At 32.8% G+C, this 72,089-nt stretch overlaps 3 protein-coding genes and 1 pseudogene across 3 annotated transcripts; 3 read left to right on the forward strand and 1 right to left on the reverse strand.

The window, feature by feature from the left end:
- Nucleotides 1-1,919: 1,919 nt before the first annotated feature.
- On the forward strand, nucleotides 1,920-7,851 carry LOC11444804 (protein MAIN-LIKE 2-like; annotated as a pseudogene).
- A 17,940-nt stretch (nucleotides 7,852-25,791) lies between these two features.
- LOC112420150 (uncharacterized) lies at nucleotides 25,792-27,723 on the forward strand. Its single transcript, XM_024778810.2, has one exon. The coding sequence runs from the start codon at nucleotides 25,792-25,794 to the stop codon at nucleotides 27,556-27,558; it is 1,767 nt and encodes a 588-aa protein (XP_024634578.1). The 3' UTR covers nucleotides 27,559-27,723.
- Nucleotides 27,724-47,690: 19,967 nt separating this feature from the next.
- Nucleotides 47,691-49,454, forward strand: LOC112420151 (protein MAIN-LIKE 2-like). The gene has a single exon (XM_024778811.1). The coding sequence runs from the start codon at nucleotides 47,691-47,693 to the stop codon at nucleotides 49,452-49,454; it is 1,764 nt and encodes a 587-aa protein (XP_024634579.1).
- A 1,849-nt stretch (nucleotides 49,455-51,303) lies between these two features.
- Nucleotides 51,304-54,228, reverse strand: LOC11430865 (probable serine/threonine-protein kinase PBL23). The gene is made up of 5 exons (XM_003599979.2): nucleotides 54,105-54,228; nucleotides 53,643-53,824; nucleotides 53,369-53,558; nucleotides 51,817-52,208; nucleotides 51,304-51,723 (listed from the first exon to the last, which is right to left on the reverse strand). The coding sequence occupies exons 1-5, from the start codon at nucleotides 54,226-54,228 to the stop codon at nucleotides 51,304-51,306; spliced, it is 1,308 nt and encodes a 435-aa protein (XP_003600027.2).
- Nucleotides 54,229-72,089: the final 17,861 nt, after the last annotated feature.

The raw sequence follows: 72,089 nt of genomic DNA on the forward strand, positions 1-72,089 counted from the left end.
TTTTAGAGTAAAGCTCTCCAATCAAAATAATATTTTTTCCTATGATATACCCTCATTTTAGTACACCGTCTACTTTATTTTCTCAATTACTTAGCATACACACTCTACCTCTCTACAACAAAATCCTATTTCTTTGTACACATTCTACCATATTCTACATCCAACAATATATACATGTATTAATACCTTTAATAATAATACATTAACATGATCTTAGTCAAACATACGTAAGTAAACTGGTCTTCTTTAATAATCCTTGTATTGTTTTGTTTCAAGATTGTAGTGATGTTGTTTTTGGAAATGAATTAGTCTTCTTTCAATAAAAAAAAACATTTTTTTTTGGTGGTGAAAAAAAAAACATTTTACTCATACATTAGATGCCATCATATTTACAAATAGAGTTTTTCTAATTACACACTGTTTAATTCTGGTTGCACTCTAAAATGATAAAATTATTCTTCCATAAAATTTAATTTTCAAAAAGCATCTTCCTTTTTTCTTTGTTACACCCTAAAATCTCTCTTCAATTTAAGTAGGTCATATAAATCTAGTTTCAGTAGGTCATGTAAACTGAGTTTAAGTGTACATTTAAAAGTTCAACCTTGTTCAATGATTCTAGGTAATCTCAGTTTAAGTATGTACATGTAAACTTATTTTAAGTAGCTAGGTCATGTAAACTGAGTTTAAGTAGGTCATGTAAACTCAATTTAAGTAGGTCATGTAAACTGAGTTTAAGTGTACATCTAAAAGGCCAACCTTGTTCAATGATTATACGTAATATCAGTTTAAGTATGTGCATGTAAACTTAGTTTAAGTAGGTCATGTAAACTGAGTTTAAGTGTATATACTTAAACTCAGTTTAAGTAGGTTATGTAAACTAAGTTTAAGTAGATTATGTAAACTAAGTTTACATGAACCTACTTAAATTGAATTTAAGTTAAACTCAACAATGTAAAACTGAAACTGTCGTACAGTGCAGTTGAATAAGAAGAAAAAAATTGAAACCAGCGTTATTGAAAAAAAAGAAAAAATTCACTTATTTATATGCAATCGAGTATGAATGAAAGATGTTTTGATTCACTCTTTAATCTTCCATAGAGATTAATTGAACATCAGGATTGTTTGATCGTTGGTGGGTGAAAGAGAGTGGAATTTTAGAGTGACAATGAATGAAATCAAGATTTTACAAAAATTTATATAAAAGGACAATTTTAGTATTATCAAAAACTTTTAAAAAAAATTGGGTGTAACCAAAAATATATAGGGTGTGACTAGAAAAACTGTTACAAATATAAGAATCATTTAATTATTTTATTATATGAACTATGACAATTAAGTAATATAACATATTTATCAATGTATATTGATTTTTTAAAACTGTCTTTCAATAAAAATTTCTGTCGGAGATAATGTTATTCGAGATGCTAATATTCGTGAGTACCTATCTCAACCAAAATTTGACTTTTGGTTTTGGGAGTGAGATGGTTCATTTAATTTTCAGTTAAACAATAAATTAAAATTCCTTAAAAAACAAAATTAAAATAAAATTATTATATTAGTAAGAAAAAATTTTGTCTTTGAAATTGGACCAAACAATAAATCAACAATGTATATTGATTTTGGCCCTTAACATAAAAATGGCGTGTGTCCTCTTGTTTGAGAAAATCCTCTTGTTTGTATGAAGTTACATAAAGCATGCATGATACTGTGCCAAATTTGTTACACTGCCAAGGATGTACCTTACCTGCTAAATTTGTTACAAAACCGCTCTGAGGCTCACAGTACCATGCTAAACAACCATTTTTGGAAACAAAAAACTTGTTAGTTAAGTTTCAAGCATTGTCTCAAGCCCATGATGAATGAACAACCATTGAAAGATAGCATCATGGAGATGAGGGAAGATTTCATGATTTCACCAGATGGTCACAGTAAACAAACCTTTAGAACTGCCCATTTTTCTTAAACCTATTGCAAATTCCATTCATGAACTTAACCTCAATCAGTTTAACCTTAACCTCAATTCCATTCATGAAGCAAAGGAGTGTCCCTTCAAAATCAACTTCAATGGGTGGCACTCCCCTCAAGAGAAATGGGTTAAGTGGGTTGACGAACTTAAGCCCAAATATGAATCAGTATGGAAAAAAGCTAGAATCTTTGAACCTATAATGAGTATTAAGAGCTGCATAATTAAAAATCAAGACTTGGTTTGTGGGATTGTTGAGAAATGGTGTTGTGAAACAAACACCTTTGTGTTTCTATTTGGTGAAGCAACAATCACTTTGGAAGATGTCATTGTTTTGGGGGGATACTCTCTCTTTGGTCATCCTGTTTTTCACCCAACTTGAAGATCAGGAGATTAGAAAGGTGGAACAGAAGCTCATCAGCATTGAAAGCCAAGAGATGATTTCAAAAGGTATGGCCCCTTCCACATCAGTGTGGATGGATATTTTCATCGATAAAGGTAGTGAAATTGAACATGAAGCATTTCTTGCTACTTGGTTGTCAATTTGTTTTTCCTCATAGATACAATGTGGTGAAAAGTTCTGTTTCCTATTGCTGTTCATCTTGCTAGAGGGATTCCTATGGCTTTGGCACCTGCTGTTTTGGCTAGCTTATATAAGGATTTGAGTTTGTTTAAGAAACAAATTGTTGATTTGAAAAAATGTCCTGATAAATTTTCCCTTTATGTTGGACGTTAATGTACAATCACCCTTTTACCTGGTTCAAGTTTGGGTTTGGGAAAGGTTCAAAAATTTGCAGCCACAACCAAAGTTGATCAATAATGGAGACCATGTATTGTTGAGGTGGCATAATGTTAAGGCCTTGAAAATTGACAATGTGGGGTTGGCATTAGATTCAGCTATCAATGATTTTATTTGCCGTCCTTATGTTCAATATGCTGATAAGTGTGGAGTATATTATCCAAATGATGAAACTTTGGTACCATTTAAAAAAGATTTGGTAGTAGAACAAATGCTCTCATTTGTTATATTCTTGAGAGTTTCCGAGCTAGTTGGATTTGAGTCTATAGAACAATATCTACCATATAGAGTTGCTATGCAATTCGGATTTGATCAAGATGTTCCTTGTAACACTCCTATTTCTATTAAAGCCATTAAACATGCGAATAATACATTTATTTAAGAAATAGAGGCTACGCCACATTCAAATTCAAAAACCAATAAACATGTATATAAACCTCAACAGTTGCAGCGGAATATAAATCAGAGTAATCAACATATACATGTTATGAAGCAACAAATTACATCAACATAGATGCATCTCAAAAATCCCAACATATAGGTAATCTCCAATCATAACAGAATTCAAAGTAAAAGATAATCTAGACCGACACCACGAAGCCTAGATCAGATCCGACTAAACATCTAAACACCGATATCGGAGAAAGCTCCCGATATCCACCAAGCACAAAACTCACCAAGCATCTAATCTTGCACAACGTCTACCCATCCATACAGATAGGCAGGCGGTCCATCACATATCCACTAGGGGTAAGTATTACATCATCATAATCCAAATAACAGTTAGCATGGATATTTCAATTTAAACATCATGCACTTGATCAATAATAATATTCTCATATCAATACTTACATCAAACCCCAATATCTCACATTAATAATCATCAATCACATGTGTCATGAACAAATATCAATTCACAATTATTCATACACAATCACCAATCATATACATCATGAACAATCACCGATCATATACATCATGAACAATCACCAATCATAAGCCATGAACAATCACCAATCATATACATCATGAACAATCACCGATCATATACATCATAAACAATCACCAATCACATTTCCAAATAAGACTCATGTCATGATATGCACTTATTGACACATAAATGCATGTGGTACCAAATCTCCAAAAGGTCGTCACCTCCGATGATAAAACACATCGTATGTAAGGGTTCAAAACCACCTTACATAATCTCCGAAGTAAAAGAGCTCAACCCTTTTACAACTACACGACTATGATGCATGGACATGTAACAAGACTCGATAATGCGACAACAATCACAATTTTCTCCACAATATATAGGACGACACCCAATTATATTGTTCATCTCCACATCATTTGCATTATCAAGAAAACATGCTCATACACAATTAAATCATATCATTCATCATCACCACATCAACATGATCATCAATAATCAACAATGTTATTCAACATCAACTATCACATATAGTTTCACCATTTCAAGCATTCTCATATTCCAAGTAATAGGGAAAACGATATCTCATGATAAACATCATATCAAACATATAACCATTCATTCACACATCTTCACTTAGTCATATAAGGATAGTCACGATAGATCATAAGAAAATTGGTTCAAAGGAAACATTTCCGACAAAAACCGTATCAAGTGGCAAACGACCAACATTGATAATTCCCAAGACAAAACAACTTAGACATGTTAAAAGCTCTCAAACAATCTTAATCAATCATGTAGTCATGAGCTTAAGCCACTTACAAACTATTAGACATTATTAGTTCAAAGAATAGCTTAAATTCGTATGAGAAAACTCAATTTCACAATCTTTCACATTCCCAACCGAAATATCACTTTTGACATGATTAAGATGTTAAACCAATCATACAAGTTCTACCTAAGTCTATCAGAGCTGTAGGTTTAACTTGTAATCCTATTTAGTTCACAAAAGTTCATTTTGACAAAATCCGACATTTCCCAAAATTCCAAGTTCCATATCATTTCTTCCATATTGCAAAACCAATTCATTTTCAAAACAAAAACCAAGTTAGGATCAAGCTATGATACTCTTAGAAGCTTAATCATAAATTGATTGAATAAGGTTACGTGTTTGGAATCCATTGACATGCTTAAAAGTACACAAAAACACGAAAAAACGAGGTTTCGGAATTCTGCAGAAGTGACATGGTCGTGTCATCAGGTCGCACGGTCGTGCTCCCTTTATAGGAGAAACTGACACGGTCGTGCCATTTAGACACGTACGGTCGTGTCACCTCGCCAGTACAGCAAAATGCATTTTTACGTTTTTGCGCATAAAATCTTGTTTTCGAATCCGATTTCAGTTCCGTTTTCGCCAATGCATTCCTAACACTTAGACCATACATACCACACTTGAAAACTTGACATTTAAACATTAAAACAACTTAATCAAACTCATCCCAAAATGACTTATTTTGCAAAAGCACTTAAAAACCACTTTTACTCAAAAACCCGTTTTCTTCCCAAAACGATTTCTCTCCAAAACCAAGTGATTAAAACAGAAAATCATATCATCCTAATTCATTCTAACAACTTCCTTATCTCATTCAACATCATCAAAATCAAACTTCTATATTATCAACCCATTTTACAAAACCACCAACAACAACTCATTTCTCAACAACAATCATGAATCATGCAAACCCAAGCCATGGATTATCATCAACAACATGACATATCAACAACAACATCAATTGAAACTTGATTCACACCTCAATTCAACAACAACATGTCATAAATCATCAATTAAGCATAATTTCACAACTACTCATTTTCATACATTATGAACATGTTATTTCATCACCAACAATTCATTTATCATTCAATTAACATACTCAAATTTATCACCAAAACAAGAGCACGAAATTCAAAGATTGGGTTCATATAAATTCTTACTCAATTAAGCATTTTTTCAAACAAACCAAGAAAATTGCAAAACAAACAATTATGATTATGATGAAGACTAACCCCCTTACCTTAGGTTATGATTAATCCAAACTTAGGCTTCACTTTAACTCCTAAATCCTTCAATCTTCAAGTTTCTCCCTTTCTCTAACCCTTGTTCTTCCTTTCTCACACTTTCTCTCTCTACCTCTTTCTAACTTTGTGAAATGAAATGAATGAATGAATTTCTCTCCAAGTTTAGGTTTAGGTATGCTCCAACTCAATTGGGCTCAACCTAGGTTCTAGTGGGCTTAACCCATTTCTATTCAAACCAAAAATATTTCTACACTTCAAACGATATTTTAAATAATAGCGGTAAAATGTCGCTAACGGTCACTAAACGGTAAAATCTCAATTTACTCTAGTAACTTAATGAAATAACTATTCTCACTAATCACTAAAAGTAATTTCCACCAAAAATTATAATTTTTACCCGTTCTCACAAAATGACCAAAATACCCCTAAGTCTAAATTGACTAAAATACTCTTCTAACACGGAAACCCATGAAAATGCATCCAATGATAAATAATCACACACAAACATATAAAACACATAATAAATGTATTTAAAATAAATCTAACTAAAAATCGGGCTGTTACATTCCTGGTCATGTGTCTAGATTCAATGAGACTAAGGCTCTGTTTGGTAAAAATAGCGGATAACTGATAAGCTAGCTGATAGCTTTTAGCTGATAAGCTAGCTGATAGCTTATAGCTGATAAGCTAACTGAAGTGTTTGGTAAAAATAGCGGTTCAACTAGCTGATAAATGTAAAATGACATAAAGGGTATTCTTAATTCATAATAAAAATTATATCATTAATTTAAGTATTTGTAATTTTGTAAACTAATTTTTCTTTAAAAAAATACTTTAAATTTATTAATTTAATATATCCTATGTATTATAAATTAAATTAAATTTTATTCACTAAAATTTTATCTTATATTTATTATCATTTAAGTGTTTCCACTTTATAAAAAAAATAACATTTACCTCAAAAACAAAAAAAAAAAAGTAGCACTAATAGAGTAATAATAATAACAGAGAATAAAGAAAATAACACTTACCTCAAAAAAAAAAAAAGTAACACTAATAGAATAATAATATTTTGTTTCGTAAAAAAAAAACGAAGGTATATATTTTTTCAAAAAAAAAAAAAAAGGTCAGCTGATATATATACAAAAATTGGAATAAAGGGATAGTAGTCTTTATTACGTAGCTTATTATAAAAATTATAATGGATAAAAATACAATTTAAATGAAATAATAAGGGTAAAATTGGAAGAAAAAGTGAGAAGCTATAAGCTATAAGCTCAAACGCTACTTGGAATAGCTTCTGAAAAATAGCTTATAAGCTCGTGAAATAAGCTATAAGCTCATGGTAAAAAAGTGTTACCAAACAGAGCTTTTTTTGTCAAACGAGCTTATAAACTATAAGCTAGAAGCTAAAAGCTCTTTTTTGGGGTTAACCAAACAGACCCTAAAGCCATTGCTTGGAAAAATTACTCCAGACCCTTATCTGATAGAAGTTTATATTTTCCATCTAAATTTTTTGAGGCTGGTATTACCGCGCGTTATGCAAAGTGGTGGATGAAATCAGTATTACGTTCTCAGGGTTTCGTTACGAATTTTGAGCCGCGGAAGAGAAGTGCAAGTTCATCAAAATGTGAACCTAGTGCTAAGATTCCACCCGAATTTCCTTCTCATAAACTGGTTGGCTGCACTGTTACTATTGGAAAATCTAGTGATGATGGTTCAAATACAAGCCAGGGTGATAAAATTGTCGATGATGATGCTCCTTCTGGTTCTATTCCTAAACTTTTGAAAACTATGTCCTTTGAAAAATCTGTTGAAGATGGTTTGTTAGCTGAGAAATATGTCGATGGGGGTGCTCCTTTACCTGCAAAAGATAACACTCCGACTCCTTTGATATTTGTTGACGATTGTAAGCATGTCTTGGAAGATGGAAATGAAAGCGAAGAAGCAAGACTGTCAACTGACACAATCTGCCAATCTGAGAATCAAACTGAAAGCTATAGCTATTTATCTGAACTAATTGTGGAGGAACTGAACAGAGAATTAGCCGACTCGAGAAAGTGGTTACAGAGTTGAAGGTGGCAAGGCTAGACCTTTGTTGAAAGCATTATAAGCTCATCGAACTGAAACCTTATTGCATGTTTGCTTATGTTACTTATTTCTTATACTAGCTAAGCTACATGACAATCAAACTTTACTAAACAACGGACAATCAAAAAATAAATGATACCTTTTGAAGCATGTTATCTTGTAATCTAACATGAAACAATCTTTATGTAAATAATGAAACCTTCAAAGGTATCAATTTAATAATTAATCTTTTATTCCAATGATAGCAAAGATGTCAACAACAAAAAAATTGCAAAAGGCCAATCTTTTTTTTTTTTTGAGCAAAAGGCCAATCTTACTAATTAGTTTTTTTAGTAATCTTATTAATTAGTTGTCGCTCATTCACGCGGACTTAAAAAAGAGAGACCATGGTATTTGTCACCGAATTTCCTAAAACTATATTGTTTTCTTATAGATTACCTATTCAAATTCAAATTTATATCATAAATGTCATGTTTTCTGATGTAGACAATATGGCGGCACGTATCGAGATGAAGTGGCGTGCAGAAAGGCTCGTTCGGACTAGTGCAGATTTTACATCCAGTGTCGGAATGACTCGAAATATACCTTTTCGAAAAACCCCGAACCTCACGAGTAAATTTGAAGTCGTCTGAAGGCCCAAAACCACATTTTAATATTTCAACATATTCTAGATTTTTCTATTTTATTTCGGCTTGTTATTTTTCGACCCATACGAGGTTGTTATTTCTTTTAGTATTTAAACAGAACTTATGCAGCCTAAGAGTCACTTTATCATTGAATAAAAATATTAGAGACTTTTCTCTCAATTCTGATGGATTCCAAAAACCCTTATTTGATAAGTTTGTCGCTTGCAACTTATCTGTTTATCTTTTAGGTTTAGCGCTTGCTAACCCTTGTTTCCGTACTACGTCATTTTCGAATCCATATTTGAGAATGAAACAGTGTTAAATATTAAATCTCATGAACAAAAAAATTTCTATTCATTGCGGTCTTACCCAATTCGAATGATTAGTTCAAATATGCCCAGATGATACCCATGTCACAAAAAGAAACATTTAAAATAAAAAATTTAATTTATAGAATATTAGAAATTATTAATCAACATCCATAATTTGGCATTTGCAGTTTTCAAATAAAATTAAATAAAAAGATATATATATATATATATATATATATATATATATATATATATATATATATTGTAAAATATTAAGAAAAATGAACTAATAATATACCTAATTTAGGGGGATATACTTTTTTTGTTTTTGTTTCTATCTTGTTATTGAAGAGAAGTAGTACGAAGCAATGAAAGGGGGTTTTTAAACATACCCCATTTTTTGATGAATGAACGAAAGAACAAACCATGATGAAAAAAAAGGTTTCAGCTGATGATGAAAAAGCTTCAACCATGATGAAAGATACCATAGTTGAGGTGAGGGAAGATCACATGATTTCACTTTCTAGTGATAGTAAACCCATTTTCAGAACTGCTCATTTTCTTAAACCCATTTCAGACTCCATTGATGAACCATCTTTTAAGCTTAACCCATTTTCATTTGTTTTTGAACCAGATGAGTACCCTTTGAAAATCCATTTCAATGGGTGGCGCATCAAACTATTTGAGAAATGGGAATGTTGGTTTGAGCAGCTTAAACCAAAGTATGAATCTGTGTGGAAGAAAGCTGGAATCTTTGATGCTATTATGAGTACTAAAAGCATAATACATAAAAATCATAACTTGCTTTTTGGGGTTGTTGAGAAATGGTGTACTGAGACCAATACATTTGTGTTTCCATTTGGTGAGGCAACTATCACTTTGGAGGATGTTATGGTTTTGGGGGGTTACCCTGTTCTTGGTGATCCTGTTTTCATTACACTTCAAGATCAAGAAATGAAAGAGGTTGAAGAAAAGCTCATCATTGCAAGACAGACACTTTCTAAGACTAAAACAGGTATGGCTAGAGCAACATTATGGATGGATATTTTCACTGATAAAGGTAGTGAAATTGAACATGAAGCCTTCCTTGTTACTTGGTTGTCACTTTTTGTTTTTCCTAATAATAAATTGGTGAGGAGTTATTCGCTACCTATTGCTATTCATCTTGCTAGAGGAAATCCTATTGCTTTGGCTCCAGCTGTTTTAGCTAGCATATATAAGGATTTAACTTTGTTTAAAAAAGCAATTGTTGATTTGTCAAAATATCATGTGGGTGGTGATAGATATCCTTTAGAACTTACTCTTCAATCACCCTTTTACTTGGTTCAAATTTGGATTTGGGAGAGGTTTAAAAATTTACAACCACAACCCATGCCGATAAACCATGGAGACCCTTTTTTGTTTAGGTGGCATAAGGTTAAGCCCTTGAGAATCCACGATGTTAGGTTAGCATTAGACGCAGCTATGGGTGATTTTATTTGGCGTCCATATGTTAGATATGCTGATAAGTGTGGAATGTTTTATCCGAATGAAGAAATTTTGGTGCCATTTAAGAAAGATTTGGTGGATCAACAAATGTTGTCATTTGTTATATGCTTGAGAGTTTCTGAGCTAGTTGGTATCGACTCTATAGAGCAATATCTTCCACATAGAGTTGCTATGCAATTTGCAATGGATCAAGATGTTCCGAGTTATGTGCCTAGGTTCAATAAAACTAAAGTGATTGCTTGGAAAAACTACTGCAGGCCCATATCTGATAAAAATTTGTATTTTCCATCAAAAATTTTTGAGGCTGATGCTAGCATGCGTTATGCAAAGTGGTGGGAGCAATCAGTATTGGATTGCAGAAATTTTGTTAAGAATATTGTGCAGCAGAAAAGAACTCCAAGTCCAAGAAAAGATAGACCTCATGTAGGAAAAGCTAACATAAGTGGTAATGTTGTTGGTGTTCCACCTGGATTTCCTACCAATTGTGTTGAAACTCTTGTCTTTGGAAATTTTTGTGATGATGGTTCCAGAACTAAAATTAGGAAGGTTGATAATCATGATGCTGATGTTCCTAATGAAAATATTGTTGTTGATGCTCCTTCAGCTTCAAATTTACCTCCAAAACATAACACTCAGGTTCCTTTCATATCTGTGGAGGATCGTAGGCCTGTTTTGAAAGAGTACAGATGCTCAGGCTCTTCAGCAGATTATGAAAAGATATTACCACTGAAAAGGCCAGTTTCGAAAGATAGCATTGAACTTTCTAACGGAGGTTTAAAGGAAGATTTTAAAGATGCAAATGGGAGACAAGAAGCAAAGATTTCTGGTGATAGAGTCTGTCTATTTGATAATGAAGGTGAAATTCATAACTCTTCTGTCAGAAACAAAGTAATGGTTGAAGAAATAGAAGAAAGGGATCATGAAGTCGTGGTTTTGTCAAAAGACCAATACTTGAAGATTCAAGAAGAACTAGCGCGCTTGGGAAGACAGCAGGAGGAGATCTTACGGTTAATGGCTTTGAGGGAAAAGAAAGATGAAGAGTTGAGGCAACAAGATGATATGTTACGGTTAATGGCAAAACAACAGGAGGAGATCTTTCGGTTAATGGCAAGACAGCAAGAAGAGACTACTGTTCTAAGGAATCAACATACTCCAGCACCACCACAGTCATCTTCTTAAAACTCTTCGTTTTTAAACTATTTGTATTAAACTCGTGACAGTGATATGGATGCTCGTTTCATACCCTCTAATTTGTTGATAACAAATGAAGGAGAAATTAATGCTAGTTTTTATGAGAGATGATTTATGTTTTTATTTTCTGCTATGCTTGTGTTATTTATCTATAGTAGTATTGGCATGACTGTCACATATTTTGATATGTTTTTACCAGACACACACCATTTAGGGAGAGTAAGTTTCGTGAGAAACTTGGTTAATATGATAAAGAATTTATACGCTGAAATTCGGACAAAAAATCATGATGTGAATCTAATGTTAGTAATTTTGGAATGAAATCAATCTGGTGTATATCAACACTAGAGCCTTCTAGGTGATGTGAAGCATAACGTTTTCCAGATTTCATCTCTCAACTAATTTAATGTAGCTTTCATTTCACAACTCTTAAACGGTTGGACAAAATCAGAATACAACTCCAATATATAATCACTATGTATATGGTAGCTTTCATTGGTATTTGGTAGTTAAGTAATTTGTAGTAGTATGTGAATAAATGTGAAGGGGCTTCTGAATTTGAGGCTGTTATGTAGATCATGGTGATTATGATGGTACTGATTTTGAAATACGAAGAGTATAATATAGAGTAATCATGTACTTGATGCTGAGAAAAATATTGATGCTGCTGCTCTTTCAAATTTCCTCCAAAACAGAACACTTTGATATCTTATGAGGATTGTAAGCATGCACTTGTTCTCTGTGGCAATGTTATTTTTGGTAAATCATGTGATGATGGTTCTAAGAATGAAAAACTAGGAAGGGTGATAATGATTTTATTCCGAAAGTTTGGAAAATTACTCTATCTGGAAATTCTGGTATGAATGCTGACAAAAATATTGATAGTGATGCTCCTCCAAGTTTACCTCCAAACCATAACATTCTAACTCCTTTGGTAATTGTTGATAAGCATGTATTGTTTCTTTAGTTGATCGTTCTGCTTAAAGTTCCTGATTCAGTTCAACTTTCAGTTTTCTTTGAGCATCTATAATTCATAGTAATTGTGAACTCATTCAATTTGAGAAATGGATTTTTGAAAGGACAAAACGTAGGTGTATTTGTTTAAGTGCTTTTCATATGGTTCATAATTAAAAATGCACATTTTTTTGTTATAACAAACTTTAAACAAATTATGAATTTGAGGAAATCATAGATATTTTAGTTAAGAACCGTTCAAAAGCACCTAAAGGAATGTACCTAAATTTTTATCTTAATCAAATTTTTGTATTAGTTTTTATATCCAAATAACACAATTGTTCAATTAAACAACCATAATATTATTTCTCAACTATATGTTTGTTTCAATTCTACTCAATTGTATGGGCTGATAACCAATAAGAAGCATATAAGTGTTAATTACCTAGTTTTAGTTATAACCAATTAAGTAATAACAGAGTCAAGGTAGCACCTTTAACTTCACTCACGTCATGATAAGAGGATACCCTGTTTGTACCATAATAGTGTAAGAATCGCCCCTACTTATAAACATATTGTCAGACCATCTCCTATAAGATGTGGGACTCTTAACACCCCCCTCACGACCAGTACTATTGGGCTTGGTTCGTGGACATAAATGGTGGGTGGTCAGATAGCGAAAACCTGATAGCAGATGGCCCAATGGATCTTGAAGAGGCTCTGATACCATGTTATGAAACATGACATCCATGGAAGGAAGGAGAGAAATCTAACAATCTCTTTGTATTGATGGAAATGGAATAATACAAATGAGTGAAAGTTACCCACTAATGAGGTTGTTACAAACTATTTATACTACAATCTACAAAGACTATTATGAAACTAAACTATATCTCCAATAACTTCCATAACTTTTCAAATTATTTTCCAAGTGTTCTTGTGAAAACCGTTTTCTAAAAATTTGTTTGTGCATGCAGATATGGAACCGTTCTTTTGAAAACCGTTTTCTAAAAAATATGGAACCAGATACACCAAAAACACATTCTTCAACAGGGATGCAAATCATGACAATGCTATTTTGCTTGTAGTTTGAGACTTTGAGTTCACCGTGATCTCTCGTCCATTTTGTTGAGGCTCTTTATGAACGACTTGTGATCTCTCGTAAGCTTCATAAAATAGTGATAAAAAAAAGTTAATTGTATGGTCGAGTTGAAGTAAAACTTTAATAAATATAAAGGTGACTTTATTGGTTGTAACAAGACTTGATTTTAGTGAAACACAATGTAATTGTTATTGTTGTATATCTAAGTCCTAAATTTTATTCCCCTCAAATAAAAAATCCTAAATTTTATTATTGACTTGACAAAAAAAATGTTATTGAAGATTTTGCCATCACACATCCTAGAAATACTATCATCACACCTCGTACCGGAAGTCACAAAAGGAAAGGGAAATAAAAGACAGGATTACTATGTATCAAAAACACAAAATGACCCCTCTGTTTAGTTTTAAAATTTTCAAATTAGTACAAGCTGCAAAGGGTGATTTAGGGATTCCACATATTCACCATTACATTCCCCCCTCTTGTCCAAAACATGCTACATTGTTGTTTGTACTACATTTTTTGTCCCAAACCAGCAACGTTGTAGCCTCCACCACAAACCAACCTTTTTTTTTTAACAAAACTGCTCATACTTGTTGATTTTAATTCAAACCCATCTCAGTTTCTTGGTAAAGATTCAACCTTTTTGAAGAACCCATGATGAAGATGAATCAAGAAGCATTGAATGATACAATGATGGAGGTGAGGGAAGAGTTCATGCTTTCACCAGCTGGTGATAGTGATCCAACACTCAGAACAGCCCATTTTCTTAAACCCATTTCAAACTCCATTGAAGGACCAGCTTTTAAGCTTAACCCATTTTCATCATCTTCTTCTTCTGTTTTTGAACCAAAGGAGCTTCCTTTGAAAATCAACTTCACTGGCTGGCGCCTCACACAAAAGAAATGGGTTTCTTGGGTTCATAAACTTAAACAAAAGTATGAATCTGTTTGGAGGAAAGTTGGAATCTTTGATGCTATAATGAGTACTAAATGCTACATTCATAAAAATAAAAACTTGCTATTTGGAGTTGTTGAGAAATGGTGTTGTGAGACAAATACATTTGTGTTTCCATTTGGTGAGGCAACAATCACTTTGGAAGATGTCATGGTTTTGGGGGGTTACCCTGTCATTGGTGATTCTGTTTTCACCGAAGTCAAAGACCAAGAAATGAGAGAGGTGGAAAACAAATTGATACTTACATTAAAGCAACTTACTACTGATGTGAAACAAGGAGGTAATTCGTCTAGAACATCACTATGGATGGATATTTTCATTGATAAAGGTAGTGAAATTGAACATGAAGCTTTTCTTGCTACTTGGTTGTCAATTTTTGTTTTCCCTCATAAATATTCTTCCGTGAAAAGTTATTTGTTTCCTATTGTTGTTCATCTTGCTAGAGGAAATCCTATTGCTTTGGCACCAGCTGTTTTAGCTAGCATATATAAGGATTTAACTTTGTTAAAGAAAAAAACAGTTGATTTGTCAAAATATCCTGTGGGTGGTGATAGATATCCTTCAGAACTTACTCTTCAATCACCCTTTTACTTGGTTCAAATTTGGGTGTGGGAAAGGTTCAAAAATTTACAGCCACAACCCATGTTGTTGAACCATAGGAACCCTTTTTTGTTTAGGTGGCATAAGGTTAAGCCCTTGATAGTTGACAATGTTAGGATGGCATTAGACTCGGCTATGGATGACTTTCTTTGGCGTCCATATGTTCGATATTCTCATAAATGTGGGCTATTTTATCCAAATGATGAAATTTTGGTACCATTTAAGAAGGATTTGGATACAAAAATTATCTCATTTGTTATATGCTTGAGAGTTTCCGAGCTGGTTGGATTTGAGTCTATAGAGCAATATCTTCCACATAGAGTTGCTATGCAATTTGGAATTGATCAAGATGTTCCGGGTTATGTAGCTAGGTTCAATGAGACTAAATACATTGCTTGGAAAAACTACTGCAGACCCATATATGATAAAAACTTGTATTTTCCACCAAGATTATTTGAGGCAGATGTTACCACACGTTATGCAAGGTGGTGGGTGCAATCAGTATTTCCTCACGACAATTTTGGGAAGAAAATTGTGCGTCGGAAGAGAAGTTCAAGTTCAAGGAAGCGTAGACCTCACGTAGGAAAGTTTAACAGAAGTGGTATGGAGGTTTGTGTTCAACCTGGATTTTCTCCCAATCTTGTTGATACTCTTACTTTTGAAAATGTTTGTGATGATGGCTCAAAAGCTAAAACTAGGAAGGTCGATAAATTTTATGTTGATGTTCCTTATGAAAATTCTGTTCATGATTTGAGAGCTGATCAAGATATTTATGCTGATGGTTCTTCAAGTCTTCCTCCAAAACATAACACTCTTGTTCCCTCCATATCTGTTGAGGATTGTCGGCATGTGATGGAAGAGTACAATTGTGGTAGCATAATCCATAAATATAAGCATTTAGAGAAAGACGGGAAAAACAAAGTCTGTTTAGCTGAGACTCAAGGTGAAAGCTGTAGCGATGCTATCAGAAATGAAGTCTCTTTGTCTAGTTCTGAATTTGGTGAATTCATATCATCAAATATGGATGGTGAAATAGCTGGATTTTGTGATGAAGATGAAATCAAGAGTCCATTTTATGATAGAAATGATGTCAACGACATCAATGGGGAAAGTGTTGATCCTTTTACACTAGACATGGTATTTGATCTTGAAAACAGGATTGAGAAGCTTGAAAGAGTGGTTTCTAAGCTTAAAGAAGCAAGATTTGGCCAAAAGGTTGAAAATATTTGATCCAATTTTGCTGGTATAGAACCAACTTCTTATTCTTAATTATGTGTAATGGTTTACAATAATTTGATTGCTAATAGTACCCTTTTTCTTGTGCAGCCTATGCTAGTTGCTTTCAATTATAGTAATTAGTAGTAGTTAATCAATATGAATGTATTGAACTTAGGGTTATATTATAGACAATGGAAATAATAAAGTGAATGAAGCAAATTATGGATTTGTAGTGATGAAGAACATGTGCATCATAAAGTATTTCACTTTCCTGTTAGTGGACTAGCATAATTTAAGCACTGTTTAATGAAATCAAAGACTAGTTCTTTGAAGGTGATGAAAATTGATGGTGAGTGAAGCTTGCTTCGGTAGTTTTTAATGAAATTTTTTGAACATGAACATGTGCAGATTCAAAAAGTTTTTCATTTTTTATTTATACTTTTCTGTTGCAGAAATCCTTGATATGATACTTAGTAGCAGTCTATCAATCCTCCAATATTTAAAGAATATATAATGAGGTAAAGGAAAAATAATGATGAAGTGAATATAATCTTAGCAATTTTGAAATTAAAGCCAATCTCTGTGTATCAACACTTGAAGTGAAGCAGTACCTTTCCTGATTTCATCATGATAAGTAATTAATGGAGATTTCATATCATAAGATTGTGGTTATTTATCTTTAGTAGTATTGAAATTTAGTGCTAACTCACTATGGATATGGAAGTCTGTAGTTCAGTAATTGTGCATTTGTTTCTTGTACAACATGTGCTATAAACAGCTTTCAACATGTGCTATAAATGTGAAGGGATTGAATTTGAGGCTATGATGCAAATCATGGCAATATTGAAGTCAATGAAGATACTGATTTTGAGATTGAAGTTAGAAAGATGTTACGTGAACTTCTTCTATTATTAATAATCAGGTAGTTCTCTCAGAACAAAATTATTCACAAATTGAAAGGTCATTCACCAACTTTCAAACTCCATGACAGAAAGCACCCTTGTGACTTTCATAAATTCTGCATAATCTAATCAATTGTCCTAATACAATTCAGTATCTTTAATAATACCTTAACATAATCTTAGTTAGCAAAGGAATTGAATTTAGATGAAGAACAGAAAAAGAGAAGGAAACTAAGAGAAAAGTAGATGATTCTCTTATTCAATTCAACTCATAATGAGACAACTTCTAATTGATTTGAAACTTCAAGTAGCTAGTTAGTTTGAATCTGCCTCGATAACTTGCGACAGAAGCAACAACTACTAATTATTCAGGACAAATTGGTATTAGAAATCACAGATGAAAGGAATGAAGATTCATCTCATAAGAAAAATAAGCTTCAGAGCTCAATTGAGAGAAAAATTCATTAGAGTTCATGTTTGATTAATTGATAAAAGATAGAGACCATAGCACCAACTAATTGATACTAGCAGTATTAAGTATTAACATATTCTCTGATAGATGCTAACCAGTCTCAAAAGCAGCACTCTACCAACCACTCATCAAAACACCGTCCAACCCCAAAAAAACAACACACGCAGAAGAAGAAACTCTATGCAATATATAGATCAAATACATTATGCATTCAATGAATTTAAAAAGTACTTTCTTGCTTATATAAATATATATGACCGGAGGAAGTATATTGTATGAGAATTTCATCAAAAAGGTAACACCATAAACAGTTAGGAATAAAAATATCTGTTTTGGAATTAAAAAATTATAAATGAAAAATGTGGTACAAATGTTAAACTTAAAGACTTCAAAATGTATTTGACCAACAAAAAAAATACTATACTTTTGTAGATTTAAATAAATACATTCTAAATAATTCTATCATATTTAAGGTTTCTGTTTTTAAAATACTCTCTAGTTAATGTTTTTATGGCACAAAGTTTCAAAAAATTAAATAAATACAAATAATATTTTAAGAAATATAATAGTGTTTTTGTTTTTTTGGGTAACCTAAGCCTTGGGAAAAAAGAATTACAAAGTAATTAGTCGTGGAGTATAAACTCTATCAACATTAACTAGAGAATTGCATAGTAATGATGAGTCACCCTCATTCTTTGGTGACTCAAGTTCTCAAAGCCAAATATTTTTTACATAGTAATTTCTTTGAAGCGAGAATTGCAATAATCCAAGTTTTACTTAAAGAAGCATATGAACTTCACGAGTTCTATTGAAAGAGTGGTTGAAGTGGAATATTGGAGATGGTGTACTTATAAGGGTATGGTATGACCGATGGTGCACTCATTCAAATGTTAGTAATATTACTTCTCTCGTTTTTCCATGAATCCACATCTTATGGTACATGATATAATATGTGAAAGACACCAAAAGTTGGGATGAGGCTGCAATGCGTAACAATTTATGTCATGTGGATGCTGAAAAAGTTTTACAAATTCCTTTGTTGGATTCAATCAAAGAAGAAAGTTTGGTTTGGTTGAAATCAAATTTCTAATTTCTTTTTTCAAATTTTTGTTCAAACTCGTTGGTTGAAATCTCTATGGAGTAAGCCAATATACATGGTAGCTCATAAATTAGCTAGTGTGACTAATAGTCTGCATGTATTTGATTTGTTGCCAAATTGTAATGCTCCTGATTAATAAAACGAGTTAAATTTGTTATTGTAAAAAAAATGTTTTTTAATGTAATCAAAATTTTGGTGTTTTTATATAGAAAAAGAAATTGCTACATGTGAAATTTTGAAAATAATTTAATATCAAAGATAAAATGAGAAATGATATATATAGGGAGACACATCGGAAAACACTTGAATGAAATGATACAATATCTCTTAAAATTTAATTAGATATTTCTTACTCTTTTCAAAATGAAATATAAATAAAATATATTTAGACTAAGTTTTCAATGAGATACTAGTAGAAAGATTAACTTTTCAACTACATTATAAATTTATGAGTTGTGTTATTTGATTAATCATTTGATTGACAACTTTTGAGACAAACATAATTTTACGAAGAAAAGAAGATATTGACACAAACCAAAACAATAGAGAGAAAAAGTAAAAACATAATGTAAGTATGAGAGAGAAAACTGTTACAAAAATTATTAAAAAGTTGTTATACAAATATTATTTTTATTAACTAGGTTGATTTGACATCATTCCATCATGTATTACATTATACCTACTTTTCATATCATTATTATAAACAAAACTTTACTTTTTTCAAATATATTAAATAACTAATGTATCTAACTACTCCCTCCGTCCCAAATTGTATGACGTTTTGGGCATTTCACACATATTAAGAAATGTAATTAATATTGTGTGGGAAAGAGATATTATGAGTTGTTTTACAAAATTGTCCTTAGTAAATGATATGAGAAAGATAAATGAAGGAATTAAAAGAAGAGAGAGTAATAAATAGTTAAGGATATAATAGGAAAAATAACATTAATTTTTCATTGGTATTGTAAAACGACATACAATTTGTGACAAATATTTTTTCTAAAGTGACATACAATTTGGGACGGAGGGAGTATATCATAATCAAATACATTAAGACAAATGATAACTTGTGCCCTGAAGGATACATGTTAAGGAACTAATTATAGAAATATACGTATCAAAAGTTGTGTATTCAACTTCTAGAAGTTAAAATATTATGTTTTCCAATACAAAATTGTTCATTTTAGATTCCTTAACATGTGTCTTAAGGGTACAAGTTAGCGTTACTCGTACAATAATTATTTAACGTATTTAGCAAGTCAACTTTTGTTATAATAATAGTGATAAGGGGAGATCCAGAAGTCCTAACTCAACTGACAAAATGTCGAAATTGTTAGGTCGGATGTCATGACTGGGGTTCGTACCCCGGTATCTCCACCTTGTGTGCGAGAGTTTATAATGCTTTACTATTTCGCCTATTTACCAAAAAAAAAAAAAAGAGTAAATAAGCAATTACCCCCTGAAATTGTAAGTTTCGTCAATTACCCCCTTGAAATTAACAAAACTTCAATTACCCTCCTGAAATTGCACAACGTTAATCAATTTACTCCCTCCGTCAAATTTCTCTGTTAGTGAACATGACGTTTTGCAAACACCTCCTGAAGTTTTGCACTTATGTGCAAAATGCCCCCAAACATAAAAATTTATATTATTTCATTTTTTTTATTTTGGCCGAATAAAAAAAAAAAAAAATGGGGTGAAACATGGTATCAAATGTTTATATCTTTTCATTTTTTTTTTCCACTCAATTTGTCCTAATTTATGTTTGGATCACATTTCATATTCCCAAGAAATCATCTTTTCTTACAATTCTCCTTTATTTTTGTTGATGGCGTTTTGATGGTGTGTATAGTAGTAGAGAAATGATATTTGAACAACCACTTTTAGACAATTTTTGTGACAACTTTCTCACTCATACACTCATTATACTTTTATTCTCTCTCTTCCTTTTTCTCTCTCTATTATTATTGTCCAATAAGAACGAAGAAAAAAAGTTGTCAAAAATTATTTAAAATTGATTGTCAAAATATCATTTCTCGTCTGGTTAGAGTGATAAGGGGAGTAATGTCGTAGTACTAATCACTAAAAACGAGAAAACAATCCAACAAAACAACGGATTCATTCCAATCCAACAAAACAAGAACCTCTTGTTTTTCTTTCCCCCTAACTCTTTACTTTCCTGCTTTTGAAATTTCTTCTTTTCCATGGCGTCCTCATCCTCTGTATCAAAAAAACGCTCAATTATTAATGGTGATGATGATGATGACGTGTCACCTTCTTCTCTTCATGTTTTTACCAAACGCAACCTCAACAAGAACAGCATCATAGAAACAAAAGAAGAAGAACTCATGGTTTCACCATCAACCGGTGAAAACCTAACTCTCAAACAAGCTTTTTTCATCAAATCTTCCATCAAACATTCAACACCACCACCACCCCTTTTCTCTATTTCCTCTCAAACCACCACAAATTCGCCATTACAAGTAAAGTACAGTGGATGGAGAATACAGCCAAAGTTACAACCAGAATGGAACAACTGGGTCACAAAATTACAACCAAAGTTTGAATCTTTATGGATCAAAACTGGAATATACAATGCAATCAAAGCTTCTACTTATGAAATCAAAAGGGATGATGATTTGATTCTTCAACTTGCTAATAGATGGTGTTCCAAGACCAATACTTTTGTTTTCCCTTGGGGAGAATCAACAATTACATTGGAAGATATAAAGGTTTGTTTTGGTTACTCTCTTTTGGGTGATTCTATTTCTACCCCTCTTTTGAACAGTGAACAAGAAGCAGAAGCAGAATTGATTGAAGCAAGAAGAATGTTTAATAAAACTAAAGCTAAAAAAGTTACTCAAAGTGCATGGATGAAGCATTTCATGGAGAATGAAAGTAAATTGGAGCATGAAGCTTTTTTGGTTTATTGGTTACAAAGGTTTGTTTTTCCTGAAGATTCTCATGATACTATTTCCACAACTGTTATCCCTATTGCAATACTTTTAGCTCATGGAAATAGAATAGCTCTTGCACCTGCTGTTTTAGCTGGTATTTATAGAGACTTAACTTTGCTTAACAGCACCATTCAGAAGAGTGCCACAACACCTACAGAGAATTCTAGAGTAACTATTTGGGCACCTTTTCAATTGATTCAAGTTTGGGCTTTAGAGAGGTTTCGAGCATTGAAACCACGCCCTTGTGAAACAAGAGATGGTTTACCAAGAGTAGCTAGATGGGGTGGAGTAAACGTGATGAAAAATAAAAACTTGAAAGAGGACTTGGATTGTGCAGGATTTAGAAATGGATTTTTGTGGAAACCTTATGAGAATTCACCGTGCATTGATGTCTATGATGAAAAAGATTTGTTGAAATGTGATAATCCTTGCTTAGATGAATTTTCTCGATGTTTGAGGGTATGTGAGTTTGTTGGCATGGGATGCAAAGAGAAGTACTTCCCGCATCGTGTTGCTATGCAATTTGGTTTGGATCAAGACATTCCTGGTAAGGTTGCTCTATGTAAGAAAGATCCTTGGATAAATTATAACAAGCCAGTCTCAATAGCGGATAAAAATTTGTTCATTCAGTTGTGTTCTAGACAGGCAAGTGTTACCTTTAGATACTATGATTGGTGGAAGCAATCAATATCAAGGGATGAAGGAGATAACAATAGAATAAAAGTTGAAGAATCTATAAGTGGAAGCAATCAGTATCAAGGGATGACGGAGATAACACCATCTGGTTTTACTTCAAAGTTTGAGAAAAATCAAATGGAAGCTTCTGATAAAGAGGATCATTTATTAGTTTATGAACTATCAAGTTCCGATGATGAAGTGGTTGAAAATCGTAAGATTTTGTCTAGTCCTGAATTTTGTGATTTTATATCATCAAATGTGGGTGATGAAGCAGGAATCAATAGTCCATTCTGTGATAGAGATGGTGAAAAAGAGGATAGTGTTGGTCCTTTTACAGAAGACATGAAATTTGAACTTGAAAACATAGGATTTGAACTTGAAAACAGAATTCAGAATCTTGAAGGAGAGGTTGCTAAGCTTAAAGAAGCAAGATTTGGCCAAAAGGTTTAAATTGTTTGAGGCAAAGCCAGGGTATAGTTGTCCTGAACCCGGATCATTCCACTGCTGCAGTATGGTGTTGTTGTTGTACTAAGTACTTGGATCCTGCAATACTTTTTTGGTGGTATTCATATTTCTAATTTTGTGTAATAGTTGGCAATTATTTGATTGCGAACACACTGTGTATGGTGGCCTGTGAAAGTATCCCTTTTTTCTTATTAGTTGCTTTCAGTTCTAGTAATTAGCAGTAGTGATTAATATGAAGAAGATACTGAACTTGTGCTTATTTTGTGGATTATGGAAATATCAAAATGAATTAAGTTACTGATTTTGTTGCATTTATCACTATCTTTTGATATTTTAACTTTTAAGTAGCAAATTTTGGATTGTTATTGATGCAGAACTAGTGCTTCAGAAAGTATTTCAATTTCTTATTAGTAGATTAGCAGAATTTAATCACTAAATAGATTCAAAGACTAGTTCTTCTATAAAGATGATGAAAAAACTGATGTTGACTTAAGCTGCAGTAGTTTGATCCAATTTTGAATCATGTGGATTCAAAAAGATTTTCATAGTTTTAATAATTTAAGCTGGTTTTGATTTGCTAGTCTGTTTATGTTTTGGTTTCCTTATATTTGGTCAAGTCCCCATTGTTTGAGCCATGTTGGAATGTTTTGGCCATAATGTTGTAATTGTTTGAGCCAAAGACAAGCCATAGTGTTAAAATGAAAGGTACAATAATGAATAAAAATTGATTCAAACTACTGTCATCAACAATCTGCTAAATAATGCAGGTTTTAGAAGAAGAAGATATCAATTACAACATTATTGAGTAACTCGTTTGAAATCAAAGGTTCTGAAATACAGAAATAAAGTGTTTACTTTGAATGATTTATTTACACCAACCGAGCCTAACAACAACATCTAGCCACAATGCTCTTTTAGAATGTATGGAAAAGTCGTAACACAATTGCCATGAGAAGCCTCGGACACGTCCTCCACTTTCACCATTTAATAAGGGAGTTTTGTTACTTTAAAAAATAATAATGGAGTTTTGTGTTTCCGTCCTTAATATTATAAGACTATTTTAAGAAAATTATCTCTAAATATAAGATTATAATTAAAAAAATTAGATGCATTTTTCCGAACTATACCCCTTAATAATATTTACTACTAATTATCTTGAAATATGAAAAATCAACCTTAAATACATTTATATATATATACATAAAGAGCAATTTATTAATAGTTATATATTTTTCAAATAAATGCATTACTACAATAACTTTTATTACTATTTGTAAAGTAATTTTTTTTTTTGTGGTGTTTTGTAAAGTAGTTATATGAAAAGGGACGGAGGGAGTAGTATTAGTAAATTATTTGAAAAACTAAAATGAATAATAAATAAATCTAAAAATTTATAGAGGGTTTTATATTTAGATAGAACAAATTTTTGTAAGTGATCTTATAATCAGAGTTGTTCCTATGAAATAGGAGGCTCGACTTCTTTTTAAAATAGACTCCAATTAAAAAGAAACAATTTTTTTTTTTTTTTTGTGTGTAGCTTTGCTTCATTAAAAATATCAAAATCAGAAGAACTTCTAAACATGAAAGGAAATAAAAAAAAATAAGTGAAAGAGAGGTGAAATTTACCTAAAGCGGCATCATTTGAATTTCTCATTCATCCGTTGTGGGAAAGGAGAAAACGAATGGTTTATGCGGGAAAAAATGATTGTTTGTGATTCTTTTAATGAAATAGCTTTTCAATTTAACTAATTAAGTGATTATACAAATTGGCAGTGGTTTGATAGCATCAGATTTATGTCCAAAAAGGAGAATTAGAGTTTAAAAAACCAACTCAAACGTATACGGAATAAAGAAAAAGAAGTAATATATTTTTTATTTAAGTAGGGTATAGATATTAGACTTAATTTTCTTTTTTGAGGCCCAAAGCTTTTGAAGGCCCGGCTAAGTTGAGCTGCTTGCGCACCCCAAGGCCTGCTTATAATTAACGATGGATGGAGTAGTATTTTACTATGTTTAAGTAAAATGCTTATAATTTTGAGATACAAATATATCGAAGTTGCTTACTCGACTCTGTTATAAATTATAAATCGCTTTATAATACCAATAAAACATCTTGCAAAAAATAAAAATACCAATAAAATATTTGGTTTTTTTTTATAATGGACAAATTTACACATGTTAAAACACTCAAAATATTAAAAAAAATTGAAACTTGTGCATTTTACATTAAATATATAACTTTTTAAAAATTGATTGTTTTAACATTAAATTTAAATTTGTGCATTTTACATTAAATATATAACTTTTTAAAAATTTATTACTTTTAATTCAAAATGTTACTCCCTCTGATCTCATTTATTAACGAATTTTGACTTTTTAAATTCATTAAACAAAATATGTATGTGGTCTACGATATAGATCCCATGTATAATTTTTCAATGAATCTAAAAAGTAAAAATTTATTTATAAATGAGATCGAATGAATATGCAATGAATATAATGTTCAATTTTAGATATGTTAGTCAAACCCATAAAACATTAATGGTATTTGTTTCTATTATTATTAGCTATTTATTTCTTTTCCTTTTTTTAATTTTTTAATTTATTTGTAAAAATTACTTAATTTATCTTTTTTATGCACGATTGATTAAAGTTCACTATCAACAACACTTGATTGTGTGATGTCATCCCAAGTACACTTGATAGAATAAAATGGTTTATTCTTTGTTTATTGTTTTTGAAAAGTGTGTAAAATGGTTGAGAAGTTGTAGAAACTCTCTCTCTCTTATTAATCGATACTATTCCCAAGTAAAACCTTAAACCAGAAGCTTACACCCTTCTACAAGTCCCTTTTTTCATTTCAGTAATAAAAAAACCATTTTTTCTTTGTCATTTTCCGAAAATGGAAGAAAACATCAACATCATAGAAGCTAGACAAGAACTCATGGTCTCACCCTCATCTGATGAAAACCAAACATTCAGAACTGCCTATTTCCTTAAACCATGCAACAAAGAACACTCTTATTCTCTTCCACCCCATTTCTCTATTTCCTTTCAAACCACCACAAATTTGCCACTAGAAGTGAAGTACAATGGGTGGAGAAGGCCGCAAGATGAATGGAAGAAATGGGTCAACAAATTACGACCAAAGTTTGAATTTTTATGGATCAAAACTGGAATATACCATGCTATCACAGCTTCTACTTATGAAATCAAAAGGAATGATGCTTTGATCCTTCAACTTGCTGATAGATGGTGTTCCAAGACCAACACATTTGTGTTCCCTTGGGGAGAATCAACAATCACATTGGAAGATATAAAGGTTTGTTTTGGTTACTCTCTTTTGGGTGATTCTATTTCCACCCCTCTTTTGAACAGTGAACAAGAAGAAGCAGAAGAAGAATTGATTGAAGCAAGAAGAATGTTTAACAAAACGAAAGCTAAGAAAGTTACTCAAACTGCGTGGATGAAGCATTTCATGGAGAGTGAAAGTAAAGTGGAACATGAAGCATTTTTGGTTTATTGGTTATCAAGGTTTGTTTTTCCTGAAGATTCTCATGATACTATTTCGAAAACTGTTATCCCTATTGCAATACTTTTAGCTCATGGAAATAGAATAGCTCTTGCACCTGCTGTTTTAGCTAGTATTTATAGGGATTTAACATTGCTTAATAGCACCATCAAGAAAAATGCCACAACAACCATTAAGAGTTATAGAGCAACTGTTTGGGCACCTTTTCAATTGGTTCAAATTTGGGCTTTAGAGAGGTTTTTAGCACTTAAACCACGTCCTTATGCAATAGGGCATGGTTTACCAAAGGTAGCTAGATGGGGTGGAGTAAAAATACCGAAAAATAAGAACTTGAAAAAGGACTTGGATTGTGCAGGTTTTGAAAATGGATTTTTGTGGCAACCATATGAGAATTCACCATGCATTGAGGTCTATAATGAAAAGGATATGTGGAGATGTGATAATCCTTGTTTAGATGAAGAGTTAGTGTCGTTTTCTCGATGTTTGAGGGTTTGTGAGTTGGTTGGTATGGGATGTAAAGAGAAGTACTTCCCTCATCGTGTCGCAATGCAATTTGGTATGGATCAAGATATTCCTGGTGAGGTTTTTCTTTGTAAGAAGGATCCTTGGATGATTTATAACGAGCCGATCACAATAGTGGATATAGATTTGCTCTTTCAATTGTGTTCTAGACAACCAAATGTTACTTCTAGATACTATGATTGGTGGCAGCAATCGAAATCAAGTGAGGAAGGAGATAATAATAGAATCAAGGTTGAAAAATCTGATGGCCTAACTCCACCTTGTTTTACTTCAAAGTTTGAGAAACATCAAAAGGAAGCTTCTGATGAAGAGGATCACAAATTAGTTTATGAACTATCAAGTTCTGATGATGATGAAGTAGTTGAAAATGGTAAGGCTTTGTGTAGTCCTGAGTTTAGTGATTTTACATCATCGGATGTGCTTGATGAAGATGAAATCAAGAGTCTATTTTGTGATAGGAATGGTGAGAAAGAGGAAAGTGTCGGTCCTTTGATATTAGACATCGCATTTGATGTTGAAAACAGGATCAAGAAACTTGAAAGAGAGGTTGCTAAGCTCAAACAAGCAAGATTTGGCTCTAAGGTTGAAATTGTTGGAGCCAAAGCTAAGCCATAGTACGTTTTTGATTTGTAAACCACATTTTTTTGCTGGTTGTGTAATAGTTTACTTCAGTTTGTTGCTAGTAGTCCCCTTTTTTTGTGCAGCTTGTTATAGTTGCTTTCAATTGTAGTAATTAGTAGGTGATTAATATTTAATATGAACTGGTACTGAACTTGGGATATTTTGCTGATCATGAAAATATCAATGTGAATTAGGCTACTGGTTTTGTTGTGTTTATCACTTTATCTACTGATTTAAATATATGAAATATAGCAAATTATGGATTGCTTTTAATGAAGATCTTGTGCATTAGAAAGTATTTCAGTTTTGTGGATATAATCATTAACATCTTTATTTTTATCTAAAATAGAAATTTTGATTATTTTGGACCTCAATTTATTCTGGTTATCATGATTAACTTGTGAAAGTAACATATTTCACATTTAGTAGTTCCTTGATGATATTGCAGATTTAATGGATGAAACTGTTAAGTTGCATGGTTTATACTTTTGTTTCTAACATCTATAAGTTCATGTTTGATATCAATAATTTTCCCTTGGTGGCTAAATTATTTAAACAAATGATGAACGAAGCTATATCATAAGATTTTAGCCATTCCTCTTCAGTTCATGTTATCATAAGATTTACTCCACATTTTTGCAGTGGAGCTACACATAGCTTTGGATTTCCTTCAAAACTTGAAGCATTGAAACTTTGAAGTTGAGTTGTTATTGTTGGATAAATTGAAGTAACCAAGAAATGTCAAGCTACCACTTCTCTCTAAAATTTCACCTGAAATCTTATTGTTTGACATATCAAGAGACTCTAAATGCACCATCTTCCCAACGTTATATGGTATTTTTTCATTAAACTTATTGAAAGATAAGTTCAATGATTGAACTTGAATAAGTTCAAATAAGTCTCTTGGAATTTTTTCAGATAAATTGTTTCATGAAAAGTCAATTGTGCGCCTCTCTCCATTTGATAGATGCTCATAAATTTGATCTTTTATATGCAAATCAAATTGGGCAATAAAACCACCAAATATTCCATCATCCTTAATCATCATATTAAACATATTTTCAAGACACACAAGAATAGATCCTGAAAGCTGATTTTCAGCCAAATCCAAGTGAAATAATTCAGAGAGATTGGATAGATCTTGTGGAATCATTCCTTCAAATCTATTACCTCTCAATATCAAGATTTTCAAGTGTTGTGACATATTCTTTGGTATGAACCTAGAAAATTTATTATTTGCCAAGTCCATAACGTCTAATTTCTTTGACTTTGAGAGGTTTATCAGAATCTCACCAGATATTTGATTATTCTGAAAATTAATTCGTTACAAATTTGTCAGGTTCACCCAGCTGCTCGGAATTGATCCCGAGAAGTGATTGTTTGACAAAACGATCCATTGGACTGCTTGGCTTATTTCAGGAAGTTTTCTTGTGAGATTATTCTTATCCAAAGTTAAATATTTATTTAGTTCTCGGCCAACGATTTGTCCTGAGATGATATAAAACTAGATTGAATTTATAGCGAAAATATGCTAAAAAGTTACTAAAACTAACCATCCTTCTTATAAAATATTTTTTATGTAGTATAAATGTTTGGAATGTTTACGTGGCAATACGTCGCTAACCACACACCCCCACACACACGCGTGCGTGCGTATGCGCAAGCGTGCGCACACACATTGCATATATTCTCTCCCGCACGAACTTATAAATTATTCTGAAGGGATGAAAAATTTGAAATCCAGTTTAAATGATCCATAACAGAAATGCTATTGGATATATCTAAATACTGAATCTTAGAGTTAAAAGTGTAGTTATGCACTGATGGAAAAATTACCGAATCAAACTGGTTCCAAGTAATATCAAGATGGGTGAGAAACTCTATATTAGTAGTATATTCAAGTACAACTCCCCTCCCAAATAGTTTGGAAGATCCAACCTACGTATTCTTTTTGTAAGTTTATTGCAATACACACCTTCCCAACTGCAACAATCTTCTTCCACTTTCCATGGCGAAAGAGCTCCTTCAGTATCTACTACACCTTTTTTAAATAGTAATAAATTTTTGAGGTCCTTCTTGTTGCAAGACGTAGACATGCAATGGATGCTCACCTTCCTCAAATTAATGTCATGGCCTTATTTTCTCTTCAACAATATAATTTGGAAATAAAGGGATAAAGAAGAAATCTAAGATGAAAGGTTGCTTTATCCATATTTGCTTCATGAGTAAAAAACTAGCACTGCATTTCTAAATAAAAAATAAAAAATTAGTATAGTGAAGTTATCAACAATGTATATTGATTAAAACTATTTTTATGAAAAGATAATTAAAATATATATCTATTCATTTTGAAATGAGGTTAAACACATTGATTAAGGATGATTTGGTATTCTACATATTTACCTTGTTTTGTCTTAGGAAGAGTATCAGTGCAATAAAACCATGTTATGCCAGTTTTGGTGCACATTAGCTCACAAAACTATTTGTCTTAAAATAAGTTTGACAAGATATAACATATCAACAAATCATTATAGTAAAAAAGAAACCTAAAAGTGCAAGAATAGTTATAGTTAAAAGGAAACCCATATGTAAAATTTAGACACTTGGATGATGCTTTCAAACTTTTATGCGGACACAAATGAAAAAAACATATATGCATTTTATTATTATAAATTAGGGCGAGGCCTCAAAAAAAAAAAAACTCAGATTTTTTTATAAACTAAAAGCATATTAAAATAAAGAAGAAAATAAGCCTAGTGACCTAATTCATTAAATTAACAACTGCATAAATGATTTCTTTTGCTGGTTTGAAGTTGGTTGACATTTTCAATTTTTGTTTTTTCTCATAGATACTTTATAGTGAAAAGTTCTTTGTTTCCTATTGCTATTCATTTGGTTAGAGGCAATACTATTGCTTTGGCACCAACTGTTTTGGCTAGCTTATATAAGGATTGAACTCTGTTTAAGAAACAAATTGTTGATTTGAAAAAATATCCTGATAAATTTCCCTTTGTGTCAGTGGCGGAGTCAGACAAAATTGTTTGGGATGGCCGCCATAAAAAATAGACTAAAATATATAAATCATATTTCATACAACATATTTAAGTAATAAACCAAAAATCGATCATTCAAAATTTAAAGTGCATAATACATAAAATCGATAATTAAATATTTAAAGTGACATTTTACGCTTTGCGAGTGACTTGAAATCATCAATAATTGACTCGGAATTAATAGATGCACTAATTTCCCTTTCAATATAAACTGACATTAGACATTAGACATTATACACATTGGCATTCATTCATGACTTGTTCCCTGTCATATTTAACTTAACCATATAGTGGAAAATAACTTAATAACTTAACCTTGTTTTGGAAAATAACTTAACCTTGTTACTTGGTAATCAAAACAAGCTTAAGTAAACCTTTGTGTATTTCTCATGATCTCATTAACCTTTGTTTGCTTATATGGTTGATATACAACGTACCTATGAGTTTAAAATTTATACAGCAGCAAACACTAAAATGATAATGACTGCAAACACAAACTAAATCATGAATTTAATTACCTATAAACTCCATCAGCAATTGAAATAATGACTCTCCTATTGTTCGATGGTGGAATGTTATTCAGAGCCTCTTGAATAGTCTTGAACTTTGATGATGCATCTTTACTTACTTTGATTATCACAGGATTGGCCTCAGACTGTTGAAGCTTGAAATCAAGGCCATTTGAGAAAGATGAGGAAGATGATATCAAAATAACAATGCAGAAAAACTGAACAACGAATATCTTCAGAACCATATTGAAGAAATAATGATATAGAACAGAACAAACTTTTTAACTTCCTCCAACTCATTTTCTAAGGGTTTGTTTGATTTATATAGAACAGAACAAATGAATATTCTAAAGCTAGCATTGATATTCAATGATTTAAGTTCCTCCATATTCTAAACTCTAAAGCTAGCTCTAATTCCAACCATGAATAGATTAGTTCCTCAATAATCTAAAGCTAGCTCTAATTCCAATTATGCATTTAAGCAGTATTATTAACAAAAGTCAAAAATCAAAAATCCCCTTTTATTTTGATTAGGGTTATGGAAAAATTGAAATTGAAAACCAAATTAAATATCAAATTCATTAACAAACAGAAAGAAATCAAAGAATCAGAGATACACTTACCTTTGTTTAACAGTTTTAGGGTTTGTAGAAAGATTAGGACAAATAAAGAATCATAGTAGAGATCGATGCTGAGAGAGGAGATCGAGGCTTTGAGTTCGAGGCTTTGTATATTAGTGATCGTTATTATCCCTCATCATTAGTTCTATAAACACTTTCTCTTCCAACCAACCACCCCCTCACACACACACGCACACTGAGACACGCGCACGCATGCGAGCGTACGCACACACATTGCATATAAAATATATAATATGCTAATTAACATGGGCATAAAACTTTTCAGACATGTACTTCAAATTAATTAATTTTCAATTTTATTTATCATAATATTTTTTTATTAATTTTTTATAAGTATGTCAATTCCCAGTGTTCTGCATGGATATCATACTAGTTAAAATTGAGAGAGGATGTCTATACTATATGTATGCATAGGCAGCTCATTATTAATCCCGCCTTCCTTCAATTAATGTCACGACCTTATTTTCTCTTCAAGAGTAAAATGTAGAAATAAAGGGGTAAAGAAGAAATTTAAGATAATATGTGACACTTGGTTTAACGATTGGAGTGATCATTTCTTTAATATTTAAATTCTAACAAATAACTATTTTATTAAATTTGTCAGATATATTGATTTTTTAAATTAACAACTCATATACATTTTTTTATGAACTAAAAGTATATTAAAATACAGAAGAAAAAAAGTTTAGGGACATATTCATTGGTATGAACCTAGAAAATTTATTATTTACCAAGTCCATAACGTCAAATTTCTTTGACTTCGAGAGGTTTATCAGAATCTTCTTCCATTTTCCATGAGGAAGGAGCTCCTTCAATATCTACCACTCCTTTTCTAAATAGTAATAGATTTTCAAGGTCCTTCTTGTTGCAAGTCGTAGACATGCAATTGAGTGTGGTGAATAATAGAAAAAACATAAAAGCAGAAATATGTGAACTAGTACTATTCATGGTTTATATCTTGGTGAATTTAAAGTTGAGTGATAGATTTTTTCATTTTATGTTTTTGAGGGGAGTTGAGTGATTGAGTTGTGATTTATGATATAAAACTAGATTGAATTTATAGCGAAAATATGCTAAAAAATTACTAAAACTAACCATCCTTAAAACATATTTAACCCAAGAAATAAAGAAGTGAATGTATGTGTGTTAATGGGCTAAACCCACATTTGTGTATGATTTTATAAAATTAAAAGGGACTAAGGGATCTGGATCCTCTCCAGCTTATTTCTCTCCAGCAGTCTCTCCTGCACTTCTCTTACTCGTTGGATACATCCATCGGTGGATAGATTAAAAGGGCAATAAATAAATAAATAAATAAAAACAAGCTTACAAATCTAAAAAATTAGACAAACACTGAAACAACTGACTGCATTCTTTTCTAAATGAAGGAAGGAGGTCCCAACATGTAATCTGAAACTCCAATGGAAGCACTTGTGTTTTGGAGTTAAAAATTCCAGTAACATGTAATTGCATGATTGATTTTAGAAAAATCGCTTTGCTTGAAATTAGGACAATATCAATCACAAAATCAAGGTGTGGCATTGTGTTTTACTCAAATTTGATAACAGTGGAGGAGGCATGCAATTGTGGTCAGAGCGGTGAAGGTCAGTATTTTATTATTTTTCTCTCTTAGATTCTCAACCAATAGATCAATCTAACAACTCAAAACAGTGCAGGAGAGTCTGCTGTAGACATTACAGCAGGAGAGGATCAGTTTCCCCATTGGATATACTTGAAATTTTTTGAAGACCATGTATTATCATACTCTCTCAACACTACATTCATCATCATTCTCTCTCCCTCTCCATGTTTCTGATTACCCGCCCACCACCGCCACCAACAGCAGCCTTTCATGGTTTTTGAACTCATCCTTTCTCTGTCAAACATGCTGATCTTCAACAGATTTCTCTGCCAACAGTTGACACCGATCTTCTTCTTCCATGTATTTGGACCCAAAATGAAAAAAATAAATAATAACAATCAATTGTTAGATCTGTTTTCTGCAAAGCATTCACATTCTTCTCTTTCTCCGTCATTATAATTGCTGAAAGTTTAAAATCGTTGAGAGGAACAAAGGGGTGAACTGAACAATATTTGGATATAATAATAATAATAATCAATATTCATTCTAAGATCTAAAGAACTATGAGTTCCTTCATCACCTTATGACCTTATTGTTCTTCCTTCTCAAATTCACCCTCTTGAATTGTAGGAAGATATCCCATTAGAGTATAAGCATGTGTTTGTTTTTGTTGTCTTTAAAAATAAAATTTGTAATTAATTTTTTTTTATTTGTAATAAAAAAAAAATTTGTAATTAAAAAAAAAAACTTTTTTATTTTTGTTTAAAAAACAATTTTTTTTCATTACAAAATATTGTTTTTTAAATTAAAAAAATTACACACGTGTGCGTTGAATGGGTCAAAATTGGCATGGGAGGCCAAAATTGCAACAGAAAGTAAACTTATAGAGGATCCGAAAAGAGTTGTTTTTAAGGGGGTCAAAATCACAACTTTATAAAACTTAGGGGGTCAAAAGTGTAATTAAGCCTATTATTTATTGTAGCTCCTGGTCTCCACTAGTTTAGTCCTTCTGTCATAAGATAGCTATTTAAAATGAATTTTGGTTACATATGAGCAACTTATATAGTAAAAGGTTGTGATGACACTTTTTATATAATGGAGTGTGGGTTCAAACAGGCTAGAGCTGTCAAAACGGGTCGGGTCGTATGGGCCGGCCGAAAAGCCCGAATAAAATGTAGGGCTTGGGTCTAATAATTGCAGCCCGAATTTTTCCAGGGCTTTTTAGCCCGGCCCGTAAAAGCTCGTTACCCGTCCGGGCTAGCCCGTTGGCGCTACGGGTAGCCCGAAAAAAAATACAAGTGGGTTAAGTTTGGTGTGGTTTTGAAGGAATGGCTTTTAAAGTTCTATCATTTTTATAAAAAATTTTAACAGCTAATATTATTAATGGCCTCAATCCACTCAAGCTGAGCAGAAAAAAAAACACAAAATCCTCTGATATAGCAGTAGCAATCTAACATAAGAAGCTTACTGCACATCCACCAAATTAATGTTGGCATCAATTCACCAAAAGACATTAAACAAGATAAGTATACATATAACAAAGAAGCCTATGGCAGTAGCAAAAAACACATGCTCCCTAAACCAACATCACACCGTCCAGGAACTACACAATCACCAGGCCATATAGCCGCGGCCTACCATGACAATAGCAAGTGATTATATGGTTATTATTTGTGCAGCAACTGGTTATTTCAATTTTTCAATGACTGGTTTCTTTTTTTTTTTTTTAGCTTGTGCAAGTCCTTAAAGAATAAAAAAATAAAAAAATATGTGCGGGCTGGCTGGCCCGATAGCCCGGGAGCCCGTATAGGGCCGGGCTCGGGCTCTAATATTCCAGCACATATTTAAACTGGGCTTTTTAGCCCCGGCCCGAAAAAGCCCGCTTCCCGTTCGGGCCGACCCGAAACGGACCGGGTAGCCCGTTTTGACAGCTCTAAAACCGGCAATATCACTCTTCTTCACACTTGGTGAGTGTAAGTTTCACGGTTAAACTCTTTGAAACAAAAACACTAAAAAAATTGTACATAGTTGCAAAATTAAAATTAGTAAGGCAGGTGTTATAGGAGCACAAATTTAATCATTTTCCCTCAAATTCATTTAATGTTAATTTGGATTATATTATTACAAGATCAAATGTTTAAGTTACAATATATGCATCAATATACACCACCTTTTCTAAGAAAATTGTACACAAAAAATAATATTTGTGTAACAAACTCAAATTTGCTGGATATAAATAGGTTGGATTAGTCTTTCCTCCTGCAGACAGAGTTCATCCATTGGAGGAGGAACGGATGATGGTTGTTGGATGAATCCTACGGCTGATAGTCCTTGGTTTAAAGATGATTTGGGTCGGGTTGTTGGTGATGGGGCTAATATGTTTTTTTGGACGAAGGTGTGGTTAGAGGGTGTGGTCTGTTGCATGATAGATTCAGACATACATCTCTTTGATTTACTAGAGAATCCTATGATGACAGTTGCTAATAATATATACTCTTTATGACTTTTTGTGAAAATGAATTAAAATGGAGAGGTTTGATTTTGATGAATTTGAGTGGATTAATGGAGATGTTATGATGAATTGAATTGAGGAGAATTTTTGTTTTCAATCAATATGTTTTGGTGAGAAATGGTTTAGGAAAAAATCGGGTTTTTGTGTCAAAAGTCGTTTTAAGCACTTTTGCGAAATAAATCATTTTGTCAAAAGTTGTTTTGGATTGTAAAACTATGTTTTCAAGTATAGTTTGAATGGTCTAAGTGTTTGTGTCGCGTTGGTGAAAATGGATTGAAAACAGATCGAAAATCAGAATTTTACGCGCGAAAACGAAAAATCAGCTTTTTCTGTCTGTCAAGGTTGCACGACAGTGCGCCCATGTGGCACGGCCGTACGTGTTTTCTTGTAAATAGGGGCACGATTGTGTACCCTATTGGCACGGTCGTGCCAGCCCCTATGTGTTCGGAAACCCCGATTTTTGGTATTTTTGAGTACTTTTAAATATTCCAATGGTTCTCAAACACCTAAACCTAATGTAATGAAGTGTAATTGAACTTCGAAGAGTGATTAAACATAGATTCATATTAGGATTGAAATTGATTTTGAAACATGTTAAAAATAAGAATAACTTTGAGTTTTTGAGAAAATAAGCGAACCTTTGTGAAACCAAAATGTCATAGATGAGATGCAGAGATGTTTTTAATGATATGTAAGGACATGGTACTCTTATTTTGTTGTGAAAATTGGAAATAGATGATTTTGGCGAAAATAAACGAACTTTGTCAAAATGAGTTTTTATGATCAAATAATTTGCAAATGACTTTGAAAATATGATAATATGGTAAGAATGATTAATTGGTGTTTTATATATTGATTTTCATGATGTGGTGAATTGCTTGTTTTTGTGCGATTTGTGCTTTGTGAAACGACATTGTTTCCTTGTGGTGGTAACTGTTGATTGATGAATATGTTGATGACTCTTTATTAATTATGACTTGTTGAAATGTATGGATGTAAATGCTTGATAATGTAATGGTGAATTTTGGTGAAGATATTATATGATGGAGTGAGTTGTATAATATAGAATTGGTGTTTGTGCATTGTCGGGTCTTTACTTGTATGTCCATGCCTTCATAGTCATGTCGAGTCTTGGTGAAGAACATAGTCGGAGAGAAACTATGTTATTGGTGAAGAACGTAATCGGAGAGAAATTACGTTAGTGGATTCAATACGGTAAAATTATCTCCGCAATCCATTTGGTACCACATGCATCTAGGAGAGTCTAGAATATTGCATGCACTTGTTAGTTGGTTAAATGTGTTAGACTTGATTATGTGAATCGGTGATTATGTGCATCGGTGAATTTTGATGAATGTGTGTATATGTAAAAAGGTGAATTCATACATGTAGTTCAATTGTGCTTGTATGCTTGATGAAAATGTTGATGTGGAAATTCGTTGTTGAATGATTTAATTAAGTATCTATTTACCGATCATTGAAATTGAATATGTTGCATTACTTTCATTTGATTATGCTTATTTATGTGGAATATAATATAACCTCCAGTGGTCGTTTGGTTGACCGTCTGCCTATTTGTATGAATTGGTAGACGACGTGCAAGAGTGATCTTCATATTTCTTGTGAGTTGCTCGAGGACTAACTTTGGAGCTACCTCATTTCTTTTCTTTGGAGTCTTAGTTAGGGCTTTGATTATGGTGTCATATCATTGTTATTTATTTATGTCTTTTAAGACTTGTTGCTCATTTATATTTTGAGATTTGGGATTTTATTTGGTGATGAATTATGAGACCTATGGCATGGTTATGGAGAACTCTTTATGTTGTTGAGATGATTTTGAATGTTTGTCTTCCGTTGCAAAAAATTTATGAAAACCGATTATGCATGTTTTGATAAATGAAGGCCTAAAATGAATTTTTTTTTTTTTTAACTATTTCGAAATAATTTTTTTTTTTTTTTAAGAAACTAAAATGAAATATATTAACACAAACAAAGGCCTTCCTAGCACAAGGTGTGCGAAGGAATAATAACCTCAAAGATGATACAAAGTACGAATTTTACAAGGAATACAAGAGCAAGCACCACAAAACAGCTCAGCACCGAACAACCATTAGCCTATTTCTAGTAAAGTAAATGGGCTAAGCCACCAACCATGATAGTTAAAGGGAAGAGTTACAAACTTCACCTTCAACCACTTGAAAGTTAACAGCTTAATCATGTCCACCACCTGCAGAATAGAACTAGCCTTTGCATTAAAAATCCTATTATTATGCATGATTTATTGCTTAAGGGGTTTAGGGTGTTATATTCCTCGTTAGAGTGGAAGCCACCTCTCCCATTAGAGTGGCAGGAGCCCTGAAAAATGGAAGGGACGTGTAAGTCTTCCTCGTTAGAGCAGAAGCCACCTTCCACGTTATAGTGGATGGTGCCTTAAAAAAATGGGAACTGTCATATAAAGACTTCCCCGTTAGAGTGGAAGTTGCCTCATAAAAGTACTCCCCATCGAGATAAGAAGCGGCCTCGCCAACAAACAAATAAACTTCACCATAGAGAAATAAACAAACTAGTGTACAAAACAATTTTTAGAAGCCAAGACGACAAGGTGGAAATCAAAGCAGGAACCAAAACATCGAAATATGATTGACCAAAGCTTTGTTCGAACACGTAATTTAGAAGAAAAAATCATACAGACACGAGAATCATACATATAATCAAGGAACACGAAAATAAACATAGATAAATAAAACGTCATCCCAAAACCATGCCTTCCTGAACCACTTTGCCTTGTCCCAAGACTCGTGCTTGAGAGGATGTGGACCATCAACTTAAACACAAATCATTTGGCCTTGTGCCAAGAATCATGTTTGGGGGACTGTGGACCGTCAATATTTCATTAAGGGCTCATTGGTCCTCTACAAGGCACGCCAAACCTCTTCGAGGGCGTACACCTTGCCTTATACCCTTAAACCTCCTTTCTCGTATCTTAGGGCTAAAGATACGGCCAAACCATCTAAAATGATCTAGCTCACGCACCTTCTAGAAAGAAACGTGACTTAGGGCTTAAACTACTTGGGGTCTAAGTCATGAAAAAATGAAGGCCAAAAAACACATTTTTAAAAAATTCTCAAGACATGACCTAAACAAACTAAACCACATCCCTCGCCATTCTCCTTCACCTTTGTGCCTTCTAGAATTCAGCAAATTTTTTCCTTATTTTTTTTATAAACTGGGTTTGTCCATAATTTAGAGCCATTGATTTTATATATATATATACACAAGATCCATTGGTCTTTATAATATTAGAATAGATCGTAAAACCTCCTCTCCCTGGAAAAAAAATAACTACTCAAAAAAAAAAACCGAAATCCTCTTCCTAGTCAGAAAAAATTAAAATATCCAATCAAAAGAGGAAAATAAAATGAACAAACAAAAAGGAAGATAAAATAAATTGATCTACTATTCTTTTTTGACTAATGTTGGTCTTTTTTTTGTGGTGTCAAGGATCGAACCCCAGACGTTGCATATATTAAGCATTGTTCTTACCAAGAGCTAAGCTCACGAAAACAACTAAGCTAATACTGGTCTATTATTTGTTTATCATTTTTTTTTAATAAATAATTCATATAATCATATTCATGAATACTGTTTTTTTTTTTTTTTAGAATAATAGTTTTTTATAAAATGATGTGATTTTTTTTGTATTAAATTTATAATAATTTTTTGACAAGATATATTTTATAATAATATCATGTGCATTTAGGAAACAATAGTTGGTCCTTTCTTTAGTTAAAAAAATAATTATTATAAAATATATACTAATTATTTAATACAAAAAAATCACATCATTTTATATAAAAAAAATTGTCCTCGGAAAAATAAAAGGAAAACAATAATCGAAAATCATCATCGTATTGAGAGAAAAAATCATTAAGAAAAAGGAAAATAAAACTCGACAAAAAAATAAGGAAAATAAAATATATTTGCTGAATAGAACACACATATGCAAGGGGGGAATGTAGGTGACAGATATTATTTTTTTGTGGTGTCCGGGTTCGAATCTCAGACCTTACATATATTAATACATTGTTCTTAACAATTGAGATAAGTTCACGAGACGGTAAAAGATAGTATGAAAAAAGACACCAAGGTGGGGGAGAATGATGTGAATGACATTGTGATAAAAATAATAATACAGCTGAAACACTAGATTATTAGATTTTTTTTTAATTTGATCTTCTAAACTAAGAATGTAATCAAATCCTAAATTTCAAAATTATTATACTTACCAGTGTGGCCTTTTTATTATGTAAATTATCATTTACCTTTTTGGTGTATCTTTTTTAATATTTGTAAGTATTCCCCTAACAAATATTGTAAGTACTAAATTTTGTATAAATGTTATATTTTTACATGATCTTTTTTTTGACAAATATTTTAACTAGATATATACAGTAAATTATAAACATAAATTTTATAGAAATTAAATATGTTTGATAAAAAATTAAAATTTGATTACGTATCTAGTTTAGAGAATAAAATAATTTTTTTTATAATCATCGACATGTGAACATATTTATAATTTAGTAGATATATGCAGTAAATTAGTAACATACATTTTATACCAATTAAATATATTCGATAAAAAATTAGGAATTGCTTACATACCTAGTTTAGAGGATAAAATCAAAATATTTATAATCATCAACATGTGAACATCTTTTTTGTTTTAATAAGACATGTGAACATATTTATAATTTATTAGATATATACAGTAAATTATAAACATTGGTGTTGATCATTGTGACATTTCAAATCATTGTGCACATTTTGCTTTTTACACATGTGGTTTGAAAGCAAGGAGATCATTTCTTCAGCTAATTTGGTTACTGACGATGTGAGTTATCTGGATGAAAGAAATAACAGAATTTTTAAGCAAAAAGAAAGTTCATTAGTGCAATTATTAGATAAAGTAAAGTATCAGTCTATGTGGTGGCTGAAAGCTAGTAAGGTTGTTTTTGTGTTTGGTGATCAGATGTGGCTATCGAATCCATTGTCCTGTTTAGGCATTGGTTAACATTTTGTTGTAATCTTGTAAACTACGTGTTTCGTTTTAAGTAGTTTTTTCGGTACTCCTTGTGTTGAAAGGGCTATTTTAGCAATGTTAATATAATCCATTTTTGCTTGTAAAAAAAAAAAATTATAAACATACATTTTATACCAATTAAATATGTTCTATAAAAAAAATTGGGTTTGATTACATACCTAGTTTAGAGGATAAAATTGAAAAATTATAATCATCGACATGTGAACATATTTATAATTTTTATTTATAATGTTAATTTCTTTTGTAAAAATATTTTCCTTATTGAATATAATTTTCTATGTATTTTATTACTTACCTTTTGGTCTATGCATAATTCAAATGATAAGTCCGGGTTTCGCACATTCACGATTCTCTCTTTTTATATAAAGATGCTCTGATGAAGTTGTCAAAAACATGCTGCAGATGTGCTACACTTTTGAAAGAAAAAAATTAGTCATCGTGGAAAGGTTAGCTATGAATTGGAAGGGATGAAGTCTCAAGAAAATATAACTTTGTGAATTTAGGAGAATCATGCTCTAACAAAGGGAATGTTCCATGGAAATGTTTGACAATTCATACCTGAGGCAAAATATTATTTGGGTCAATTAAAGCATGGATGAGGGTATATCGTTGGCTAGGGCATTTCGTGTAATTGTCTTAGCTTGGCACGCGGAATGCCCCAACCAATGATTTAGTCTCATCACATATTTTGATTGACTCAAAAAATATTTTTGCTTCGGGTGAGTTGTGAATATTTTCATGGAACACTCCCTTTGTTCATAGGAAGATTTTCCTGAAATCACAAAGATTTCTTTTCCAAGACTTCATCTCTTCCACTTCAAAGCTAAAGTTTCTCATTAAAGACTTGAACTTTTAGAAGAATACTCTCATAATGCCCATGATGAAACAACAATCATTTGAAGATACATCATGGAGGTGAATGAACATTTCATCCTCTTTTCATATGTTGATAACAAATGAAGGATAAATTCTTATATTAGTTTTGATGAGTTCTTCAAAAAAAAAAAAAGTTTTGATGAGTTATGGTATATATTTTTATTAACTGATATGATTATGTTACTTAGTAAATGTGATGAAGTAATAATGAAGTGCAGGAAACAAAGTGAAGTGAATCTAAGCAATATTGGAACTGAATCTAAGCAATATTATCGACACTTAAGATTTCTATCTGAAGTGAAGCATAGCTCTTTCCTAATTTCATTACTAGTAAATAATTATTTCTCTTAACATTGTTCTCTCTCTCTTCATCATCTTTCATATAGGCTATTGATTTTGTTAGCTCTTAATGTGATTAGTGGATTTTTTTTTTTTAAGTGTGATTCGTGGATTATTTCTATATATTGAAGATATGAGGTATTTATTGTTGATAAAATATAAGCTCATGCAGCTTAAGGGTCTCTTTGGATAAACAACTTATTTGCAATTTATAGCATAATTGTTTATTATGATAAGCGTTTATGTATAAGCTTACATAAGTTATTTCTATAGAAAAAGATAAATAAAGTTTAATTATTTTTACATATGCTACAAGTAATTAAAGTTATATCGGAGAACTTATGAAAATAAGTTGAAAAAGCTTATGAAAAATCTCATAAGTTATTTTCATATGTTCCCTTAAACAGTTTCATAAAACTTTTGTCAACAGGCTCAAAGCATTGCTCCTTTGAGTGTTTCTTGCCATGGGTATTAGAGGCATATTTGTTAAGCCTACTTTGTTTAATTAAATTTTTTTTTAGTGGTCGGGGTTCGAACCCCAGACCTTGCATATTTTGTGCATTATCCCAATCAACTAACCTAAGCTTACGAGGACGTTTAATTAAATGATTCGCAATGGGAGATGTAATAGATAAAGGTCACACCAAAACCTATGTGAGGCTAAAATAGTTGAAACAATATACCATGATCTAATGAAATTGAGGGACTAACTCATCCTTAAAAACGGTTCATATGGTGAGGATTGCCTCACCTATATAAGCTCTTACCAAGAGTCTTATCTATCCGATGTGGGACATTTTTCCCAATACACCCCCGTCATGCCCAACACTCTTTGGGCTTTGGTGCGTGAATCGGCCGTCACGCCCAGCAACGCTCTTTGGGCTTGGTGCGTGAATCGGTAAGTGACCCTTGAAATCGACAGGCTCTGATACCATAATGAAATTGAAGGCCTAACTCATCCTTAAAAACCGGATCGTAAGGTGCGGATTGCCTCCTCTATATAAACTCTTATCTATCCGATGTGGGACATGAGTTTTTCCCAATACACCCCCGTCACACCCAGCACTCTTTGGGCTTTTGGTGCGTGAATCGCCCGTCACGCCCAGCAGCGCTCTTTGAGCTTGGTGCGTGAATCGGTAGGTGGCCCTTGATATCGACAGGCTCTGATACCATAATGAAATTGGAGGTCTAACTCATCCTTAAAAACCGGTTCATAAGGTGAGGATTGTCTAGTCTATATAAACTCTTACCAAAAGTCTTATCTATCCCATATGAAACATAGGTTTTTCCAATATATCATCACATCTTTCTTGAATTCAAATCCTAAAACAGCTTCTTTTTGTTAGCAACCGTGATAAATATCGAATAAAATACATAATAGGCTAAAGTGCACTTTTCCCCCCCTAAGTTTCAAAAACTTGCAATTTTGGCCCCCTATGTACAAAAACTACAATTTTGACCCTTTAAGATTTAACCCCTTTGCATCTTTGGTCCTTTTGGTCAATTTTGACCAGTCAATGCCTACGTGGCATGCCACATGTGTAATTATTAAATTAAAAAAATATTAAAAAAGCATGTAACCATTTTTTAAATTAAATAAATGAAAAATAAAATAAAAAATCAGAAAAAAAAACCAAGAAAATAATTTTTTCCTTCCTCATCATCTTCTTCCTTCATTTCTCACGCTGCTACTCAAGAAAAAAACACACAAAACGCCGTCGTATGTAACACAATCACCAGCACCGTATTTCTGATTTCACCAGCATCGTCGGCCTCTGTTCTAGAAATTTCGAAACAACCAATCATCTTCCACCACCGTTGATATTTCCGCTCTCTGTTTCACCTTACGTCTCTCGCCGCAAATCTGATTATGCCGCCGTCGGAGACCGTTGTGAAAGACTTGTAACCTGAATTCTAACTCCAGGTCGTTGAAGAAGCGTTTGAGCAAGTTTTGGAAATTCTCAAATCTGTATAGGACTAGATCGGAGAAATTGGGATTGTGAAATATTATGATTGTTCCAATTTATTTATTTTTAAATCTTCCAATTTGAGCAATATAAGGTGATTATGGTTTTGATGAATTTGTGCTCCTACCCTTCTCTTCTCAGCATCATTTCTTGTTAATATTTTTTTTTGGTTGGATTGGGATTGAGAGGAAGAAGTGAAGATGAAGAAGAAATAAAAGATTGAGAGAAAGAAGCTATGTGCTTCAGCTGCTGTGTTGGTTGCGGCAGAGAGAGAAAAAAGCTCAGCAAAATGGAACAGGTGCAATGCTTTGGCCGGAAGAAGAACGCTGTTGCAGTTACCCACTGCGCAAGAGAGGTCATGGCCTCATCAAGATCAATTGTTATGCATCCTTCGAAAAAAACAAGATCAATTGCTATGCACTTTTTTTAATTCAGTTTTGGTGGATTTTCAATGGAATTATAAAAGGTTTTTGTTAAAAAATATATATATATATTTTCAATTTTTTCCTTAATTTTTTATTTAATTAAAAAAATTATTATATGATTTTTTTAATATTTTTTAATTTAATAATTACACACGTGGCATGCCACGTAGGCATTGACTGGTCAAAATTGACCGAAATGACCAAAGATGCAAAGGGGTTAAATCTTAGAGGGTCAAAATTGTAGTTTTTATACATAGGAGGGGCCAAAATTGCAAGTTTTTGAAACTTAAGAGGGGAAAAGTGCACTTTAGCCTACATAATATAAGGAAATGGAGTGTCAGTTAATGTGAGGAAGAAATTGATAAAATATGTAATATTATATTATTCACAATATATAATTGGTAATAATAATCTTTTTCAGGGGCAATAGTTATTATAAGTAACAATTGTTTTTTTCTTTGTCAAGTAGTCCAGTGACTAATATTCATATTTTTTAAGGTGAATAAATGAGGTGTGCGAGGTTCGAACTTCAACCCCTACCTATAACAATAATGCATGTCTTTACGAATTGAACTATGTTCATGGATACGAAGTAATAATTGTTAACTTCAATCTCTATGCACATGTGTTTTGTGAAACATATGTAGACCAATTGGTAGTCCCACATCGCTTTTGAAGCTTACAGAGGTTAACTTTCTTTTAAGGGTTATGCTGGCTGCAGTTTTCCTATCTGTCTGGTTTTGAGATCATTTTGTTGAAGTTTTTTTCTGTTACAAGATCTTTTAATCTTCCACTGTTGCATTGTTTATGTTGTGTTATACTATGTAGGTGGAACCTGTGTTTCGTGTTGCTGTTTAGTTATTCTATTTTGCTTCTTGTTGCTTACCTTTCGATTGTAATTGAGTGTTCCACTGAGTTTTGCAAGAGCTGAGATTGTAATGATAAATTGAGGAAGAAAATGGGATTTTATTTTGTTTATTATTATTGTTCTTCTAAATAATATATTTGTTAATAAAATAATATATTTTGTCTTTTTTACTGTGCCACATGGCATAAAATGAATGGGCCATCTGACATTCTGTTACTTTTACAAAGTGCAGGACTATTATTAATGACATGTATAAGCCTTCTAACTTCTTCGATTAGTTTTTTTTCCTTTAACGTGATTTTGTTCGGTACAAATATAATGTTCTTTATTTTTAGTACCAAACATAACTTAATATGATTTTATTAAGTTTCTAATAAAAAGTCCTAAAATTACTAATCTAAAAAACGCAATCAAACACACAACAATCACAAACAAACATCAACGAAACATGATATAAAGTTAAAAGTTGAAAAAATAATGCCTAAAACTAAAACCGAAAATCACAAAAAACAGACACAAAACAGAGAGAAACGAACAAGAGTGAATGGAAAACAAAGTTGAATGGTGTTACCTTGACAAACCACGAAATCTGACTTCAAAATCAAATCTTTTCCAAGAATGATCGCCGGTGATGATGATGATGATTTTGGTGAAGTGAAGAGGGTGACGGTTTAGGCGGGAAGGTGAAAGGTTAGGGAATATGAGGATGAAAGACAATGGTAATAGAGGGGTATAATTAGAAACATAGAAAAAAAAGAGACTGAAACGTTAAATCTCGAATTTTGACCATTTCCATCAATTTAGTCCTTGTACACGTGACTGACTTGTTGACATGTGTACAGGACACAGCATGCAAGAAGCCACATCATCACTACTAACAGACCTTTTGGACGGAGGGACTGATTTGATGGACGTGTGTAAAATTTAGGGACTAATTTGATATTTCGCAAAATTCAGGGACGAAATTGAGGTATTAGTCATTTCAAATCCGTTAAAATAAAAAAATAAAGAATCAAAGACCATAAGGGTAATTTGGGTATTCTATGTTCAAAGTCACTCTATTCCCATTTTCAAATCCGTTACAAAAAAATCTAACATAATTCAAAGGCTTAAATATGTCTTTAGTCCCTGCACTTTCATCAGATTTTGGCATTGGTCCCTACATGTTTTTTTGTTTGAAATTGGTCCCTGCACTTTGTAAAAATATTGATATTGGTCCCTCTGTTAACTTTCTGTTAAAAAAAAAAAACACAAAACTATTGGTATTAGTCCCTGCACTTTGTAAAAATATTAGTATTGGTCCCTGCACTTTGTAAAAATATTGATATTGATGCCACGTGGTGTGAAATGATTGGGCCACGTGGCACTCCGTTAGTTTTGTGTTTTTTTTTAACAGAAAGTCAACAGACGAACCAATACCAATATTTTTACAAAGTACATGGACCAATGCCAAATAAAAAAAAGTGCAGGGACCAATGCCAAAATCTGAAGAAAGTGCAGGGACCAATGCCAAAATCTGAAGAAAGTGCAGGGACCAATGACACGTTTAAACATAATTCAAATGACACCCTGGCTTATTTGGTTTCATAAATTTGTTACAATGAGCATAAGGGTAATTTGGGTATTCTACATACACATTTCCCCATTCGTTTCTCTCCCTAGTAAGAGAATTGCTGTTCTCACATTTGGTTTGGCTGTGCCACACGAGTAAATTACTCAAATGCCCCTCGGCAGTTAACTGCCGAAGTTTTAGAAATACGGCTGCAGTTGACTGCCGAGAAAAACTTCGGCAGTAAACTACTGAGGAAAACTGAAAACTTTGGCTGTGCAGGGATTTTGTCAAAAAGAAAAAAATCAAGTTTGAGGTTTCCTCGGCAGTTAACTGCCGAAGTTTTCAGTTTTCCTCGGTAGTTTACTGCCGAAGTTTTCCTCAGCAGTTAACTGCAGCCGGTTCTGCCGAGGGGCATTTGGATAAATTACTAGTGTTTCTAGGTAATGTGTCAACAGCAATTCTCCCCTAGTAATGAGCAAGAATGGTTTGTTTTACAGTGAATTTCTCTCCCTACCGTTGTGTAATTCTACCATTTTTATTTTGTTTCAAAGCTATCACTTTCTCATTTTCAACCGTTACATTACCCAATTGAAGTTTCTTACTCAAAATTTAAGCTTTTTTCAACAATCGTGTCAAAGTCAAACAAATCCACGAAGAAGAAGAAGAACAAACAAGCATCGGAAGAAGAAGATAGTTTGATGGAGGTGAAGGAAGATCACATGCTTTCACCAGCTGGTGACAGTGAACCAATTCTCAGAATCGCCCATTTTCTCAAACCCATTTCAAACACCATTGAAGAACCACCTTCTGGGTTTAATCCATCTTCTCTTTTTGACCCAGAGGAGTGGCCTTTGAAAATCAACTTCATTGGATGGCCACGCCCCGTAACAGAAAAATGGGTTTATTGGGTTGATCAACTTAAACCCAAATTTGAATATGTGTGGAAGAAAGTTGGCATCTTTGAAGCTATTATGAGTACCAAGTGTTGCATAAAGAAAGATCATAACTTGCTATTTGGGGTTGTTGAGAAATGGTGTTGTGAGACAAACACATTTGTTTTTCCATTTGGTGAGGCAACTATCACTTTGGAAGATGTTATGGTTTTAGGGGGTTACCCTATTCTTGGTGATCCTGTTTTCATTACACTTCAAGACCAAGAAATGAAAGAGGTGGAAAAGGAATTGATCCTTGAAAGACAGCAACTTTATAAGACTAAGTCAGCTAATGCTAGAACAAGGGTATGGATGGATGTTTTCATTGATAAAGGTAATGAACTTGAACATGAAGCATTTCTTGCTACTTGGTTGTCAATTTTTGTTCATCCTTATAAAAGTCGTGTTGTGAATAGTTCTTTCTTTCGTGTTGCTATTCATCTTGCTAGAGGAAATCCTATTGCATTAGCACCTGCAGTTTTGGCTAGTTTGTATAAGGATTTAGGTTTACTTAAGAACATATTAGTTAATTTGTCAAAACTTCCTGTTGGTGGTGATAGACTTCCCATGGAGGCTATTCTTCAATCACCCTTTTACTTGGTTCAAGTTTGGGTTTGGGAGAGGTTCAAAAATTTACAACCACAACCCATGCTGATCAACTATGAAGACCCTTTTTTGTTTAGGTGGCATAATGCTGAGAGTGAGAACTTAAATGTTGACAATGTTAGGTTGGAATTAAACTCAGCAAAGAATCATTTTCTTTGGCGTCCATATGTTAGATTTGCTGAGAAGTGTGAACTGTTTTATCCAAATGATGGAACTTGGGTATTTAAGACTGATTTGGATGACACAATGCTGTCATTTGTTAGATGTATGAGAGTTTCTGAGCTTGTTGGAATTGACTTTGTAGTTCAATATCTCCCACATAGAGTTGCTTTGCAATTTGGAATGGATCAAGATATTCCAAGTTACGTGCCTAGGTTCAATGAGACTGAATCTGTTGCTTGGGAAAACTACAACAGGCCCATATCTGATGAACATGTGTATTTTCCATCGAGGTTGTTTGAGGCAGATGTTACCACTCGTTATGCAGAGTGGTGGAAGAAATTTGTACCTAATTGCAACAATTTTGTTAAGAAAACTGTGCAGCAGAAGAGAAGTGCAAGTCCATGGAAACATCGACCTTGTGAGGGAAACGCTAAGGAAAGTGGAAATGATGATGGTGAAAGCTGTCGCTATGCTCTCAGAAACAGAGTCTCTTCTTCCAACAATGCAACTGTAGCGCAGCATAATCTTCAGTTTCACTCTGATATGGCTGCAGGAGCTAAACAAACACTTATAGAAAGAAAAGAAAGTGATGATGATGTATTAGTTTTCTTAAAAGAGAAATACTTGAAGAATCAAGAGGAACTCACACGTCTGGCAAGAGAACAGGAGCATCTGGAAAGACAACAGGAAGAGGTCTTACAGTTAATAAATTCAAGGGAGAAGAGGGAAGAAGTGTCAAGCAGCTCCTCACTAGTGTTCTAAGGAATCAACAATTATCATCATCATATTTTAAAACACTATTTGGTTTCAAAACTCTCTTTATGAAACTTGTGATAGTGAGTCTTTTCATACCCTCATGTTGATAACAATTGAAAGAGTAAGTATGACTAATTTAGATGACTTATGATATAATGTTTTTATTATCTCCTATGCTTGTGTTATTTATCTTTAGTAAGATCGGCTTGACAGACTGACATATATATATATATATGTTGCTATGCTTTTACGCACACACACATTTATATATATATATATATACATATCGATAGAGCAAGTATGGTGATAACACTTGGTCAATGTGATAAAGAATAAATAATGAAGTGCAGTAAAGAAAAAATCATGAAGTATAATATATTTAGGGGAAGACTGGGGAAAAAAAAAAATCAGAATACAGCCTTAATATATAGTCTATTCAAGAGAAATGGATGAAACCTCGAGAAATTGGTTCCTAAACTAACTCTATATATGTTGTTCCCGTATTGTGCTTTTTTTCTTGAACAATCTGTTCTATGTATTAGCTTTCACTGGCAGTCATTAGAACTAGGTGAGTAAATGTGAGGTGACTGAAGTTGAGACTATTATGCAGATCATTGGAATATTGAAATCGATATGGTATATATTGATTTTATGGTATGCAACCGTAGAGTGTAAGGTTTGGAGAATCTGAACCGTGTCTTAGAAAGTGTAACCTATAGCAGTGTTCTTAAAGTTGGTGGGACAAATATTATTCCATTAATCGGTTCTTACAACTTTGTGTCTATGATCAGAGTCGGTGACTTCAAGAATTCTATAATTCTGTGACATCATGGTAATGCTTGCAAATTCATCTTTGCATTGTATCTCAAAATTGTGGTGGCCAAATATTGGCGTCTACTTGATCCCCATAAAGGATATATCAAGTTTTTTAGATTTGTACAGTCAAATAAAGAACTATGTTTTTTGGACCGTAAATTATTATTAGCACAAGAAGATGTTAGGATTTGTTTAGGATGATGGTTGTGATCAAGAATGAGAAAAAAGAGCTTGGATGAAGAAGTTGCATCTCTAGGGAAAAAATAGATTGGTAGAGATGACAAATTCTAAGTTGATGTGAGCTTGATGAGTTTTAAAGTGTACTCATCAAGCTATAATGTCAATTGATCACTACTACCGAATCTTCCATTTGTTGCAATAAAATAGTTATCATTTCCAGAAGTGTTATTTCATATGCACCGGCCAACGATTAAACTCATGGCCACTTGCTTGGGGATCCAATTATCTACTAACTGTGTCACACTATGTTGGTGTAAACTGTTATTTGAATCACTAGTTAAAATCAATTCATTTTTTTTATTATTTACAAAATCAATTGTATGTGCCACTTTAATTAATAAGACTTCTCCCCTTCCCCAAGTTCTTTGTAATAAAATAAAATTGTATGGAAATTTGAAACCTTTTGATATATCAGCTATACTCTAGAAGCTCCTTAATGAAGACTCTATTAACATATTGAAAAAAGTGTTGAGTTCAGGCATGATCTTTTGATTACAGAACTTGATGCAAGAATGAATACAAGCATGTTAACCCAGCCATCAAGTTCTTATTCTCGGATATAAGCTAACTGTTGCCATGCTTGATATCCTAACACAAGCCGTAAGCTAATTCATAAAATTGAATGGCATTATATTAGGATTGACAAGTAGGTATTAAAAACTTGAATTTGCTATAAATGAGGTATAGTTTCTATTTCCTTGTGAACCATTTAGGTGCTCAAACTATGAGTTTGCTATTTTTTTTCCACCATTTTCAATCTGTATTGGGCCTGAGCTCGGTCCAAAACAAAATTAATTCACTATCTTCTATGACCTTTATCATCATTATCATTATCACTATGACCTTTGTCATCATTATCATTATCACTATCAGCATCCTCATCATCGTCATCACTATCCTCATCCTCTTCATTGTCGTCGTCATCATCATCATCATCATCATCGTGTACAACATTAGCTTCATCGTTTCCATTATCATTTCCACCCTGAGAAGCAAAAGTCTCTTTTGTATATTGTCCTCCATCCTCTTCTTTCTTGTTTGCTAAAAACTCAAGAGCTGTAACTACATCACTGATTAAAGGCCTAGTATCAGCTTCCTCTTGCAGACACATAGCTGCAATTGCTAGAGCTTGATATAGACCCTTTATAGGGTACTTATCTTCTAGCAATGGATCTGCCATTTGTGTGAATTTCTTTCTGTCTCTTAGAAGAGGCTGTGCCTGAAAAAGAAGAAACATCCATCATAATGAATAATGTGAATTTCTTTCTGTCTCTTATGATTTTTGGTACATAAGAAAGGTTTGAAGACTTACCCAAAGGACTAAATTTTGCTCTTCTGATGGCCTAGAATTGTCAATGACTCTTCTGCCTGTGATAATCTCCAAAAACACAACTCCAAAACTATACACATCTGATTTTGTACTAAGCTGCCCTGTTGATGCATACTCAGGAGCACAATAGCCATAAGTTCCCATCACTCTGGTGGATACATGTTCTTTCTCACCAGTCGGGCCAAGCTTTGCAAGTCCAAAATCAGAAAGCTTTGGATTGTAGTTTTCATCTAATAGTATGTTTGATGCTTTGAAATCGCGATATATCACCGGAGGGTTTGCTTCTTCGTGTAAATATTCAAGCCCTTTTGCTGCTCCTTCTGCAATTTTCATTCTTGTTTTCCAGTCCAAAGGCTTTCTACCAGGAGCTAAATCTGATAATAATTTTATTGTTGGTTAGATAATTCTCATAGTAAATAATGATGGGGTCATGATTTTTAAAAATGTAGAATTCTATTGTGACCGGAGGCCACTATCAGGGCCGTCCCTGTGAAACTGGAGGCCCGACTTTCTTAGTAAAATTAGACCTCTAAAAAAATTTAGAAGAGAAAAAAAACTATAATTATAATGTTTGACTTTTTTTTTTTTTTTTTTTAGAGAATAATTATATTGATTGTTGTTAGAACTTTGCGATTTTATACGACAAGTATGTGCCAAAAATTAAGAGTGTTCTTAAAAAAAGAAAAAAATTGGGCCCAAAAGAGTTGAACTACCATTGATGAAATATGAAAAATTAGGCCCAAAAGAAAAAAATTATCATGCTGGAAAAAATATGAAAAACTACCATTGATGAGTTGAACTGATGGCACCTTGAATAACAACACTAAGAAATACTAATGGGGCGCACTTTCTGTTTTGTTATTTCTATAATGCTAGGGGTATATATATATATATATATATATATATATATATATTATATTTTTAGTGCATTGTACATTAAAAAAATTATTTTGGACCCCAAAATTGGGGAAACTCAGCTCTATAGAGCTGTTTGCACCTCCACATGGACGGCCCTGGCCACTATGCTACTATGCCAAGATGCTTCAAATTTCTTTATCAGAAAATGTTTTTGTTTTTTAACTAATAATTACAAATATATTTACTGTTTTCAGTACAAATCATTGGAAACAAGAAACAAAGAAATGTAGCAATTTTACTTTAGAATTAAAAGTAAAAACATGAAAACAAAATTTTTCTTAAATCAAACATTGGTGATGATCCGTTGTTCACCTATGAAACATTGATCCATGTCTCAGGCACAACACTTAAACTGACAGGTCCAACGCAATCATTGATTTGGGAATGTGAAAATTTGAATGTAATCACATGTGTCAGTCTCGTTACTTATAACACGTTGACAAATATTTGCTTCAAAAAAAAAAAAAAAAACACATTGACATATGTCGGACACTAGACATGTCTTCAATATGAAGTGTAGACGCATTTATTCAAATTGGATTCTTAAATTGGATGCCATTCTGTTATGTATTGCAGGACAAGGGCATTGTGTTAATTAAGAAGCACAATAACTTACCAAGCAAGTGCTCTTCTAAGCAACCATTGGCCATGTATTCATAAACCAAAACCCTCTGATCACCTTCAGCACAATACCCTACCAAGTTAACAAGGTTAGGATGGTGCAAAAGACTCAAAATCAAAACCTCTACAAGGAATTCTCTGTTCCCTTGAAATCCATTTCTGTCAAGTGCCTTCACAGCAACAATCTGCAATGTAACAAAGCACTTGATTAGGATGTTATAGTCTTTTTTCACCTAACATTGTAAAGATGAATTTGGTTGAATTATTACTTGATTTGTGTTTTTAATCGTTCCTTTGTATACCCTTCCAAAACCTCCTTCTCCGATCATATTGGTAGGTTGAAAATTTTCAGTTGCGACACATAGCTCCCGATAAGTGAAAATCTTAGAAGTAACATTTCCTTTACCAAGCTTTGCTAACTCCTCTGCTATGAACCTTCTCTTGCCACTATCTACAATGTAAAATGTGTTCAAGTTTTTAACAAAGGTGCTTTCATCATTAAGAAAATAAGAGTTGATGAAACCTATTGTGATTGTGCTAACATTACATATAAATCCATTTTAGAGGATTTGGATAAAACTGACACATAATTTGAAATTCAAACAACATTAAGCTCAACGCATAATACATTAAATTATTTAGAACTTTGGTTGGTAAATCAGACAATAAAATAATAATAAAAGAGATATTTAGATATTAGCATAAACATTGATATTTAGAGATTAATTTACCAGTTTTAAAAGAGATATTTGTAAATGAAGTTAAAACTTTTGCATCATGGTATTGCTTAATGCTTTTCTTCAATGACCTCTTCTTGATCCTCTCTTCAGACGTACAACATGGAAAACAACTCATTTTCCACCTTAAAATTTAATCTAATCAAACCCAACAATTACAAAACTTTAACCTTTCCAAATCCATAATGTTTCTGCAGCATGCAAATGTTTGTCTAATAATCTAATGCCAGAATAACCTTTTACAAATTATTCTATAAAACTTTTAAAATAATCTGCTTTAGATGTTATTAATCAAAACCACGTTGATATTCAAGATTCAGAGAATCTTGTCATCTCAACATGGTTTATTTTGCTTTGTTTTTCTTCAAAGGGTTCTTTGAGTTTGGAAAAACGGAAATGAAGACTTGGTCAAATTTGCTAAACCAGAAATAACTAATGTGAGTCATTTTTGTTAAACTATGGTTCTCATTACCTATAATTATCTGTCACAACAATTAATGTAGGATTTTATACACTTTATCTTATCTCTCTCATGATCTTTCACCTAATATAGAAGAGGTCTCCTTTATGAATCCAACAAAGAAAAATAAAATAATGATATGTTACATGGTTGAGCATGAGCATATTTACATTTGTGTCGTTTCCATCTACTTCCTAGCAAATATTCTTTTTTTAGATTCATTGAATAATTGATGTATCTAGATTATAATATAGACTAGATAAATCAAATGTTAAATTAATTTAAAAGAAATAGTTTTTATAATAGTGACCTGAAGAAGTAAATATAAGATTAATTTTTATGATGGTGTAAAACTTTTTTACACGTGCATCTGAACAATGATTTAACAAGATGTATGTGAATAAAGATTTATACCATATCGGTGCTGGTGCAAACAAATTAAATCATAAATATACTCCTTAACAAAATAGTAATTATAATGAAGTAAATACATCGTAATTCTCCCTTAATTGTTTTGTCTTTTGTTTTTTCAATTTTTTTTTTTGTCAAGTAAGCTAGAGCTCACACAATTTAATTGTGGAGAAGTGGAGTGTCCGGGGTTCGAACCCCAACTCCTGCATATAATATGCAATATCCCTACCAACTGAGCTACGCTCACGGGGATTGTTTTTTCAAATTTTACTAGAGACTTAAAATTGAAATAAAATCCACAACCGTATTAATGCATTTTCTTATGTAGACGAAATGACAAGTCCTATATGACACTCACATAGTCACATACTATATTGTGAGACTTGGGGTTCAAAACCTAATGAATGTGTCCGGCTTAATAATATCATATTGTAGGTCTTAAGGACACACATATGGCCTAATGAAATTTATTTAGATTCAAACTCGGGTAAAGATGTACATCCGTATTAATGTATTTTACCCCACCCATTTATTAGAATAAAGTATTGTAACCCCACCCAAAATATCATGCACGAGGAGAAAAAATAAATTATGAGTTGGAAATCAACATTCTTTTTAGAATATTCGAGAAATTCTGGAGAACGTTTTTACATAGAAATGGTTAGGAGCATTAAAAAAGTGGCTTTCTCTGCGTAGAAAGTAAATTCTGCATATACTTCTTTTGCTACGAAGACAAGATACTTCAAAATTTGGAGACGGAGACGTATCATATATATGGATAACGATACTTTGTAGATAATCATAGTGTTAGGACTTAATCCCAACTTAAAGACTAGTCTAATAGGTGGGAGAATCTTAGGACTTAAGTACCACATCAAGCATTTTGATATACTCGATGTGAGATTCCTAACACGTAGAACATAATTATTTTTAAAATGATTTTTCCTCAAAAAAAAATTATTTTTAAAATGATTTATCAAATATTTATCATATATTTTAAGAAAGCTCGTATATCTAGTATATATTAGGGGTGTTCAAATTCAACCGATCCAAAATAAAACTGCAAACTACTCCAAAAAAACCGAAAACCGCAAAAACTAGAATATATTTGGATGCGTTTAGATGTTGTCTCGTAAAAACTGCTAAGATCGGATCGGATTTTCGGATCACTTTTTCAAAACCGAACCAAACCGAACTGAACCGCAAAAGTAAATATTAATATTTATTTATTCTCTTATTAGTATTATATAATGCATTATTATGTTGCTTGTTAATTTTTAATCTTATATATTTCACTAATTTAATCTATATTATTATGATTACATGTGTTTAAAAAATAATCGATAATTTTAATACAATAATTTTAATTTTTTAATATATTTTGCATCAAATCTATTATTTTATTGTAATATTAATAAAAAAAAAATATTCTTTAAAAAAATTAAAAATTGAATCTTTTGTCAAAACGCAACACATGACAACAATAGATTGGTAATTTTCTGCTAATTAAAAAAATTAATGTGTTGGACTTGGAGAATGGAAAAACCGATGTGCATATTTTTCTAATTAAAGGATGAGAGAGCATTAGCACAACAGAATTATATATGTGGATAAAAGAACTATCTTTTGATTCCATAAAATAAATATCGATTCTCACTGCCACTGTTAATGGTGAAGGACGAAGCCAATAAAAATGGTGGTGTGTAAAACAGGTGACATTGTTCTTACTCTATGAGAATGGTTTGGAAAAGATGAAAGTGTGAATGGATTGAATGGGAGAGGAACACTTCTTTGCTATGAAGATGAGGTACTTCAAAGTAAGTGATTTAGTTACCATTATAGAAAATTAATGCTAACCAAATCACTTAAACAGTTTCAGCTCACCCGAACTTATTATGTGCTTTCATTTTCTCATTTTTCTTTGTAATATTCAACTTCTAAAATTTCTCATTTTCTCATTTTCTCATTTTTCTAGTTTGACTCGAGACAGCATTTAAGTGTCTCACATTGTTATTCAACTTCTAAAATGGATACTTAATTTGACATGTTCTCAAAAAAAATTGTTTTTACTGTATGTTCTTAAAAAATTTCGCTTTGTATATGTGAAAAAGAAAACTATGAACACTAGGTAGAAAATCTCTTCTTATTTATGACATGAGTGAAGGTAAATGTGCTACCTACCTAAACACTGAGGCAATTCACAGAATATAGTAGAATTTCAAAGAGAAAATGAAACAAACATATGATTGGTAAATTAAATGAAAGTAAATCACAGTAACTAGGAATTAGAGATGACTAAATACTACTGAAAGTTGAACTCAATCAAAAAGTGAACTGGAAAGATTATGGAAACTCAAATTAGTGAGTGCCACACCAGTCAGCTAAACAAACAACTTAGGCACCAAAGTTATTGCAGCAAAGTGAAGATCAAATATGTAAAATGAAAACTATCTTTTCCAAATCATTTTAAGTTAACTACTCTAACTAACGGCATTGGACAGTATCATACCAATATCAATGAAATATAGGGACTATAGCTAGCTACATTTCCACAAGCTGGTACCAATTGATAACTATGCTTATACGTAATAATCCAATAGAACAGTAGAACAAAGTACCATCATTAATATCCTAAATGTTCATGTTACATTTGGTCTTCTTTTTCAACATTCATGTCACATGTGTAGCTTACCTAGTTGACAAGGTTAGGGTTACGCAAAAGACTCAAAATCAAAACCTCTACAAGAAACTCCCTGTTCCCTTGAAATCCATTTCTGTCAAATTGTTTCACAGCAACCACCTGCTGTGTAACAAACACATCACTTGGTTAGGATGTGAATCACAACCTTCTTCATTAACATAGTATTGAAAGAGAATTTGCTTGAAGTAACACTTGGTTAGGATGTGAATCACAACACTCTTTGGTAAGGATTTCTGCAATCCACCAGAATTGAGAGAAAAGTATCGAATATGTTTATTTAGTGAGAAAGTGTCTTTTAGGCTGCATAAGTTCTGTTTAAATACTAAAAGAAATAACAAACTCGTATGGACCGAAAAATAACAAACCAAAATAAAATAGAAAAATCTAGAATATGCTTAAATATTAAAATGCTGTTTTCGGCCTTCAGACGACTTCAAATGACCAAAATCACCACTACGTCATGGCAAAGCGACGAGTTTTACTTGTGAGGTCCATGACTTTTGAAAAAGGTATATTTCAAATCATTCCGACATCGGATGCAAAATCTGCGTTATTTCGAGCGAGTCTTTCTAGGGTGCCACTTCATCCTCGATACGTGCCCTCAGTTTGTCTACATCACAAAACATGACATATTTGATATAAATTTGAATTTGAATAGGTAATCTATAAGAAAAGAATATAGTTTTAGGAAATTCGGTGACCATACAATACAAATACCATGATCTTTCTTTTTTAAGCAATGACTAAAAAATGAAATAAAAAATAAAGACTAGTGAATGAAGGAGTTGAAGGTCACGGGTTCAAATCTGAGTGAATGAAAAATATACTAACCCGACAACTAGTTAATAAAATTACTAAAAAAAAACTAATTAGTAAGATTGGCCTTTTGCATCCCCGTGAGCTTAGCTCAGTTGGTAGGGATATTGCATATTATATGCAGGGGCTGGGGTTCGAACCCCAGACACTCTAGTTCTCCACAATTTAATTGTGTGAGTTCTAGTCACTAGGCTACTTGACAAAAATAAAAAAAAGATTGGCCTTTTGCAATTTTTTTTGTTGACATCTTTGCTATCATTGGAATAAAATATTTATTAAATTGATACCTTTGAAGGTTTCTGGACTGGTATGGAGGACCATACCACGTGGACTCCTATATACATTGACTATTCAACATGTACAACTCAACTTGATCGTTCAGGTCACGTGAGCTCCACCTGCTTAGCTCAGCTTGATCATTCAGGTCACGTGAGTTCCACCAGCTTAGCTTAGCTTGATCGTTCAGGTCATGTGAGCTCCACCTGCTTAGCTCAGTTTGATTGTCTAAGTCATGTGATCACCACCATCAACATCATTAGTTCTCTCTCACGTTGTTGTCCAAGTAACGTCGTGGTCCTCCTCTTGAGAGCATCTCATAACGTGCCACGCGTCCTGCACGGACAAATGACGTGAGTTGTGTACCCTTGACTCCACACGTCTTGTACGAACGAGCACTGCAAGAAATCTTGATCAGCTCCACGCACCTAGTACAAATGAGCCATATGGACCTCAAGATTAATGGGCATGTACATCCAAAGAAAGGCCCATTAGGTCAAGAAAGTGATGCCTATAAAAGGAGACAACTAGAGAGCGTAAGGGGATCGAATCCATGATCTTAAACAGTGTATTTTACATCTAAGTCTTATTCAGAGTGCTCTTGAAATTCCACCTAAGACATTTCACCGAACAGCTCATCTATTGTAATTTAACTTGTGTTTACATACGTGAACAGTTTCATTATTTGTATGAAGATTGTTTCAAGATAGATTATCATGTAAAGGTATCATTTATTTCTTGATTATCCGTTGGTTGGTAAAGTTTGAGTGGATATAAGGGGGTGGATAGCGTTTAATACTTCAATGCACAACAATAGTCTGATTCATGTTATTCAGTTTATTGCGTTGGTTCCTCATTGTAAATAGGTGAAGGATGATATTCCTGCGATTTGGTAATTTAGAAACTACCTTATTTTTCATCAACGGGAGAACAACTTAGATATTTGCTTTTATTCTTCATCACCGGAACACACAATCTGTATTATACTTGGGTGATTTCATTATTTAAGGGTTAGAAGTCTTGTGGTAATTGCATGTCTGAAGACTATCCTACATATGTGTGTCCTATTTTATAGGAGGATTACAACTAGAGTGAATTAAAATAAAGATGTTACAATTGAATCTAATTGATACAAAATGTAAATATTCACACACAAACATAAAAATATGCATATTTAATTTCAAATTTCTATGAATATAAACTCAAAACTATAACATGTTATAATATTTTAAATTGTACAAAAACAAACTTAAAAGTATATATTTTGATAAATTCTGAAATACAATTGCCAGAGCTGGCTCAATATAAGACCATCAATGCAATCACAATGGGGCACAAAATTATTAAAAAATAATTACATGATAAAAAAGACTTCATATTCTACTATTTCTAAAATTAATCCTGTGTCAATAAAGATTAAATTGGTTAATTCTATCATCAATAGAAAAATAAATATCAAAGAAGTTGTTCACATTAGTTTAATATATGATTTTGCATCTAAACTGTATGAAAAAATATAGTTAAAATTGAAAATAAATTAATTTCATTGAAGTACTATTATGAAATTTAAAAGGGTCTTATCTTGAAATTTGATTTAGGCCTGAATATGTGTTGTGTCGGCCCTCACAAATGCTATTTAGAAAAAGGATAAACTGCACTTTTAACCCCCTAAGTTTCAAAATGTTGCGATTTTGACCCCTATTAAAAAAAGTGCAAAAGTGACCCCCTATGTTTAGGGAAATATGCTCTTTTGACCCCCTAACATAAGGGAAATATGATCTCTTGCCCCTTATATTCTCAAAAAGTTGCGACTATGGCCCCTGTTTTGGAACACGTGGCGTCTTCTCAACAATTTTGGGATGAAAAGGGGCAAAATTGCTATTTTTTTAATAGGGGGCCAAAATCGCAACATTTTGAAACTTAGGGGAGAAAAGTGCAGTTTAGCCTTTGAAAAATCATACACAATTGATTTTCTCTCATGCTCATGAATTAAACATGACATTAGAGTAATGTATTTCAATCACAAACTACATGCATGAACCACCAATATATCTTACAAAGAATACAATATGTCACGTTCTATGTATTAAATATGACTTTCATAATCATGTACTTAAATCACAAACAACAATACCAACCACATACATGATCCACTTATATATCATTCAAAAAATACATATTTTTTTCATTCTTCATGTATTCAATAAGTCTATTTGAGTCATGTTTGTAATGTGAGAATAAATAATATATATGTTAGAAAGACAAATGGATTATAACTTTAAACCCTTATTACATTTATGCTTGTCTATAACAGTCTCCCTAATAGTGAACTGAAGGGTGGTTGATAACAACATTTTCTCTTCCCTTGGTTCTTTAATTTCTTTCCTTTTCCTTCTATTTTGTGCACGTTTTGGTTGCACACCCCTCCTGTACAATCTGTTTTCTTTTGATATATTTATGAGCGGGTAACATATGAAAGGATTTTTTTGGTAGTGGCAATAAAGTTGGAACGTTTATGTATCATCAAGATGTTTAACCACACTATTAATTCATAAAAAATATTTCTAAGAACTTAATTAATTTTTATAAATAATTGCATAAGATTTAGTAATATTCCATTATTTTATGAAAAAATTATAAATTACATAATTTACAACTTTGAGTTACACAGAAAATATCAACAAAGTGAAATTATATATTTGTACTCTCATTTGTATTCATATATATATATATATATATATATATATATATATATATATATATATATATATATATATATATATATATATATATATATATATATATATTCATTATTTTATATATATTTTTCTTTTTTCCGCAAATGTGTAAAATAAAAGACACTTTTGTGAACACACGAGTACAAAAATTGGTTACCCTTTAACTTTTTTATATATAACATTAAAAATAATTGATTCACATCTAAATATATATATTATATGTATGTATTATTATACCATAAACTTAGTCTGATATGTGGAATTTTTTTTTTTGTAAAGTTTGCCTAATTTTTTTTCCAAGGTTTAATTCAACCTTTAAGTATACTTATACTTATAAGTCTAATCATATTGATTAAATCTATCTATATATTTATCTACCTATCTATTAGTGTTTGTGTATATATTTATAAAAATAATAAAGTTATGGAGACACTTTTTTTTTTTTTTTTTTTTCACTTTTTCATCTTAAATTTTCATCACTCACGTAATTATTTGAGATTGTATAATGGTATAAGTTTTATGAGACAATTTATGACATTTTTTATAAGTTTTCTTTAGCTTATTTCTACAAATTCCTCATGATAGCTTACCAAACAACATATAGCATACACAAGAAATAATTTAACATTATTTTATCTTTTAATATAGAAACAACTTACGTAAGGGTTTATCATGATAAGCACTCGTGCTATAAGCTACAAATAAGTTGTTTCTCCAAACAAGTAGTCGATGTCTGATCTTAGCACCAGTTAAAAACCCAAATATTGAACATGTGAGGCAAATTTCATCCATTAAATGGATGACTCTTTCAAGATTTTGATAGGCACAAATACCATTTTAATCTAAAGCATGACTAAAATAGATACATAATCTTATGCACAAACATGCTGAATTTCAACTATGATTCAAGAAGTTTACCATACAAAACTAAGTAACAATTTTTAAAAACTTATCTTTGTCGTGCCCACCTATCCAGAGTCGTTCAACAATTCACATGTAGATAGAAAATTCAGGGACATTGTCTTTACCTTAACTAGAGTAAGATTGGTTAGAATTTTAATAAGCATATCTAAATGATGTTGCAATTATTCACACACCTATATAGGCTTGAGTAATATATGCTGCTGGTCTAAGGCATCAATTGGATTTACTTGTAATGACTCGGTCGAATCAGGCATCATTTATTTACAGCGATTGGTGGAATAACCCGCTCCTGTGTATGGATGTCCACTTGTAATTGTTATTTTTCTTCACTTTTGTTCACTAGGTTGTGTTGTGCTATATTTAGCATTTATTTTGCATATAACATAAGCTATCCGGATTATGAAAGTGGCAAGGGTACTGTCATGGAGGAATGAGGATCTACCGCCGTGAATCTTTCAAGTTATTATGTTTTTGCTGATTTTTTTGAAAGATAGTAGTGAACTTAGGGGGTGATTTCATAGAACAAGTTCATGTCGTATCTTTCTAGTAACTTCCATATTGTAAGGATTACTCGTATTGCGAACAAGTAATGATGTGATACTCTAGATTATACTATCTCAAAATCAATATAACCATTGACTTCAATATTGCCATGATCTACATAATTGCCTCAAAGCAGCAAAATATTTATATTTTAGCCGACTCGATTTAGTGATAGCCATTCAACTAAACAAACAAATAACTTCTAAGGTACGAAAGTTATGGCGGAAAAATGAAGATCCAATAGTGATCAATATAAAGTCACATATCACGCTTTAATATTAAAAACTTTGATACGAAGGAAATATCCACTGTTGATGTCAACAACACGCAACTGCACTGCTGTCAACAACTCTGCAACTCGCAAGTTTTCTTCGCGGTTCAGGCTTCCACACCCATCCCAGATCCGATTCTGCAGGCAAGCCGACTGTGTAACTTTCTGTACTACCGTTATGTCGCTGTCTGATGCTAAACTGAACAAATGCAGGAACCTTTGACATAGAGGATGATTCCCCCAATCATAAATCCTTCCAAAACAATGTGTTTTCGCTATTTCCGAGCTGCCTACCAAGTACCAACAGCTTTAACAAACCAGTTTGCTTCTACATCACATTCCGTTCGTATATATTCGATTCCTTTCTAACCACCAACCTATCTTTCTTTTCTTAAGTCAATCAGAAAACTATCTTATCACTCCTTATTTCAAATGTGTATTGTATTAATGTTTCATAAGCTTACTTCATTTTTTTTCTTTTCTGGTAAAAGCTTACTTCAATATTTCTTTTAAGATGTTCATATAATGTATTCTGACACCTGTAGATTTGATTTGTATAATATTGACGCATTAAATAATAGTTCTTAATTTTAACAATCTCTAATTACTATCCACCCACACCGATGTGGAAAGCGCCATACCTTTTGAAATCCTCTCTTGGCTTTCAATGTTGACGAGCTTCTGTTCGACCTCTCTCATCTCCTGATCTTCAAGTTGGGTGAAAACAGGATAACCCCCCAAAACAATGACATCTTCCAAAGTGATTGTTGCTTCACCAAATAGAAACACAAAGGTGTTTGTTTCACAACACCATTTCTCAACAATCCCACAAACCAAGTCTTGATTTTTAACTAGACAATGTAACTTTTGTCAAATGTGGCAAGAGACTTAAATATGCAATTTAAAATACAAGAGTTCCAAATTTTAAGAATTGCTCGAATAAATATCCCAGAAACTTTAACATATACATGTCTCTGCTTCACCAAATATAGGAAAATAAAACATAAATGGACTAGCAAATATAAACCAACTCCAATATTTAAATTTATAATGAAAAACCTTTTGAATCTCCACATGGTCAAATAAAATTCAATAAAAGCTACTGCAGCTTCACTCAGCATCAGTTTTCATCGCATTCAAAGAAGAACTAGTATTCGATTTCATTGAGCAGTGCTTAAATTCTGATAGGCCACTAATAGTAAAATGAAAATACTTTCTGATAAACACAACAAAAACAGTAGCCTAATTAACATTGATATTTCCATCATCTACAAAATCAATCCATGTTCAATTCCTTCATTTTAATCAACTACTACTAATTAATTGATATTACTACTATCGAAAGCAAACTATCATTAGGCTGCAAAAGAAAAACGGGACTAGTAGAAATCAAATTATTGTAAAAGTTAGAAATCATTAAGGTTAGAAAATACTCGTTCAAGCTTCTTAATCCTCTCTTCAAGATCAAATGCCATATCTAATGTAAAAGGACTAACACCTTCCCCATTAATGGCATCGACATCATTTCTATCACAAAATGGATTTTTGATTTCATCTTCATTCCCACATCCAGCTATTCACCACCAACATTTGATGATATAAAATCACCAAAATTTAGGACTGGACGAAGAGACTCTATCTGAACGTATCCTTTCTCATTTGCATCTTTAAACTCATCCTCATTGGCCTTTTTCAATGGTAACAGCTTTTCATAATCTGCTGAAGAGGCTGAATAGTCCTCAACAAGTATGGAAGGAACAAGAGTGTTATGTTTTGGAGGAAGACTTGAAGGAGCGTCAGCATCAATACTTTCATCAGGTCTCAAATTATCATGAACATATTTTAATAAGGAACATCGGCTTTAAAATCATCAGCATTCATAGTTTTTGTTTTTGAACCATCATATAAAAATTCCAAAAATAAGAGTGCCAACAAGATTGGGAGGAAATCCATCTGGAACACCAACATCAATACCACTTCTATTCAATTTTTCTGCATGAAACTGATATATATTTCCGACGCACAATATCTATTTTCTCTCTCTCTGTATGTGTGTGTACAAACATAGCAAAATACGTATTATCATGCAAATACTACTAAAGGTAAATAACACAAGCATAGCAGATCATAAAACATATTAATATATCATAACTCATAAAAACTAGTACTTCTTTCTCCATCATTAAGTAATTAAAGATAGATAACACAAGCATAGCAGATAATAAAAACATATATCATAACTTATCTAAACTAGTATTACTTATTCCATAAATGGGGAATATGAAGAGAGTATCACTGTCATGATTTTGATAAAGAGAGATTAAAAGCAAAATAGAATCTCAAGAAGACGATGGTGGTGGCAGCTGATTCCTTAGAACACTAGTAAGGAGGTGTCTCAACTCTTCATCCCTCTTCTCCCACAAAGCCATTACCTCTAACATCTCCTCTTGTTGTCTTGCCAGATGCGTGAGTTCCTCTTGATTCTTCAAGTATTGCTCTTTTAACAAAACCATAAGTTTATCTTCATTTTCTTTTTCTTCAACCGTTTCTTTAGCTTCTGCTTGAGCAGCCATATCAGAGTGAAACTGAAGGTCTTGCCGCACAACCTTTTCATTGCTAGACGAATGGACTTTTTTTCTGATAGAAAAGTCTTTGCAGCTTTGGATTTCACCTTGAGTCTCAGATAAACAGAGACTGTCACTAGACATTCTTGCTTCTTTGCTCCCATTTGCATCTTCATAATCTTCTTCAAAACTCTCCATTGAAAGTTCAAAATCTTCTAAAGAGGATGAAGAACAATGGTTGGTTAAATGCTTGGATTTCAACACAGGCTTACAGTCCCCAAAAGATACGGCCGGAGCATCAATATTTCCTTCAGCTTCCACGCAATCATGAGCAGGATTTTCAGCAGGAACATCATCACAAAATTTTCCAAAAACAAGAGCATCAACAAGATTGGGAGGAAATCCAGGTGGAACACCAACATCAATCCAACTTCTGTTAGATTGTCCTACATGAGATCTATGTCTCCTTGAAATTGCACTTCTCTTCCGCTTCACAACGTTCTTAACAAAATCGCCATGACCCAATACCACTTGCTTCCACCACTTTGCATATCGTGTGCGTACAGCTGCCTCAAAATATCTTGGTGGAAAATACAAATTTTTATCAGATATAAGCCTAAAATAGTTCTTCCAAGCAATGAATTTAGTCTCATTGAACCTAGGCACATTAGTTGGAACATAAATAACGGATCAATTTGTTACAAAAATAAATTAAAGGACTAACTTGTTCAGTTCTACCGACATAAAAGACAAATTTCAAATTAAAAAAAAAATAAAGCTAAAAGGACTAATCTTACACAAACGTTAAACTTAAAGGACCTCATACTATTTGGCCTTAGTTAAATGATTTTGGCCAGTTTACCTCATTTTGTATCTCATAACCCCCTATTCAGATTTTGACCAAAAGTTGACGGAGTGGTGTTGACGTGGCATTCTCAATTGATGTGTCTTATTTCTATTGGGCAAGTTAGTATTTAAAATAAAAACTTGGATGTAAAAAACTGGTCAGGTGATTCTTTCACAAACAATTAAAAATAAAAAAATCATCTCTAATCCTAAACACACAAAAAGCATAAAAAGTAAAAACTTGTTTCTATTGAAGTTTGAATGGAAATTCATGATTTGCATTGGCCCTTTTGTTGAATGTTGAAGTTTGGATGAATATTATAGATATTGAAGCTGAAGTAAAGCTGTTTATTAAATTCTAGTAGCCTTTGAACCATGTTTGGTTTTTGGATTCTTGAATTTCCTAATGAATGTATTGTATAAATTTTTCACAATCTGAAGCTCTTTCTAATGTCTCATAACCATATCTTTCTAAGGTCTTTCTATTTTTCACAATCATTTTACAGTAACCGTGGGATTTCTACACAAATTATTCTGATCAAACATTTCCTCATTAATTTGGTGAGATACAAGTTTATTGTAAGCTTTGGTTGCATGAAAAAAAAAAAAATCTGAAATTACACAACATTGATATTACGCTGCATTGATCTTTAAATGGAAAAACTCTTAACTATTAAATTAAACTACATTGATGTACTCGCAGAAAAAGTACGGTAAAGATTCTAGGGTTAAGAATCGTCTATTAGGGTTTAGACTCAATATTGGAATCCCTTTAGAATGACCTCAAGAGGGTTATTTATAGCCTGCTAATGGGCTTTTTCCTGCGTGACTTAAGCTCTAAGAAAGCAGGGTTTTTAGTCTTTTTAGCTCATTTAGGCGGTTTAGGGCGACTTCTAGAGGTTTCTAGAAGCCGAGGTAGACGGCGCCCTGAGGAGGACGCGCCTGAACCTCCAAAGTCCCTTCTATAGGGCGCCTTAACCTTTCTGGAGGGCTTTTAAGCCCTTTAGGAATTTTATGACGGTCCACAGCCCCCCAAGCACGAGGCTTGGAACAAGGCGAAGTGATGAATAATGTGGATTTGGTCCTGTTGGAGGGCTTTTAAACCCTTAGGAATATTATGACGGTCCACAGCCCTCCAAGCACGAGGCTTGGAACAAGGCGAAGTGATGAATAATGTGGATTTGGTCCTACTGGAGGGCTTTTAAACCCTTAGGAATATTATGACGGTCCACAGCCCTCCAAGCACGAGGCTTGGAACAAGGCGTGGTGCTTTTAAAGCTGAAGAATTCTTAAAAATAGATTCAGGAAAGTTCTGAGGGTCTAAGTCCAATAGAGCTTTTGGAGAACCCTTTTAGGTCCTTTACAAAGGGCGTTTAGGATCCTTCCGAGGGTCTCTAAATCCTTTAGGAATATAATGACGGCCCACAGCCCCCAAGCACAAGTCTTGGTACAAGGCGTGGTGCTTTTGATTCTTTATGCGGTCTGGACGCTTTAATACGTTTGGGCGGGATGGTTCTGTTTATGAGAAGACTATCGTTTGTTCCCCGATTGGGCGTCCTCCTTGGGCGTCCTTTATAAGGGTTGATGAAGTTTAATCTTTATGGGCAATTTGTTTATACCATAAACGTTCGTTGGCTTCTTTTTATGAATTATCTTCTTTTCTCCCTTTCACGAATTCTCTGAATTTAGAGACGTTATAAGGTTTTAAACTTTTCATAGGTGCTTTGTTGAATGTTAAAATATTAGTAGCCTTTAAGAAGGTCGTACTAGCTTTGAGTCTCAGTCGCCTTTAAGAAGGTCGTACTGGCTTTGAGTCTCAGTAGCCTTTAAGAAGGTCGTACTGGCTTTGAGTCTCCGTAGCCTTTAAGAAGGTCGTACTGGCTTTGAGTCTCAGTAGCCTTTAAGAAGGTCGTACTGGCTTTGAATCTTAGTAGCCTTTAAGAAGGTCGTACTAGCTTTGAGTCTCAGTAGCCTTTAAGAAGGTCGTACTGGCTTTGAATCTTAGTAGCCTTTAAGAAGGTCGTACTAGCTTTGAGTCTCAGTCGCCTTTAAGAAGGTCGTACTGGCTTTGAGTCTCAGTCGCCTTTAAGAAGGTCGTACTGGCTTTGAGTCTCAGTAGCCTTTAAGAAGGTCGTACTGGCTTTGAGTCTTAATAGCCTTTAAGAAGGTCGTACTGGCTTTGAATCTTAGTCGCCTTTAAGAAGGTCGGACTGTCGATACTTCCTTTTATAAAAAACCTGCAAAACAAATCTCAAAGGTCGAAAAGGTTTTTTTAGAATATAACTCCGCGTTTCATCTTTATGTTTTCCATGGCGGGACTATTGCTTCCATGCTTGTTTAAACATGGCGTGTTGATTGGCTAGTTCTCTCCTTTTATTCATCTAGCCCTTGGCGAGCTTGTTAGTATCCCAACCTTGATTTATCTGAAATATAACAATTTCTCCAAACTTCCAAAGTAATCAGTATCATAAATAAACGAGTTCTTTAATCATATGCAATCATACTTCATCAAAACTAACTATTCTTTGTCTTCTTTTATTTAGCTCGTATTTGACAATAAATTTTCTTCAAATCTAAACAATATTATTTTCTCAAAATATATTCTTCAAATCAAAAGTGTAAATACTCGCCTTATTTCTTCTACCTATTTTTCTTATTTGTTGTGCTCTTTTCTCTCATAATAAGAAATTGGAACTAACTCGCCCATTATCCTATCTATTCGCCAATCCGAGTAAAAACAAAAATATAATAGGCTATCGAAGAATAAGTCAGTTCTCAATATACAATTGTCCTACACGTAAAGATCGGAAAGATAAAACCTGAACGCTATTTTTCTCTCTGAGTCTCGAGTGATGTTGTTACGGTTGTGCAGTGTTCCTTGGAGTACCTGGTTTTTAGGCATTGACATTTATACTTACTGATAAAGTTTGTTAGAGAACATTGGAATGTTAAGAGAAAAATATTGACACTGATATCCTGTTATCATAAATTTAGAAAATCAAATAGCGAAGCTTGTTTAGATTAATGTCTCGTTAACTTTTTCATCTTCATATTTCAATAAACAATAACAATAGATCCTAATATATTTCCTGATACGAGAAGGCTTCAAGAGAGCTGACTTTGTAGAAATCGCCATGTTGTGCTATCGTACCGCCTGAAATCACACAGAAATATTCACAGTACACACTCACAAGGTTTCAAGAGCCTTGTGTCTTTCCTTTCCTAATGAGCCACACAATGATTCTTATTAAGTCTGACTTTTCTTTATTTATATAACAGAATACACACATTCTATAAAATAACAGCACACAATATAATTACATTCTATTAAGTCACCATTGTGCAGTAGTGGAAAATAATAATGGAAACAAACCAGCCTTTTTTGGACAGTCTCAGATTCAATTTTCCTCTTACTAGTTCTCACTCTACAACTTGAATTCGTTTCTACCAATATTCTTTTCACACTAAACTCTTTTATCTTTTTATTACACAAAAATTACGAATATGACCAATATAAGGTTTCTGAAATTGAAACTCTAACCTCTAATTTATGATTCAAATTACGCAAAATAATAATTACCATTTACAAATCTAAATTTAAAATACATAGAAGTTTACTAGTGCTGCCTTTGCAGCCTTACATTAGATGCACATAATATATTTAGAGAATCATAACCCAATCAGAACAGCAAAATTAAATTAACATAAACACCTTGCTTAGTTTGAAGAAACTAAAAGAAACATTCATTAATAAAACACATTATCTATCATATAAAGACAAGTCACAATTACAATTTATACAGATTAGTTGGTATCTTGATTAACAAGGTCTAAATTACAACAAAATTAGACAACCTGAAGAATGAGAGAGTTTGAGGTAATAATCTCTAACAAGACACAAACATCAACCAGAAGTAAAAACAAATGGAGTAACCGATGAAAGTAATAACTATCTCTTGCCACTGTATTATCTCTAGATCTTTCTGTTGTTAACAAAGTAAGAAAACATAACAACATAATAAGGTAGGTTTCGGCTGAAGCATTCTGCCTCCAATAAAAAACTACTCCAAAAGTAACAACACTATATGCATATTGGCCGACCAACAAACATAACCAAATAAATAAAAATAAATCGTCAATTTTAATTTTAATTCTTTTAAGAATTTCGATAGAAGAATTAATCAAAAAACAATAGAAAGATACAACCTGTCATATATCACTGATTTTTAGGCGACCTGTGACAAGGGCTGCCTTTCCTATCTACCTCGGCGGCGTCGACTGAACAGGAAGGATATGAAGCAGATCGGTCTTAAGATGGTCAACTTGAAAGGATACGTGATGAAACCTATGACGGTGGAAGAACAATAACTCATCGGAGAGATGGTGAGGTTGGGTTCCTAAATCACGATGAGAGATGCGATTTAGGGTTTTAGGTTAAAGGTTTCCAAATCACGATTTTGATTCAGAAACGTGGTCGAGGTTAGTTTTACCTCTTCCCACAGACGGCGCCAACTGTACTGGCAGAAAAAGTACGGTAAAGATTCTAGGGTTAAGAATCGTCTATTAGGGTTTAGACTCAATATTGGATCCCTTTAGAATGACCTCGAGAGGGTTATTTATAGCCTGCTAATGGGCTTTTTCCTGCGTGACTTAAGCTCTAAGAAAGCAGGGTTTTTAGTCTTTTTAGCTCATTTAGGCGGTTTAGGGCGACTTCTAGAGGTTTCTAGAAGCCGAGGTAGACGGCGCCCTGAGGAGGACGCGCCTAAACCTCCAAAGTCCCTTCTATAGGGCGCCTTAACCTTTCTGGAGGGCTTTTAAGCCCTTTAGGAATTTTATGACGGTCCAATTGAAATTACTCTTTATTAAACATAACTCACACCTACATTGAACTACTATATACTACTTTCACTAAAAAAATATTCTTCATCAATGCATTGTTTTTCAATTCACCCTCATCTTTAATCCAAAGTTTTTCGATCCTTCAACGCAGCTACGCTTCCTCGTTTTTCATTTTACCCTCATCTTCAATTCATATGCTAAAACCTTCTGCCATTCGTTAACATTACCATAACATTTATTTCTCTTATGATGTTATACTAAGTGAATGTTTGAATCCAACTTCGATTTCAAACAACAAACTACGCATTAGAGCCTCAAATTTCGCAGTGAAAAATGCATCAGACGCGTGAATTTGCTTGCATAAGTTGTTCCAAACACACACAAAAGCATCTTCTATACCATTTCAAATCTAATAAAATAAATTATTGCTACCGTGCAACGCGTGAGTCTCGGTCTAGTTGTTGATGAGGTTTGATTTACCACCTAATAAAAATTCGAAAAAGATTAGTATAATTATTCCTCTAACTTTACAATAAAACAACAGAAGGCCGAAAAATAATCTGTGTTGTGCTTAAAATACTTCAATTTTA

This window comes from Medicago truncatula, chromosome 3 (genome assembly GCF_003473485.1).
Source record: "Medicago truncatula cultivar Jemalong A17 chromosome 3, MtrunA17r5.0-ANR, whole genome shotgun sequence".
Classification (NCBI taxonomy): domain Eukaryota; kingdom Viridiplantae; phylum Streptophyta; class Magnoliopsida; order Fabales; family Fabaceae; genus Medicago; species Medicago truncatula.

Coding starts and splice junctions, on each gene's coding strand:
- LOC112420151 (XM_024778811.1), top strand. CDS start 47,691: ATGGAGGTGAAGGAAGATCACATGCTTTCACCAGCTGGTGACAGTGAA.
- LOC11430865 (XM_003599979.2), bottom strand. CDS start 54,228: ATGAGTTGTTTTCCATGTTGTACGTCTGAAGAGAGGATCAAGAAGAGG. Junction 53,559..53,642: donor CGATTAAAAACACAAATCAA/GTAATAATTCAA, acceptor GTTACATTGCAG/ATTGTTGCTGTGAAGGCACT. Junction 51,724..51,816: donor AGCAAAATTTAGTCCTTTGG/GTAAGTCTTCAA, acceptor CTTCTTTTTCAG/GCACAGCCTCTTCTAAGAGA.
- LOC112420150 (XM_024778810.2), top strand. CDS start 25,792: ATGGAAGAAAACATCAACATCATAGAAGCTAGACAAGAACTCATGGTC.